Below are 68,539 nucleotides of genomic sequence, written 5' to 3'. Positions count from 1 at the left end.
TGGTCGGACCAGGGTGCAGCTGCCTTAGCCAGTTCCCTGCTTCAGCTGGCAAACCTCACTTCCTGAAAGACATCCCTGAGGAGAAGCCGCATGGACCTACCCTGATGCAGCCCTGGGTGTTGGAGCAGCCGTGTGGAGACCCCTGCCAGCTCTGAGATGTTTACATGTTCACTGACTCGGCTTTCCTCCTGCAGTCAGCCTCATTGCATCTGTTTTGTGAGATGGAGGAGGACTTTGTGGATTGGTGTTGGACATAAGAGTTGATGTTGGACTTGTGGGCTTGGGCATCACTGGGTTGGGATGTTTTCTTGATGCACACTTAACCTTTATATAAAACTCTCTCTTATACATATGAGTTTCTGTGGATTTGTTTCTCCAATATACCCAGACTAACACAAGGCAAAAGGAAACAGAGGCAAGCTCTAGGAAGCAAAGGCACAGATAGTGAGATTAACAGAGGTGTGCACTTATGCAAATACATTAATCCATAACCACAGTGCTATTGGCCTATGTACATATATTTATAAGGCAATACACTGGGGCTGCAGATGGGCCTCGGGCCTCAGCTCATACCTGCCCTCAATACAAAAACACTTTGTTCTAACAAATAGGCATTCTGTGATGCTCACCGACACACACACACGATCACCGAAGACAAAATGGATGCATAAGCACATATGGTGAAGACAGAGGATGGTGTCCAGCTATTAAAATATATCGTGTCACAGCAGAGCAAGGAAGTCCCAAGGAGTACCAAAATAGACTTTTGGGGCCAGGGCATGGCACCCCATCAGACTCAACGGGAAAATACACCCAAAGGTCAACAAATAGACCTTGAACTATTTACAGTACAGGCTTCTCTCTTTTTTTTTTTTTTTGTCATTGTTTTTCTGTTGTTGTTTTCTTTTCTTTTGTCCCTTTGTTTTGCTCTGTCTTGTTTCTGTGCATATTTATCATCTCTGCAGGTCTGTCTAGATAAGATAGGCGGGATAAACAATCAGGAGGAGAAAACAAGGAGACACGTGGTTCCAGGAGGACACGGGAGAGGGGGAGGTGGGGGAAAGGAAGTGGTGTTGACCAACCCAGGGACAAGGGAACAACAACTGATCCAAAATCAATGGAAAGGAGGGTCTAAGAGGGCTGGTAGGAATTGATCAAGGGCAATGTAACCGAGAGGAATTACTGAAACCTGAAAGAAAGCCGAGGATGATAGTGGGACAAGAGGAAAGTAAAAGGAAAGAGAGGAACGAAATAGGAGGCAAAGGGCATCTATAGAGGCCTAAATTCAGGCATGTACATATGTAAATATATTTATATATGAGGATGGGGAAATAGATCTGTGTGCATATATTTATAAGTTTATATTAAGGTAGCAGATGGACATTGGGCCTCCACTCAAGTACTCCCTCAATGCAACAACACTTTGTTCTATTAAACTGGCATTCCATGAAGCTCACCTTCCCGACACAATTGCTGAAGACAAAGTAGGTGCATAAGCAAATGTGGTGAAGAAAGCTGATGGTGCCCAGCTATCAAACGATATAGTATCCGGGGTCTTAAAGGCTTGAAGGTAAAAAAGCGACCATCTAGCTCAGAAGCAACAAAGCCCACATGGAAGAAGCACACCAGCCTGTGTGTGTCAAGGGATCAGGTATCAAGCATCAAAGAACAAAAAAATCATATCATTGTTAATGAGGGGGAGGGCAGATTGGGGACCCAAAGCCCATCTGTAGGCAACTGGGTCTCGGGGAGGAGATGAGCCAGTCAGCGCGCAGTGTAGCAATGATGAAACATACAACTTTCCTCTACTTTTTTAATGCTTCCCCCCTAAAAAAAAAATGCTTCCCCCCTACCCCACCCCAACTGTCATGATCCCAATTTTCTTCTACCTTACAGATATGGCTAGACCAGAGGATGTACACTGGTACAGATAGAAACTGGAAACACAGGGAACCCAGGACAGATGATCCCTTCAGGATCAGTGCCAAGAGTGGCGATACTGGGAGGGTGGAGGGAAGGTGGGGTAGAAAGAGGGAATCAATTACAAGGATCTACATATAACCTCCTGCCTGGGGAACAGACAACAGAAAAGTGGGTGAAGGGAGACGTTGGACAGTGTAAGATATGACAAAATAATAATTTATAAATTAGCAAGGGTTTGTGAGGGAGGGAGGGGGGAGGGAGGGGAAAAAATGAGGAGCTGATGTTAAGGGCTCAAGTAGAAAGCAAATGTTTTGAGAATGATGATGGCAACAAATGTACAAATGTGCTTCACACACACACAAATGATCCCAAATTCTAGAACCTCTTGACTGTCAGCTGTCCATCAATAAACTGGCAATAATAATAATGAGTTTTTTTTAAATGATAGTGCCTGGGGCCTTAAAGGCTTGAAGTTAAACAAGCGGCCATCCAGCAGAGAAATAACAAGCCCACATGGAAGAAGCACACCAGCCGGTGCAATCGTGAGGTGTCATCGAGACCAGGCAATGGGCATCAGAAGAGTCACAACAAGCAGTAAATTAGCAAATAAAAATGCATTGGTGCGAATGGAGGGGGGGTTGGAGCAGAGACCCAAAGCCCATATATGGACAATGGAACCTCCCCCCACAGAGGGGTCTCAGGAAAGAGGAGTCCATCAGGGTGCAGTAGAGCACTAATGGATCATGCAGTATACCTTGGTTCCCTGGAGGCCTCCTCACGGCCCTCCCCCACATCCCCACCCCCGTGATAGCCATCTCCCAATCTAGACTTGACGGGAGCATGTGCATAAGTATAGACAAGAGACAAAACTCACAACACATGGAACGCAGGCACAGGAATGGGAACAGAGATACCAAAAGGGGAAGGGGAAGCGGGGAGAGGTGGGGAGGGAGGGGGGCACCCATCACAATGAATGGCACACAACCACACACCGCCAGCCAGGGGGAAGAACAACAGAACCAGGGGGCAGGGGAGACAGCAGTCAATGTGAGATTTGAAAATAATTCAAATCTACAATCTATCGGGGGGGAGGTTGAGGGGGAGACGGGAGGGAAAAAAAGAGCTATACTCTTTGGAGGATCTATGGGCTCAATGGGAAGTAAAACATCTAGAAAAGAGTGATGGACTATATGTACCAATATGTTGGATACAATTGCCGTGTAGTTTGTAGCAAGAGCTGTAAGAGCCCCAGTAAAATGATTTTTTTAAAAAGAAGATGTTTAGGAAGTGATGATGGCAACATATGTACAAATATGTTTGATGCAATTGATGAGCTGCAAAAGCCTCCAATAAAATGATTTTTTTAAGTTACACCACCTCAAGATGGTAAGTACCAATCATACAATATACATTACTGCTGATTCAAGACCTGGAATTATCCATTAGTATTTCTCTTCTTCTGAGTGCTAAATTTTAGTGGTTGATGTTAGTGTAACTAAGATCATTCTTAGGCATTGCATCAGTCACCCCCCTTCCAGATCTTGTTTCTTTACCAAGCATCTTCCACTACAAAAGAGCCTGCTCTTTCAGAAACTTGATCCTCGGGGCTGGGAAGAAGCACTGTCAAACTAGGGAACTAAGACACAGGCAAAGAGGACGGAGAGAGAAGCGTTCATAGGAGACATTGAAGAGATTGAATCAAAGTCATGGGGTCTCTACTTGGATGTAGGGAATATGGTAAAATGGTATTTTTTTAATATATGGTTTCTTATTTGTGTCCCACTTCCCCCATGTCTCCACTCTAAGTAAGATAAGCTTTTGTGCTTGTGCCTCAGTGAGAGGATGTGACAACAGAAAGCAGAGGGGAGAAGAAGAATAGGAAGTCACTTGTGGTATTTTTGAAATTCATTTGCCTTGTCCCTTAAGAAAACAGAAATGAGTCAAGCCCGGAGAAAATATATGGCAAAATATGTCGTATAGAGCAAGACCTTTTGTGGGTATTGCTGCCAGCAATACAGAAATGCAATCATAATGAAGAAAAAGGCATGTCTCTTGCATATCCGAGTGCACAGATGAAGATAATAAATACCTCTTACAAATTAAAGGGGTGGAGGAAACTAGAAACCTTCTGGGTAGCTATTGGATAGAAAATGGTGCCATTCACAGACTGGGGAGGAAAGGGGCACAAACTGAGTGGGGAATGGCTTCAGGATTGATGGTGCTGGGGTTGAGATGCCCACAGAATCTGATGGCCAGGGTGGGCCAGGAGAAAGGTGAAGTGTGACTGGCGCTCGCCCCGAGGGCTCCCTGACCTGGGGTTCACTAACCCATACCAGCAGTAGCTGGAAGATGAGCACTGGACCAGGTTGATCCACATGTCAGGCATTGGGGCGAGTGTCATATGCATATTAATTCATTAATCTTCAAATCAACCCTATGAGGCAGGGACTTATTACTATACCCATTTTTTTTAACATTTGAAGAAACGTGCCATGGGAAGAAGAGGAAGCTGGGAAATTAAGATAAGTAGCTCACTGGGAGCCAAAGGGCATTTATAGAGGTCTAGATAAAGACATGTACATATGCAAATATATTTGTATATGAGGATGGGGAAATAGAGCTATTTGCATATTTTTATAGATTTAGTATTAAGGTAGCAGATGGACATTGGACCTCCACTCAAGTACTCCCTCAATGCAAGAATACTTCTTCTATTAAATTGGCATTCTATGATGCTCACCTTTCTGACCCAATTGCTGAAGACAAAGCAGATGAATAAGCTGTATTGGACAGGGTTCTCTAGAGAGACAAACCAGATTGCTAGTAATTATATATAAATATATTTATAAAGATAGATATATAATTCAAGAAGTAAACCGTTAAATAATATACAGATAGATAATACAAGAAATTAACAGTTAAATTATAAAGCAGTGAGACACTAGCAGTCCTTCAAGTTTTGAGAGCTGCCAGTTGCCAGTCCCCTTCTGTAGAGAGAGCTGGGCTATATATATCCAGGCAGCAAACAGCAAGGCAGGTCCCCAACTGTCATCAACTGCCAGTCCCCGGCTCCAGAGATGAACATTCCAATCGTGTGGGCTTAAAGGGACCTCAACTTACAGCGACACAGTCCACAGGCTAGGCATCCCACAGGTAGTGTACCCCTTTAAACTGAGGCACAGAACAACCAAGGTGAGGGTCACCGAGCCATTTATCCCTCTGCCCTTCAGTTAATCCTACTTGTGTTTATCGGCCAGGCTGGCACAATAAACTATAGCATAAGCAAATGTGGTGAAGAAAGCTGATGGTGCCCGGCTATCAAAAGATATAGCATCTGGAGTCTTAAAGGCTTGAAGGTAAACAAGCGGCCATCTAGCTTAGAAGCAACAAAGCCCACATGGAAGAAACACACCAGCCAGTGTGATCACGAAGTGTTGAAGGGATCAGGTATCAGACATCATCAGAACCGAAAGTCTTACCATAGTGAATGAGGGGGGGGGGAGTGCAGAGTGGAGACCCAAAGCCCATTTGTCAGCCATTGGACATCCCCTTGCAGAAGGGTGTCAAGGAAGAGATGAGCCAGTCAGGGTGCAATGTAGCAATGATGAAAAATACAACTTTCCTCTAGTTCCTAAATGCTTCCTCCCCCGCTCCCACTGTCATGATCTGAATTCTACCTTGCAAGTCTGGCTAGACCAGAGGATGTACACTGATACAGATAGGAACTGGAAACACAGGGATTCCAGGTCAGATGATCCCTTCAGGATCAGTGGTGTGAATGGTGATACTGGGAGGGTGGGGTAGAAAGGGGAATCTATTACAAGGATCTACATGTGACCCCCTCCCTGGGGGACGGACAACAGAAAAGTGGGTGAAGGGAGGCATTGGACAGGGAAAGATATGTCAAAATAGTACTTTATAAATTATCAGGAGTTCATGAGGGGTGGGGGAGTGGGGATGGAGGGGAAAAATAAGGACCTAATGCCAGGGGCTTAGGTGGAGAGCAAATGTTTTGAGAATGATGAGGGCAATGAATGTACAAATGTGCTTTACACAATTGATGTATGTATGGCTTGTGATAAGAGGTTTCTGAACCCCTAATAATATGATTTTTTTAAAAAAAGATAAGTAGCTCACATGGTGTTTCCAAGGGGAAGAAGTGGAGCCTATCCGATGTCAAAGGGAAAGTTGGAATAAAGAGATTTTAAAGACAGAGAGGAGCAACTTTAAAAACAGAATCTCCATCAGCCAGGTGGGAAGGGGAGAGACGATTTAGCCATTGCTAAAGAAGACATTGAACAACTTCAAATATGCAGGTGGCAAGTGAAATTGAAACACTTACGGATGAAGATCAGAGACCACAGCCTTCAGTTATTGACTGAACACAAAACAAAAATCTTCACAGCTAGACCAGTAAAATCATGACCCATGGGGAAAAGACTGAAGTTGTTCATGACATTACTTCACTTGAATCCACAGTCAACACCTACGGTAGCAGCAATCAGAAAATCACACTGCCTACCTTTGCACTGAGCCAATCTGCTGCGAAAGGTGTCTTTAATGTGTTTTGAAAGAGCAAAGATGTCACTTTGAAGACTGAGGTAGTTAGTTTATTGTGCCAACCTGGCCAATAAACACATGTGGGGTTAATTGAAGGGCAGAGAGATAAATGGTTTAGCGAGCCTCAGCCTTTTTAGTTCTCCAGTCTCTTGCTTTCTGATGATCGGACCAGGGTGCAGCTGACAAGGCTCACTTCCTGCAAGACATCTGCGAGAAGCCACATGGACCTACCCCAATGCAACCCTGGGTGCTGAAGCACCCGTGTGGAGACTCCTGTCAGCGCTGAGATGCTTACACATTCACTAACTCAGCTTTCCTCCTGCAATTGGCGTCATTGCGTCTGTTTTGTGAGATGGAGGAGGACTTTGTGGATTGGTGTTGGACCTCTGTGGGTTAATGTTGGACTTGTGGGCTTGGGCATCACTGGGTTGGGATGTTTTCTTGATGCACACTTAACCTTTATATAAAACTCTTATACATGAGTTTCTGTGGATTTGTTTCTCTAAAGTACCCAGACTAGTACAAAGACTAAAGTGCACCTGGCCCAAGCCGTGGTCCTTCCAATGCCCTCACCTGTGTGTGAAAGCTAGACAGTGAAAGAGGATCACATCTGGCTTGGGAGAAGTACATCAAGAATGGCCCTTAGAAGAAGCTAGGAAGACAAGACTGCCTCTCGTGTGCTATGGGCACGTGTTCAAGCTCTGGAAAAGGGCGGCTTGCTTGGTAGCGGAGAGGGTCGGTGGAAAGGCGGACGCATCTCAAGGAGACGATCGATACAGAGGCTGGGACTGTGAACTCTAACAGAGCCAGGATCGTGAGGGTGCTCCTTCGGCCCTCTCTGGGAGTCCACCGGACTCCCTGGCAGCTAACAACAAAATCTGGAAGCTGAAGTGCCCCCATCTCAAATTCCCAGCTCCTTTTTCCCAGTACCTTCCAGGCGCCCGGTGCGGTCACGCTCCAGTCCTCTCGTGCTCCGCCCCTTCCACACTCGCTGGCCTCCCCTCCACGTGGGTTTCTTTCTTTTTTTTTTTTTTTTGTTGTATATCTCAGTTGCCTGGGAGACCACGGCGGGCCGGGCGGGGCGCCCCCGACGCCACAATCAGAACGAGCCAATAGCCTTGAGGCGTCTCAGTGACGCGGGGCGCGGGGCGGGGCCCGGCCGGCGCGGGCGCAATGAGGCGGCTGCCCGCTGGGTGGCGCCGATTTCCCGCGGAGGTCCTTTCGGGGCCCCCGGCGGAGGTGGGGGAGAGGCGGGCGGGAGCCGAGGCCAGGGAGCCCTCTGCGTCAGCCGCAGCTCACTTTGCCGCGCCAGCGCCAGCCGGGACTGACCCGCGGCTCCATGCTCGTGCCCGGCTCCACGCGTCCATCCTCCGACCAGGGGCAGGTACGTGCCACCTGTCGGAGAGCGGGGGCGGGGGCCGGAGGTCCTTGCCCGTTGGAGGCTCTGAAAGTGAGGTGTGCCCACGGCAGCCGTGGCAGGAGGGGCGCTGGCCACGTAGGGCGAGTGCCTGCGGTGCGGGGGAGCTCCAGCTCTGGGGGGCAGTTGTGTGATGGGGGCTGCCAGCTAGCAGCCGGGGTGCGTGCAGGAGCCATCTGTGTGCCGAGCAGGGTGTGCTGGGGGAGCGCTGCTGGGGGGGGGGGGGGCGGTCGCGGTGCCCGTGTAGTTTGTGGCTTGAGAGTGACGCCGCCGCCCCCGGCCGGCCCGGGACTCTGACAGCCCCCTCCTACGTGTGCGTGCCGCTCTCCGACCCCTCCTCGCCCGCCCCCCACCCCCGGGCTGCCTGCAGTCAGGGCGCCAAAGTGAGGGGCAGGAGGTGGCCAGCAGTTGAGATGGAAGAGGAGCTGTCCCCACTCCTCCCGAATCTGGAGGCATCTTTGAAATTCCCACCAATCCCAAACCAGCGCCAGGCGAGTAGTGCTCCCAGGCACCAACTTGTAACCTGCAGCCCAGGGAAGCCCAGGCCACCGCGCTAGCTCTCTGGGAGATGGGAGAGACATCCCTGATACTGAGAGCCCTGCGAGACTTGGGGACTGCTCACCTGCATGGCATGGCCTGAGGTCATCACCCAAGTTTTAGTCAGACCCTGTGAAGCTGAGAATTAGGAGCGTCTAGGGCTCAGGCTGGGCACCATCCACCCCTTTGATGCCTAAGCTGCATGCCAGCGTGAGTCGGAATGAGGGCTGGAATGAGGGCCAGGAGGAGGGCGTCCTCCGGAGCGCATCATCAGGACCTGGGGCTGAGTCAGTGAGTAGCCTCTGTTGAGAGAGGGTGGAGGCACCAGCCTGGGGTATTCCCAGTCGTCCGGGAGAGCCGTCCAGAAAGAAGGAACATCCTGGAAGCAGACAGGTGCAGCAAGACCTGAGAAGCTGAGAACTCCGCTCCTTTCTCTGTGGTCCAACCCCAGCCCGGCTCACTGGTCCTGGAATCTTGAGCCTTCTTCAGGTAGAGTGGGGCCAGCCCAGAAGGGCAGGCATTCCCTTGGGGCCCTGGGGGTAGCTGCCGCTTGGTTTTGCCAGGCAAAGGGGGGAGCAGCCCCTTTGAGCTTGATGGTGTTTCTTGGTGAACTGTACTTCCTGGGAATGTGGCAGATCACAGGCCAGTTCAGAAATCCACGGGGCTGTTGTCTAGCCAGAAACCCTGGTGGCGAAGTGGGTTACGCATTGGGCTGCTAACCACAGGTCAGCAGTTCAAAACCACCAGCCACTCCTCAAGAGAAAGACTAGGCTTTCTACTCCTAGAAAGATGGAGAGCCTCAGAAACCCGCCAGGGCAGTTGTAGCCTGTCCAGTAAGGTTGGGATGAGTCTGCATCGGCTCGACAGCAGGAAGTGTGTTTTGGAGTTACCTGGCTTTGGATCAGAGTGCTCCCCAAAGGGTAGCTGCAGGCCCTTTCTCCCGAGGAAGGTTCACCGTGGATAATTATACGACTAACCAGTGGTGTGTTCAATAGAACAGTTATTATTACCATCATTTATTAAACTCTTTCTCTGTGCCAGGAGAAGTATAAATAGTATTTAACCATCACGACCCTGGTGAGGCATAGGATTTTTAATAGCAGTGTATTATTCCTGCTGTCCAGCTTCGGTAACTGAAATTCCGAGAGCCTAGGTAACTGTGTCGGGATCAGAGAAGAACTGAAACTCAAGCCCAGCTCTAGAAGTCCACTGGAGCGATGGCTACACACTCACTCAGGCTCACTGAGTCCAGGTAGCTGCGCTGCTTCCTGTTTGCTGGTTCTGTGTAGCAGTTCCAGAAAGCCCTTGTCCTGCTGCTGTTGATTGCCTCTAACACCCCACCCCCCTGCCTCTTTCCAGTTCTCTGCCTCCTTGGCCATCCCCTCTGTTCCATTTCAGAGCCCCCTCGTGACTCCTAGCAGGGCTCCTCACCTGGCACTGGCCTGTCCAGGAAGCCTGTGAAGTAGACATGCCACTGCCCCTTTAATTCTCCCTGGGCTCGGAATGCAAGTGAGTTGCGCTAGCCATGTCTGCGAGGTCAGATAAGATACTATATATATCGGAGTCCGGCCGTAACCTGAGCTCCGGATTACCCAGGCCCTAGTCAGACTCCAGCCTCTGGGCCCTGCACTTCGGCCTGGCCCTCCTGGGGACGGAGAGAAACCGCCCCCCCCAAGCCCCATCCAGTGCCCCAGGACACAGGTCAGTAGCTGCCCCTTTGCCACTAGGCTTCTCCTGGCATCCTGCAGGCTCTTCTGGGTGATTTTGGGGAAAACGTGTGAGAGGCTGCCCTGCTGGGCCTGCTGAGTCCTGTGAGCAAGGCCCCAGGCTCCGAAAAGATAAAGCCCTAAGGTGGAGGGGAAGAGATTGGGACCCTCCCCAGGGGGAGGACCACCCAGAAAACCCCTAGGTGGAGGTTTATGAAGCAGTGTTTATGAAGATCGAGATTGCCTGGAGACCCATTTGTCTTTTGTTAGAAGTGTAGAGATGTCCACCCTCTCCCTCCCTCAAACCAAGAAGTGCCCTATAGATGCACAAGCCCAGGCCCACCCCGCCCTGTCCTCTCCACCAGCCAGGATTCTTACCTCATCTCCCATTTCTCTCTCTTACTGCTTCTCCCCTTCCTCCTCCTCCTCCTCCTCCTCCTCTGAGTCCTGGGAAACATAGACCTGGGAGACATAGAGGGACCAAAATTCCCTTGGATGACCCGTGCCAAGGCAGTCAAGAGGATTCGGCACTAAGCCGGTGGGTCACTGGCTGCTAGCTCCTGACAGGTAGAGCCACTAGAGACTAGGGGGCCCCATCTGAGACTCGGGGGGCTGAGAGGAGTAGCTAGAACTCCGGGGTTGTGGGAACCTGGATACTGCCCCCTCCACCCACCCACATCCTCCACCTGTGCTCCGGCATTCCTTGCCCACTGCTCCAGGAGTGGGCCCTCGTATGTGAGGTGTCCCAGACAGGTGACCCGGGCAGCTGGATGCACGTGCAGAAAGCATCTATGGAGGAAAGCAGAGGCCAATGGCCTACCTCACACTTCAGGCCAGCAGTCAGCCGTGCCTCATTCCGATGTTGTTAGCAAGTGGCTTTGGGAAGCTCTGAGGTCACCAGGTGGAAGTCCCCAAGCATCTGGGACTGACTGGTACTCTCCACTCAGCAGTCCTGGGCACCTGGGTGGGAGGGAAGAGAGTTCACCCTCCTTAGTGAGGTATGTCTGTCTCTGAACTTGGCATGAGCTTGAAAGTGAGCTTGGGGATCTCCATCCAGACCGTGACCGGCCTTCACCCCCAGAAAACCCACAGAGCAGGTGGAGTGGAGAAGGGCCCCGAAGGCTGCTGGGATGTGGGGCACTATCTGCCCTGCCCCCAGGGCCAGGAGCACCTGGGATTCCTGGGGAGCCAGTCCCTCTCCTGGCTAGGCAGGTTGGGGAGCCCTGCACATGAGCAACAGGAAATGACAGTGGCTGACGCAAGGGAGTTGGCCGCCCCAGGGGGACAGTGTTCATTTTAACCCTTGACTCTCCTGGCATGAGCACCTTGGATAGTGGGCCAACTGTCAGAGAGCAAAAGCAGGGGCGGGGGACATGTCCACATTGGAGCCTTGGGCTCAGAGCCCTGGCTAGGGCTAGAGCTGGTGGTAGGGGCCACACAGGAGCTTGGCACTTGCAGTGAAATGGAGGCTCCGGAGCATCTTGAGGCCCATCAGTTCTGTTGTGGGGCTCAGGTTGCGCCTGGTCTCTCATTCACCTGAGGTGGAAAATCCAAGAGGCCGCTCCTGTGGGATTCTGTGTGTCTGTCTCCCCTGCTCCCCCCACTCCCCATAATGATCCAGCTGGACACCTAGAGGCCTTAGCAGCCTCCTTTGCCCCCACCTAAGGAGAGCCCAGGGGAGTGTGAAGTAGGGGACTGACAGGAAAGCCTTCCCATCCCACCTCCAGGGTGGCTGCCGTGGAAGGAGCATCCTCTCAGCCAGCCTGACCATGGGCATCTGCAACATCCCGGCGCCTGGAGGGCTCTGAGGACGAGGGAGTGAGATGAAGCGCCCCCGAGGGCCCGGTGGCTTCAAGCTCCGAGCTTCAGAAGAGCTCCATTGAAGAGTGGAAGCACTTGATGTGCTGTTGGGGAGGTGGCATTGAGGGGAGTGTTGTAAATGTGGAAGTCTTCCCACCTCCTCTTTCACTTGGGGAAAAAAAAGCTTTATTCTAATACCATTTTCCCATAATTTAAATGATTGGCCTTCGAACGTTGTTTATAAGGAGCCCTGGTGGCGTAGTGGGCTCTGGGTTTGCCTGCTAACCACCAAGTCAGTAGTTCAAACCCACCAGTCACCCCAAGGAAGGAAGATGAGGCTGTCTGCTCCGATGTAGACTTACAGCCTCGGGAACCCATGGAGGCAGTTTTCCTGTCCTTTAGTGTGACAGTGAGTGGGAATCAACTGGGTGCTGGTGGGGGACATTTTGTGTAGGGGTAAGGCATGTATCCTTCTGCTTAAAAGCCACACTGTGAATGCTGGGACACTGTGTACTTACAACAGTGCCAGGAGTCCCTATGTCGGACAAACACAAGTTAAGTGCCCTGCTGCTAACCTGCCCAGAGGTGCCTCAGAAGAAAGGCCTGGTGAACTGCCCCTGCACAGGTCACAGCCCTCCATGACCCTGTGAAAGCCTTCTAGTCTGCAGCACTGGGGGGCAGTGGTAGGGTGGGGTTTCTGTAGAATGGTGCCTGATATGTGAGTTACGGCCCTGAGGAGAGGAGGTGAGACCCAGCTCATAAAGCCCTCAGTACACTGGGTGGCCCGTCAGTGCTCAGCACCTAGTGGCCAGAGGGATGGCTGAGAAGCTCAGACATCCGGGCAGGAAGCTGGGTGCCCAAGGGGGGAGACAACACAGCTTCGGGGACTCTAACCATGAAGGGACAGACGCACTGAAGGGCCCGGTGAAGACCGCCAGGGAGGGAGTGTGGCAGGTGCACTGCCTGTTGTCCAGGGCGGCAGGCACCTGGGGAGCCGCTGCCAGCAGCTGCATGCCAGTACTTGCCGCTCAGCCGGGCAAACAGTGAGCAGAGCTGGGCAGCAGGGGCCCCACACTGGGCTGGCTAGGAGGGGGGCGGATATCCCAGCCAATCAGCTGGCCTCCCGCTGCCCCATGAAAGAGACATTCAGTTCTGCCCGTTCCTCTAGCAACGGGGAGACTCACAGCCATGTGAGGGCCCATCCCACCCCTGTCCAGTGCAGGGAGGCTCACCTACCCATGGTGCATTATGCGACCTCCAGGACGCCGTGCCAGGTAATGTCGCCCGCTGAGGGACGCTAACCCGGCTGCCTTCTCACCTGGAAGGTGCTGGAAATATTCTCAAGAGTGAAATGGGCGGGGAGGGGCAGGGGGGGAGGAGCTGGGCCAGCTCTCAGCCTCTGCCCCCAGAGGGACCCTCTCCCCAACTAGACCCCAAAGCTGTGAGTCAGATGTCAGGGTTGCTAGGTGGGTGCTGGCATGATGCCCCACCCCCGGTTTGTGAAGGTGGGGGTATCTTCTCCTGCCACCCCGGCGGATTGGAACAGACTGGAGGGAGGGCGGCATTTAGGAGGCCTCCAGGGAGGTTCCACCTTCAGCCCCCAACCCTTCCAGGGCTGCCTCGGGCGGGTGGGCACGCTGTCCCAGAGCCATCTGTCCCTCTCTGTTCTACCTTGTCTGCCCCCAGCGCTTCTGCGTCATCAACAGGCCCAGAGAGGTCACTGGCTTGGGGCACTGCCTGAAGAATACCAATTCCCTGCTAGCCTTGGAGGGGGCGGGGATGGGGGGCGGGGAGTACGAGTAGGGGAGGAGCTGCTATGAGCTCATGCTTGGAGAGGGGCGGTGTATCTGATTGGCTGCCTGGTGTCCCAGGGCCCAGCTCCTGAGATGTGGAGTGTCTTTGACTTTGAATTATTGATGAAGTTCTCCAAAGTGAAATAGAACAGGACTCCATTCCCAAGCCTCACCGGCTCAGCCTGTCTGTCCATCCCCACCCTCCACCCTCCCCTCCTCCTCCCCAGCCTCACCCCCTCTCTCCTCTGTGCCCCCCAAAGCTGAATACACTGAAAGGAAGCCTGTGGCTTCCCTGAACCTTTTCCCCCAGTTACCTTTTCCCAAAAAGCTGTGAAGGTCAAGGCAGTGGGGGGGGGGGGGACGACGGGGGCGGTGGTATGGGCAGGTGGAAAGCAAGGGGCAGGCCTCTCTGCAGTCACCCAGAAAACACTGGCAGCTTCTGGGAGGGTCCCAAGTGCTCTCTGCTGGGGTCAGGACGGAAGTTTCTACCTGTTGGTCTCCCAGCCGGACCTATCCCAAGCGGTGAATGGACTGGGTTTCTAGAGCTCTCTGCCAAGCAGTTGGCCCTAGCTCCTCTCAGTCCTAATGAGCTGGACTGCTGGCCTAGGGCAGACTGTGGTGCCTGTGACGGGCTAGCTGTCTGCCCACTGCCCGCTGGCTTCTGGGGGCGGGGGTGCAGCGGGGAGCCTGGCGCCTGGCGCCTGGGGCTGAGGTCAGAAGCTGGCCAGCCCTGATGTTATTACAGGCTTGCCAAGGGAAGAGATAATCACCATTGTCACTGTGAGGGCTTCCACGTGTTATTATCAGTAGATCCCTCACAACAGACGTGTGAGCTGGGAATCCTGCTAGAGATGATTATACTCATTTTACAGGTGAGGAAATTGAGGCTCCAGGAGATTAAATGACTAGTGACGGTGCTGAGTCAAAAACAGCACCTGCACACATCGCTATGGGAGTGCTGGGAGTCTTCCCTGAAAGCTCAGTGCCCCCTCCACCCCCGCCTCATGCCCAGAGCCTCTGGCATCCTTCAAGGAAAGAGCTGGTCCTCCTGGAATCCTCCCTGGGTGCCTGAGCCCCTCTCCAAAGAACCTTTATCCCTCTAGCTCCCTTATAGACAAGAGTACACTTTCATGGGGGTGGAGGAATGCTAGGGGCTCTGGTGGTGCAGTGGGTTAAGCATTGGGCTAACCACAAGGTCATTGGGTCAGACCCACCGACCACTCCAAGGGAGAAAGGTGCCGCCTCCTGCTACCATGAGGAGTCCCGGGGTCAGAAACGCTAAGCAGTTCTAGCACGGCCTGTCTGGTGGTTATGCATCAGAACTCGCTCCGCAGCCACTGGGGTTCACTTCCAGGTCGAGGCAGGGCTCTGGGATCTCCAGCTGGGCTTGAACTTGACAGCCAGGCGTCAATCAAGCTAGTGACCAGAGCTCCGGACTGGGACTGGAGAGTGATGCCAGGCTCTGCCCCTGTGGGGTGACCTTGGGCCAGTCATCATCCGTTTTCCTCTCTACACAACAAAGAGATGACAGTGAATGACCTCGGGCGGAGGGGGAGGGGTGGGAGTCTAGCGAAGGGCCTGCATTCCTAACACCAAGGCTCTCTGCAGTTCCCAACTGTAGGAGTGAGAAGGGAGGTGGGTGGTGCTGCCTGCAGTGTGGAGTTTGGGCCTCTAGAAGGCTCCCTTTGCACGAGTCCAGCAGCTCTGCAATAGGAAGCATGGAAACCCAGGGTGCTATGGGGCCCACCCTCGCTTAGAGCAGAAGGCTTAACTAGGTGCAGAGGGTGCGTTCCACCGTGAAACCATCCCCCCTACGGTGGGACCCAGCAGCAGGTGGCCCGTGGCTAGAGGCAAACGGTGGAGCTCAAGCCCCCTGTGCCATGGCCCCCGCCTCCACCCCCATTGCCTCATCACATTCAATCCTCTCCTCTCGGTGAACTGCCCTTTCCTCACCAGGAATTCCAATTCCAGCCCAAACAATCTGTGAGCTCCCAGGGACAGGTCAGAAGAGACATGGGCTCTTAAAATGGCCAGCATTCTCTATACCGGGGTCAGGGTGGTGGCATCCTCGACTCTGTAGCCGCTGAGGAGCAGAGAGATGGGGCTTAAGTTGGGAGCCAGTGGGGGCTGTCCAGGGAGGGCACACGGGTATTCGAGGGGACAACATCTCGCTCCCCCAGTCTGTAGCCACGTGCATGCGCGCACATGCGTGTGCGTGAGTTTCTCAGCAGCATGCCAGCCAGCGGGGTAGGCTGTTCGGGCCCTGGTGGAGATGGAAGGTTCAGACCGGCTGGGGAGGCGAGCAGGCAGAGGCGTGTGACACCTGGCAGGGCCCTTTCACCACTGCTTTCCTTGTCTTTCAGCCCATGAGGCTCCCAGTCCCCTCTGAGTGCCGCCCTGAAGGATGTCCCAGCTCTCCTCCACCCTGAAGCGCTACACAGACTCCACCCGCTACACTGACGCCCCTTACGCCAAATCGGGCTATGGCACCTACTCCTCCGCCTCCTACGGGGCCAGCCTGGCTCCCTCCTTCCTGGAGAAGGAGAAGTTCAGTTTCAAGCCAGGGCCCCCCTCCAGCTTCCTCACCCGGCCCCGTACCTACGGCTCCCCATCCATCCTGGACTATGACCGCAGCCGCCCCCTGCTGAGACCTGACATTGGGGGTAGTAAGCGGTCCGAGAGCCAGACCCGGGGTGCTGACCGGACTCCAGGGAGTGGACTCAGCGGCGGCAGCCGATTGCCTTACGGTGTCACCAGCAACTCCCTGGGCTACCTGCCCGTGAATGCCCGAGAGCAGGGGGTAATGCTGACCCAGAAGAAGTCCAGCAGCCACTCAGACCTAGTCCGGGATTTCTCCAGTCTCCGGACCTCGGACAACTACTGCATAGACCCAGGCAACTTGGGCCGGAGTCCCATGCTGGCCCGCACGCGCAAGGAGCTGTGTGCCCTGCAGGGCCTGTACCAAGCAGCTAGCCGATCCGAGTACCTGGCCGACTACCTGGACAACTATGGTCGCAAGGGCAGTGCACCCCAGGTGCCCACCCAGCCCCCTCCCTCCCGAGTCCCTGAAGTCCTCAGCCCCACCTACCGACCCAGTGGCCGCTATACTCTGTGGGAGAAGGGCAAGAGCCCTGGGCCCAGCCGCTCCAGCTCCCCAGGGCGAGACACCATGGTGAGTGTGCCCCTTGGTTCCAGGTGACGGGCTGGGAGGGAGCTACTGAGGTAGACTAGCCAAAATGAGGACTCCCGGACCTCCCGCTGTGCACCTGCAGCCCTAGTGAGGGCCAAGTAGATATGCGCCGCCCCCCGCCCCCCCACCACCACCCACACAGCCTGGGGGACCAGCTCTCCCAGTCTCCTAGGAAACCCACTGCAGAGCCCATGTGCCCAGGTCATCCAGCCGTGCTCTTAGGAACACTGAGCACCCCCTCCTCCCCCGAGCCACACACACTGGTATGCTTACCTCCACCTTTCCACGTGCCATGCCTGGATCCCCTGCAGCCCCTGCCTCATCCTGGTCTACATTCTGGGTGGGAGTGGCAGGGGACCCAGGTGCTCCCATGGCAGGCGTCTCTTCTGATTGCATTGCTCCCCAGCCTGCAGCCAGGGCTGTTACCCGGACACACGCGGTAGCTGGCTCAGACCTGGGGTGCCGCACAGCAGGACTCTCGGGGGTCTTGGGAGAAATAGCATGCAGGCATTTGTGTCTAGCTGATCCACCACCTCTGCTTTTGGGTTGAGCTTGGGCCAGAACCAGGGGAGTGGTCCAGCTGGAGCCTGACCAAGAGCAGGCACAGCGTTGCGCACGTTCGGTCCCTCTTTTCTGTGGTTATCCATTAGCCATCCCGGCAAGTGCGCCCAGAGGAGAAAACCATGTCTTATCGCTAGATCCCCAACTAGCATCCAGCACAGCCCAGCACTCAGCTGACCTACTGATTGCATGAATGGACCGAGAGGGATGGGCGGATGGAAGGCTGGACTGAAGGATGAACAGACAAGCACAGGGCAGAATAATGTGTGTCCCATTATTTTATGTACCCCGCCCCTAATCTTAGAGCATTTGCTTTGGAAACAATAGCTGCACTACAGAGGGGCTTCTCACAAAGGGAGTTGGGGGCTCTGGACCAGAGGGTGAGGTGGGGTCACAAGCAGGGAAGCCTGTTATAAAGAGCCCCAGGCGACAACTTTAACAGCCTTGCTGGGATACTTGTGAAACGCCAGGAGAGCTACCGAAGAAGATGGGCCTCCTGCCCTTTAGGCCTGGGCCTGGGAGAGGCTGGCCACATTGGGTGTTAGGGCTGACGAGGAGGAGGAGTGGGAGGGGGCAGAGAGGTCAGGACAGGGCAAGGCTGGCCTAGAGAGGAACATGCTCTTGCAGGGCGCCACGCTGTGCTGGGACTGGAAGGTGCCCAGTCTGATGTTGCTTGTCCCAGGAGCCATCAAAGTCCTGGCCACCATGGATGCACAGGAGGCAAAGGTTGTGGGCAGTAGCAGTGATGCTCAAACTACCTGCTTGACAATCACCTGGGGCCCGGGCCCCACCCAGGTGCCCTGCATCAGACTCGGAGTCTGCCCATTGAACAAGCTCCTCAGGCGATCCTGACCACGCTGAGGCTCGAAACCCCCTCTGTACACACCTGTCCACGGCCACCATTGTTCTGGAGGTGTGATTTCTCCTCTTTTACTACTGATCAGATTCCATTGGGGATTCCCCCCACCCCACAAACATACCTCACAAACATACCTCACCCTCCCTGGAGTCTTCCATAGGGGACACTCTGGCCCCACCCCTACCTGTTCTGGGCCACCTGAAGAGGGCAGACTCAGCCACCCCAGCATCGGCGCTCGATCCCCTCCCAGAAACTCACAGCACACCCACCAAAAACTCAACCAAACTCACTGCTAGGGTAGGTTACAGAGCCCTTCTTCAGCCCTCCCACCTCTCCTCCCCACTTCCTACAATTGAGCCTGCACCTTGCGTGGGGGGGTAGGGGGGATTGGTGGTGAGGGCTGCCTGCTCAGGGGTCCTACACTACTCAGTTTCCTTCCACTCATCATGTGGGATCTCCCCTTTCCATCTGTCCGTCCGTCCGTCCATCTGCCCACTCATTCATTGTGTTCCGCTTAACTTCTGAACCCATTTCCTCTTTTCATGAGAGGCAGGTGCCCTGGTGGCACAGTGGTTAAAGTGCCCAGCCGCTAACCACAAGGTTGCCGGTTCGCACGCAGCAGCCACTCTGGGGGAGGCCCAGTGGCAGTCTGCTTCCATAAGGGTTTCTTCCTTGGCAGTTCTTAGGCTCCATAGCAGCAGGTTTGGTTTGGTTTCATGAGGATGATAAAGTTGGTGCTCTGTCCACTATCCTGGAAAATCCCAAGGCACTGTGTGGGTGCCTATGCCCGTGTCCCGCACACAGGGGGCGCTCAGTGCTGGGAGAGGCTTTGGCTGAGTGGCAGTCATAATCCATTTGATTAAATGGAGGGCGGAGCGAGGCCTGCATGCTGATAGCTGACGGGGGAGGGTAAGGGGGTGATTCTTCAAGACTGGGACGGGCCACTGTGACTGTTGGCACCACTAGCCTCTTTAACCTTGCACACCTGGCCTCCGAGCTGGGTTTCCTCGCCTATAAAAGGGAGTGACCGGGCCTGCCCTGCAGCGTCCTGAGACTCGAAGCTAACAGTGAATGTGGATGGATCTACAGCCAGTAAAAACGGAGGGGCGGCTCTGTGAAACTTGGTGGAGCATGAGAGGCACGGGGTCCCAGGGGAGAAAATGGCAGAAGAGGAGCAGTTGGCAGTCAGATCCAAGAGGCGATGAGAGTGGGAGGAGCAGGTGGGAGAGCGAGGATGACAGGGTCTAATGGGGTCTGGCCCTTCAGTGGGCCCTGGGGGCCCAGCTCAGAGGGATGTGCAGCTGGCCTGAACTCCAGCTGATACGCATAGCAACCAAAAACAGCTCCTGCTCACAGCCACCCAACATAGGTGAATCTCATAGACGGAGCAGACATATCGGTTAGCAGCCCGAGCCACAGGGCTTCCCAGACTCCTAGTCTTAATAAAGGGAGGTCCGAAGCAGGCTCCTACACTTCTAGCCCAATTTGATCCTCCCCCACCCTGCACATTGATCCTAATAGCTAACGTGAGCTTGGAATAGCAGGCTCGAGTGACCCCGTCGTTCAGAGCAGAACTGCCCCCATGGGGTTTCCAAGGGCTGCAGGCTTTGAGGAAGCAGACTGGCACATCTTTCTCCCTTGGTGTGGCTGGGCTGGGGGCTGGAGGTGCCCAATCTCTGATCTATTAGTTAGAAGCCAAGGCCTTCACCACTATGCTGTCCCCGCCCCTGCCTCTGTGCTTGAGTAACCAAATATACCCGCTGCCATTGGGCTGACTCCGTCATGGCAACCCTATAGGGCAGAATAGACATGCTCCCCAAGTTTCTGAGACTCAATCTTTACAGGTGCAGAAAGCTTCATTTTTTTCCCCCCCAAGAAGTTGCTAGTGGATGACTTTGTGGCTAGCAGGCCAATGCACAATGCCACCAAGGTTCCCCTGGCTGCATAACCAAACCCTGCCATCGAGTCAATGCATAATAACTTTACAAGACAGGTGGAACTGCCCTCTGTGGGTTGCTGAGACTGAACTCTCTTTCAGGAGTAAAAGTCCATCATTCTCCCTCAAAGTAGCGGGTGGTTTCAAACTGCTGACCTTGTGGTCAGCAGCCAGGACTCCTGCATAAACACCTAGAAAAGGCCAATCTGTGAGGAGTACAGTTTAAAAAAAGAGAGGGGGAGAAAGGAAGAGGTGGTGATGCCTACATGGTGGAAAAAAATTCCTGCTGCCCCTGTGGGGACTCTCAGGAAGCCCAGGTGGCTGAGCCCCATAGCATGCCAGGAGAACTCAGCCCCCCTCCGCCCCCCGCCTGTTCCCAGGGGCTATGGAAGGACAAGTTGTTCCCACTGAGCCCTGCCAGGCCTGTGCCTTAACCCCTGCAATCCTAATCCTCTTGCCGCCCAGCCCTGGCATTCTGCCCGGAGGCCTGAGCCTAGCCCCTGCCCAGCCCTCCTGCCCTGCCCCGCCTGTCCTGGCTACCTCTGCTCTCCCCAGGAAAAGCCAAGCTTGGCCCAGGGCCCTCCAGAGCACAGTCACCAGGCTGGGCACCTGCTCCCGGAATGCCCAGCCTATGCCCCTTACACTTACACTTTGCTCGGGACCAAAGAGCCTGGGAACCCAGAACACCTGAGTCCTATCTGCCACTGGGCTGCTGACTCATCTCCCTGGGTCTTGAGTTCTAGCTGTTTAGTGACAATGTGATTATATAATCTTAGATCACATGACTTGTTGGGGGGGTGGACTTTGGCCTTGAACACTGCCCTGCTGTGGTGTGTGTATGGCGGGGGGGTTGCTCGTGTTAGTCCAAAGAGCCAGAGCAGAGGACAGCAAAAGCTGCCTGAGCCCTGCTGGGCAAGAAGTGCGACCTTCTTCTCTTGTCCCTCACCTTCTCAGCCACACTGGTGTGCAGCTGTTTTATTTGGCCCACCTGGGACCTGTCCTCACTGGGGCCCCTGAGGGTTGGAACCTCTGTGGCAGCATGGGAAGGTCACTCAGAGGAGAGCTTCAGCCAGAGGGGTCCCTAGCCTGGCTGCTGAAAAGGGCAGTTGCTTGCTGTGTGTAGTTAGAACCCGTGTGACGCTGGTCCCTCTGTCCCTTGGAGACTTTCTGGGGGCTCAGAGCTGGCTGGTGGCCCTGGTGCTGCCTAAGCCAGACTCAGTTTCTCCAGTGCCCACACTGCCCTCCCTGCTGCCTACCCCATCCCCACCCCTCCCCTCCAGGATGTCTTAATGAGTTCACGTCATGCTGGGATGGGTCTTGGCAAGGTAGAAATTAATCCACACCTGGCAAAATGTTCCCTGCCCCTGGGAGAACTGCTCCACTGACCATAGGTTTCGGAAAATGAACAGCATGTTCGGAACTCACAGCTGCGCACTCGGCCCCTGGTACTTAATACTGGCCACCCCCTCCCCCAAGAAGGGAAGCAGGGGGGCCTCTGGAATCCAGCAGGTTCAGACCAGAATCTCCCAGGGCTCAAAGAACTATGAGCTCTCTCACTCTCTTGGAGTCTAAGGCATGGGTAATTCAGGAGAGCATGGGGCTAGCAGACCCTCCCACCTCAGGGCAGGCAGAGAGCCACCAGACTGCCGCTAACAAGGACACTTCTGTCCCTGAGCCCTGCCCGCAGTCCACCCCAAGTGGACTCCCTGCCACCCAGCCAAGTCCTCGTGGCTCCACAGCACAGCGTAGATGTGGTGCCTGGAGGTTGCAGGGGCAGTCCACCTTTGTGGGGGGAGGACTGGATGTTTCTGAGGCCTTTTCTGCCTGCATGAACCCCTGCGCCACCGGCCTGTTGTCCTGCAGTCCACCATTCTGTCCCTTTGCAGTGGTTGCAGCACAGGTGCACTGGAAGCAGGGCTGCTGGCCCTGAGGCTTTGGATGGGCAGAGCTGACCAACCCGACCCGAGTACCCACTGGGACCTTGGGAATCAGGATGCCTTGAGCCTCACAGAGCCAACCTGGACTTTACCTTATACTTTCAGCGCATGCCAGGATGGGTTCGCAGTGGAGAAAATCTCTTTGCCCACGGGGCCACAGGCCAGTCCCCAACCCAAACCAAACTCTAGAGCTACCCCAGTGGGTTTCCGAGACTGTAACTCTGTGGAAACAGAAAGCCTCATCTGTCTCCCTCAGAGCAGCTGGTGGTTTTGAACTGCTGACCTTGTGGTTAGCAGCCCATCGAGTTACCCATTCCATCCGCAGGCCAGTCTGGGCGCTGAGAGATGGCCATCGCCAGCTGCAGCAATCAACCCACACAGATTCGCTCTGTGGGTGAGGAGCCAGAGCTGTTTGGGCCCCCAGAGATGATGACCTTTGAATCCATCCTGCTTCCAGAGGCAGCAGAAGGGAGACAGGGCTCAGAGGGGCTTGGGTACTGCTACAGTGAACTGTTGGTTGGTCTGTCCTGACTGTCCAACTTGGTTGGTCTGTCCTGATGCAGTCAGGCCCGCTTGACCAGACTGGACCTTGTGTGAAGCTTTTCCTCACCTCAGACTTCTTTCTCAAAGAACTCCCAGGCAGAGATTTTCCCCATCTGGGTCTCCCTACTTCCAGGAGTCCCCTTAACACCCTACTTCCAAAGTAGAGGACAATACCGTACTGGTGGAATGCCAAGATCTCCTGGCATGGGATGGCCAGGCACACCTGAACCCCCATGGCCCTGTGCCTACTCAGCACACAACACCACACTCACGCCCCGGAAGCTGAAGGGGGCGGGACTTCCAGGATCCCAGCAAAGCCTGAAACTCTTTAGATGAGATCAGCACCACTTACTAAGCACCCCCTGAGGGAACTTGCACCCCAGCCCTGGAGGAGGTTTCCAGGCAACGGTACAATCAAGACCATCTGCTCACGATCTAGATCTAAGCATGCTTACACACTTCTCTGAAACACTTTAAAACAAAGATGAACACATTAAGATAAATTAATACTGTGTAAACTGAATGCTAGCCGCCTGAGATAATGCAGTTCGTGGTGTTTATAGTTGCGTGGGGTTAATGAGGAAAGGCTCTGTGGAAGAGCTGGGTTTGGAGCAGAATTTACAAGGTAATTGACAGGGAACAGGAAGAGCATTCCAGGATGTCATACTAGGTACCAATCGCCCAGGTTTCACTGAAAGCAAGGTGTGAGTTCAAAGCCCTGCACTTTCATTAATTAGCTCTGTGGTCTTGGCAAGTCATTTGTCATCTTCGGAGTGAAGGCTCTTCGTCTATAAATACAGATAAGAGTGTGCCATTGGACGAGGATTATGAGGATGGGAATTGACATCTCCTGTATAAAGCATGCAGCCCCGGTGCCCGTCATTTAACAAGGGAGCCTGGCGGTGTAGTGGTTATGCGTTGGGCTGCTAACTGCAAGGTCAGTAGTTCAACCACCACCACTCACTCCATGGGAGAAAGATAGGGCTTTCTCCTCCCATAAAGAGTTACAGTCTCAGAAACCCTTCGGGGCAGTGCCACCTGCGCTCTAAGGTCCCTTTGAGTTGGCATCGACTTCATGGCACTGAGAACTGGGTGGCAGTTGGTGGTTTTTGGTGGAGAACAGGAGCTCGTTGGTTGGGAGCAGGGAATTCTACAGAAGAGTGAGGTCACTGTGCGGCTGGAAGGAGCCTGGAGACAAACGTAAGAAGCAGGGCCACCTAAGGCTTTGGACGGGGTTCCAGTGTTAGGTGCTCCGGTCGATTCAGGGCGGGGGAGTATTGTCCGCCAAACAACACAGGAAAGCAAACATGATCATGACAGCTTAGGACTAGTTGGCAATGGGTGTGGCTGGGAGGAGGGAAGCCTGCCTGGAGAACAAGACTGTCAGCACAGTTTGTCCAGGGTCCAGGCTTGGTCCACATCTAGGCAGGGATGGTGACTGTGGAAGTGGCTTCTCCCATCACGGTGGCAAGCAGTGTACCCTGCACGTTCTTCCCCTGACCTCTCCTGTCACACTGGCGGACAAGCACCCTGCCCCCCTCCTGTCAGTGAGCGTTGACTGGTTAGTGGGTGACCTAGGGTGCAGCCTAGCATGTGCCCAGGCCCTCCATGCCCGCGTGGCTGTGGCCGTGTGTTCCTTTTGCGTGTGCATGTGGGGACCAGCTTGCCAAGGGGAACAGAAGGAGCTCGCCATGAGTAACAACAGCACACACTGCAGCAGTGCAAGTATTTTTAAACGCTAAAAATACTGGCTAAAAATAGCAAGCTCCAAACAAGATACTTTCTCTAGGCAGATTGCTGAGGGCAGATTGGAGGCGGGGGCAGTCAAAAATCAAGCTCAAAGACCCCCAAGGTCCTCAAGCCTCATCGCCATTAGGGCCAAAGTCCCCTTAGCCCCAGCTGCCCTCCCATTTCCTTACTATATCAAAATTTATATTCCATGAGACAAGGAGATGGGTAATTGGTTAGAAAGGCCAGAAAATGTTCTTTCATGGGACCAAAAGGGCTTGTGACCTCTTGTACCTGATGGGGGTCAGCTCTAGGTAAAAAGGGGCCATGATGCTGGTGCCACACGGGGACTGGGGCCGGAGGGTTGGGAGAAGCAGCTTAGTTTCAGAGCCAAGGATGTGATGTTCCTGATCTGGGCGGGCAAAGCAACCCCCTCGGACCTTGTGGAGTTTAGCTTTAGAAGTCTGAGGATCACCTGAACAGTGTCCGTACTAACATTTTCCCCCAAAGAGTACACACCTTTAATCAGACTCCGCAGCCCTCCCAAGGTAGGTGCTGCGTGCTGCCCAAGGGGATGCTCGCCCAGTTGGCACTCGCTCTTGGGGATGGGTCCTCTGCGGGGCCCAAAGTTAATTTCTCGAGTCCTAACCCCCAAGCTGGTTGGTTGGGAGCTCCAAGCCCTACTCCGAAGGCCCGCAACTCCGCACGGAGCGCAGGCGGGGTAAGGGGGTCTGGGGGTGGTCAACGACCAGGGAGGCGTCCCCAGAAGCCGAGGAGGCGGGGCAGGGAGCACAGCCTCGTTCTAACCACCAACCGGCGCCGGGGGAGGGCGGTTGAGGGGCGTGGTCAGAGGCAGAGCCCGCCCCCGGCTGACGTTGCGCGGCCCGAGCTGCCCTCGGGGCCGCCAGTCCCCCGAAGCGCGAGAGAGCCCCAGAGCCGGCTGCCGGGCGGTTGGCGGCTAGCGCTGGAGAGGTTGGGGCGAGTGGGTCTCGCGAGCCCGGACTCGGGCTCCCCGGCAGCGGTTACCGCCGGGCGCCGTGGACTGTGTCCTGGCCGGCCTTGGGGTCCGTGCTTTGGGACCGCGCGGGGACACCCCCGTGCCCCTTACCAACGTTAGGTGTGGGCCCGAGCCCGCCGCCCGCTCCCCACCATGCGCACCTCGTACACCGTGACCCTGCCCGAAGAACCCCCCGCCGCCCCCTTTCCCGCTCTCGCCAAGGAGCTGCGGCCACGGTCCCCTCTCTCCCCTTCGCTGCTGCTCTCCACCTTCGTGGGGCTCCTGCTCAACAAAGCCAAGGTACGCGGGACCCTCTTCCGAGGCCCGCCCCCTCCCGGGGGCGCTCCCCCCCCCCATCTGCGGGGCCACGCGCAGATTCCTGGCCCGGGACAGATTCCTCCCAGCCCCCACCCCTCCTTTCCCAGGGTCTCCCGGCAAGGAATGCCCCCTCCCCAGGTGATCCCACGTTTACTCAGCCCCCTCCCCTTGTTGAAAACCCACTCCCCAGGTCCCTGCAGTCCCCCTTCTCTCTTCCCCCGGCCTTGGCGCGGCTCTTAATCCTTAATCGCTGGTCCCTATCCGGACAGGTGCAGGAAAGGGTAACCTTGACTAGTTCTCAGGGTGTGCCGGAGGGGGGGGAGTCTCCGCAGGCGACCCCCCCAGGCCAGAGCCCAGCCAGGAAGGCTGGTCAGAATGGGGCTGGCTCCCCTCTCCCTGCTCCCCAAGGGTCTAGGGATGGATGGCAGGGGTCGTGACCCTATGAAGGGCAGAGGAGCTGCAGGCAGGTGAAAGAGGGCAAGTTCCTTTTCTTTCTCCTCTCTCCTAAGTGGACGCTGTATCCCTGCACTGAAGTAGCAGCCCCTGAGTGCCTGAAGGGCTGGGCACTACCCTGCTGGGGAAGGGAGAAGGGGGCCACAGCTTGACAGGTCTTATGTAACAGGCACCGGTTCCCGTGCTGGCAGTGCGTGCACTGTGCCCCGTGCCAGGCCCACACCAGGATCCTTGGCTGCAGCCCCGGACTCAGGGCTGACCCTCGGCACAGGTGAAGCAAACAGGAAAGCCCTTTCCTGGGGTCGTGACTTGGAAGGACAGGTGCAGCCTGCCTTGCTCCTGACCTGTGGCCCAGATGTTGCCTCTGCGTTAGACCAGCCCAGGCTCTTGGGGAGCCCCCTGCCTCCTGCCTGGAAGGTGGATGCTGCCCGTTTACAAGGGTGGCCTCTATCTATTCTCAAATAACCATGGCGATGAGGTCGGAATGGGGTTGCTGGCAGCTAATATTAAAGCTATCCTTGGTCAAAACTTTCTAACTCTGCCCGTGATCCCCAGCCTAACAGCTGCGGTCACCTCCTCCTCCTCCCACTGGTCAAGGGCTCGCTCAGCCTCTCCGGTGCAGCCGCCCCTTGTCAGCCCCGAGGTAGGATTGTTTTCCTTGTAAGAAAGGTCACTCCCGGGACATTTTGTTACACTCGGGAGTGGACGGTGCTGACTTTCCCTGGAGCTCCTGCTGTCTATTCCTGGCAGAAGACTCTGGCAGAGCAAACTGCAACCCTGCTCTGCCCCACGCCCACCCTCTGAGCCCTGCTACCCAACAGCCTCTTCACACCACGTGAACAAATTGACAGGTGGTTTGGGATGCTGGAAATTTCCAACCAAGGCCCAAGCCTGACCCTGAACATAAACGTAGCACAGGGTCCTAGTAGGTCTCCAAAGGAGCCTCCCTGGCCTACCCACCCAGGCCAAGAGCAGGTTCTCAAGAATAGGACTCGTGGGTGATGATGGGTGCCGCGTTCCTCTCGACCCTGACTGTGTCCGTGAAACTCTTTGAAACCCCACGGAGCCCCTCAGTAGAGCGGTGTGCCCTGTTCCTCACGCCATCTCAGCAGAGGGTCCACTGGTATAGTCACCATGGAAGAAGGCTTTGTTTCTTTCCCGGCTTGTTTAGACCAGCGTTGTGTGGGGCACGGGGCTCAGGACTGCTAGCGCACTGCCCACTGTGGGCAGAGGATTGGGCCTTGAGTGTTGACTGGGCCACATGGCCACAGCCACAGTGCTTTGCTGGACTCATGGGGGCCAAGCAGGTCCACCTGAACGAGCTGATCAGGTCTTTGCCCCCAGGGAATTGGCTCTTGTGGCTCTCTTACTGGCATGCCAGCAGGGCTTAGACGGTCCGAAAGGCAAGGCTCCAGTTTCGTGTATCGTGGCAAAGCCCTACTGCCACCAATGGGCTTTCTCAAGCCAGGCTTCTTCTTGGAGTCTGGTTCTGCCGACACCCCTGCTTTAGTGGTAGGCCTGGTGACTGGTAAGGTAAGGAATCAGCAGGGACTGCAGGGAATTCTTGAGAAAAGCCTTCTCCCTTAGTCTCTTTTCCCCTTCTTTCGCCCACCCCACCACCGCCCACCCCCCACCCCCTAGCTGACAACCTCATGGGCTCTGAGCCACTGACAGCTCTGAGGCCTCTCCGAGGCTGTCAGCATGCTGCGTGAGTAATTTTAGCCGAGTTATTTCAGGCTCCTGTTCTGATGAGGGTTGAGCTGGCCCCAGCATGCCCCAGCCAGTGTTGCGCTGGGTCGCCTGCTCCCAGGTCCCTCCCTGAGGGAGGGGGCAGCCAGGATCCTGAACACTGCTGCCTTAACCCTTTGAGCCCTGGGGTTATCAGACTCCTTGGAGAGATGCCCAGGATTAACCAGGGGACCTTGGCACCAAGGACCGGAGCCAGAGTGGCACCTGCAGCAGGTGCTTACCTCTGCTCCTAGGCCACATCGACAGATCATCACAAGGATCGCCCCACCCCCCAGAAAAGTGGCCAGTGGGGATGTTGAAACTTGAGCCAGCTGGGCAGAGGATTCTCCCAGCCTATAATCAGCCCTTAGGTGCTGAGCTCAGCCAGAAGGAATTCCACCTGTCCTTGGCAGTTTGATCCAAAGGCAGACAGGAGGTTTTTGTTTTTCCCAGCTGAGACTCTAAACCCATTCAAAGATGTTTTGTCATTTAATTTTCTTTGAAGTGCTTGTTGAAACCACGACTGTGCTGCTGCTGACATTGGCATCCAGGGGCATGTGAGATAGCACCTGGAGCTGGAACTTGACATTTCCCGTACCCAGGGCTCACCTATGCACCCAGAATCCGGGGTCCTAGTCTTCTAATTCCACTCTTCAGGCTCTGAGTGGTGTACAAATGGGGGAATAGCAACAGGGTCAGGGGCTAAAAAGGCAAAGTGTTTGTGTTGCACATCAAAAATGACAAGCCCATCTAGGTCCTTTCATCTCCAAGGTGCCTAGGCTGGGTGAGAAGGGTGTGCAAGCCTGGTTCGAGGGGCTTCCAGCGGTGAAAAGCTGTAGCAGGAGCCTCTCACCAGCCCAGTCCCGTGTCTCCAGCCTCACGTGCCATCTGGTTTTTGTTCACAGAATTCTAAGAGCGCCCAGGGTCTGGCTGGTCTTCGAAACCTTGGGAACACGGTGAGTTCTGGGCCACTCCCAGGGCAATGACCAGAGTCCCCTCCCGCTCCAGGCGACTCGCTCCCCTCTACACCAGTTGCTGCCTGCTGGTCCCCTTGCCCTTTGAACTGTCAGCTGGTTGCGGTGGATCCTTCTCAACAGCATCCCTTCCCACTGCCTCCCAGCTCACCCCGCCCTCCTGCACACCTACCTCACTAGTCAACATGAGGGACGCCACCGGGTCCGTGGGTCATGGGAATCCACCAGGCCTCACTCTTTGTGACTGGCTGCAGGAGAATTCATTTTGCGGGTGGCCAGGCCAGCCCAGGAGCCTGGGGTCCTTCGTGGTGCTGCCAGCCAGCCAGCCAAGACTCTGGTGGTGGCTGACTGGTTGCCCGGCTCCTCTTTTGCAGTGCTTCATGAACTCGATTCTGCAGTGCCTGAGCAACACCCGGGAGCTGCGAGATTACTGCCTCCAGAGACTCTACCTGCGGGACCTCAGCCACAGCAGCAACGCCCACACAGCCCTCGTGGAAGGTGAGGGCCCACGGCCGGCCTGGGCAGGGCCTCCCTGCGTGTCCTTCTACTCTGCTCTTGCTGTGCTCTGGTCAGGAGCCCATCTGGCAGAGCTGCCCCGCCCCCTTAGAGTCCTGCTGGAGCACAGCACCAAGGCTTCCTGGGAGCTGCCTGGTGGCTTGGCATCCCCCAGCCCTCGCCCCAGCCCTTTCAGTTAGCAGCCGAGTGCTTCCCTGTTGGGCCGAAGGGTTCCTCTTGCTGCCTTCGTATTCCTGGCTGTCTTTAACATGCACTGCTCCCGGGATCTTGCAGCTTCTGCCTACCTCGGCTTGAGGCTCTAGTTTCAGGATTTCTTACAGAGAATATTGCACCTGCCTGCTTCACCCTCTCCCCTCTCCTCTCTTCCCTCTCCTCCGCATAGAGTTTGCGAAACTAATCCAGACCATATGGACGTCATCTCCCAATGACGTGGTGAGCCCGTCTGAGTTCAAGACCCAGATCCAGAGATACGCCCCGCGCTTTGTTGGTTATAAGTAAGGGCCTGGCGGGCAGGACTCCTGGGTGGGCGGCCACGCCTGCAGGCTCTGGGGACAGAGGTGTAACTGGCTCTCTCCTCCTCCTCGGAGCAGTCAGCAGGACGCCCAGGAGTTCCTTCGCTTCCTGCTGGACGGGCTCCACAACGAGGTGAACCGGGTGACCGTGCGGCCGAGGGCCACTCCTGAGAACTTTGACCATCTTCCGTAAGTACGAGTGCCCAGAAGCTAGCCCTGTGCCTCCCCTGGTGGGGGTGATGCTTTGGGGACAATCGGCCCCCTTTTTGAATGTCAAAGATCTAGTAAAGCCCCCTGGTTTGTGCTGATCTGACTGTCTTCCTCTCCACACTGCCCAGTGATGACGAGAAAGGGAGACAGATGTGGAGGAAGTACCTCGAGCGGGAGGACAGTCGGATTGGGGGTGAGTGTGCGACTGGGGGAGCCAGGGTGGCTGGTGAGAGGGCGGCTGAGTGCGACCTGCCTGCCCTGGGGGCCACCCCTGCCTTGGAAGGGCTCCAGAACCATCCCCCCCGCCCCCCCCAAGCAAGCACGCCCACTTCTCTCCTCACCAGACCTCTTCGTGGGGCAGCTGAAGAGCTCCCTGACATGCACCGACTGCGGCTTCTGCTCGACGGTCTTTGACCCCTTCTGGGACCTCTCGCTGCCCATCGCTAAGGTGTGTGCCCACTGCCCACGGCCCGCTCTGACCCTGTCAGCTCCCCGTCCTCTCACCTTTGCTTTTTTTCCCACCCCCGTACCAGCGAGGTTACCCTGAGGTGACATTAATGGACTGTATGAGGCTCTTCACCAAAGAAGACGTGCTCGATGGAGAAGAAAAGCCAGTAAGTCACCCTTCAGTGGGATGGGTGTCCCTGGGGACCCTGTGGGCAGAGAGCTGCCGAGGGTACCCCCGGGGCGTGTCCAGCGCTGTGGGTCTGACATTTTAGACGTGCTGCCGCTGCCGGGCCAGAAAGCGATGTATCAAGAAGTTCTCCATCCAGAGGTTCCCCAAGGTCTTGGTGCTCCGTATCCTTTATGAACGTGATGTTGGTGAGCGTTTGGGGTGTTGATTTCATCATTGTTCGGGTGGAAGTTTGCATCACACGCTGGATTTCCACGCCACACTTGGTACACCTTTGGTTTAGGGAGGCTGACTAATCCGCCACCCCACCCCACCCGATGATCCAGCCCTTTCCCCTTCCCTGCGTTTCCAGTCCATCTGTCCTTCTGCCTGGCCAGCCTTGCCTTCTGAGCTTTGTCCCTGGGCAGATGCTGCCCTCTGACCTCGGGTGGATGAGTGTTCTGAGGGTGCATGCCTGCCTGGTGATAGTGTTCCCCTTGTCCGCCTGGGTGTAATCGGGCTGTGAGTGGTGGCAGGGCTGGAGGCGAAGGTGAGGAGCAGCGGGGACAAGGAGGCGAGGCAGATGTGCCTTGGGCTGGCTCTCCCGCTGCCTTTCCTCAGGAGTGCAATGCCTGTGGGGACTCGCGCCCGATGGCTTTAGCTTGCCTTGACATGCGTCAACCCCAGACCTGAAGCGGTTCTCCGAGTCCAGGGTGCGCACCAGCAAGCTCACGACCTTTGTGAATTTCCCGCTGAGGGACCTGGACTTGCGAGAATTTGCCTCGGAAAACACCAGTGAGTAGCTTTCCGACGGGAGCAGGAGGGGTGAAGGAGCCCCAGGCGTGTCAGACACAGATGGGGCGGGGGGCGGGGGGGAGGGCGGAGAGGTAGGGGGAGCTGCGTGGGAAAGGGTGAGTTCTGAAAGACAGGGAATACAGGGCAGGAAGGAACCCAGGGGCAAGGGATGGGAATGCCTCAGGAGCTCCACCCGGAATGTCCTCCTCAGACCACGCTGTTTACAACCTGTATGCTGTGTCCAACCACTCCGGAACCACCATGGGGGGCCACTACACAGCCTACTGCCGGAGCCCCGTGACTGGTGAATGGCACACTTTCAATGACTCCAGGTGAGAGAGGGATCGGGGCAGGGGGCCTATTGGGGCCCAGGCCTGGCTCTCGGTGCCTCCCCTGGCTGGGTGGCTTCCACCTCTCCTAGACAGAGCCACCCTCTGAGGCGCCTGGAGAAGTGGGCCCTGGGTGAAAAGGGATGGGAGGTGGCCGAGGGTGTCCCCAGGAGTGCCCTCTCCAGTCCTGAGCCTTTCTGCTCTCTCTACAGCGTCACGCCCATGTCCTCCAGCCAAGTGCGTGGCAGTGACGCCTACCTGCTCTTCTACGAACTGGCCAGTCCACCCTCCCGAATGTAGCAGCCAGGAGCCACGGCCTGTCCTCCCCGCCCTGTGGTGGCCCCACGCCCCAAGTTTTTAAAAAAGACCAAAAAAAAAAAGGAAAAAAAGACAATCTGGGAAATGAGAGAAATAAACTAAAATAAAGCTGCCGAGCAGGAGTTGGTGCCGCCTGTCAGGGGTGGCGCGAGGAGCCACGGCCCAGGGGACGATGGACAGGACGCGGTGGCCAGGCGGCGCAGTGCTCCTGCGGCTTCTCCAGGTCATCGTGTTGGCGGTGCCGGGGAGCAGCCCAGCTGCGGACTCCAGAGAAGACTGCGCCCCCTGGAGCCCGACGGAGGACTGCCACTCGGAATCGCTGGCCCGCAGCTGGACCAGGACTGCGGCCCTGGTTGGGGAGCAAGACCCCTCCCAACGCTGCTAACTCCAGAGGGACAGACTGGGGGACAGTTTTGAAGCAAGCACTTTTCAGTTTTTAAAAGCAACATTTTTTTTAACGGCCCTAACTAAAGTTCTCAGACTGAAGGAAAAAACGTCGCCCCTTCACAGCGGGCACGTTGTACTGATCAATTTTTTTTTTTAATTTAAGCCTTCGGATACAACTTAAGTAATGTTATCCCTGGCCCCCCTCCCTCCCCCCGAGTGGTGCTAGGCGGGTATGGGCCAGGCCCGCAAGCACAGCCACAATAGACCTGGCATCTACAAGGTTGGAGGCGGGGTTGTTGTTGGGGGTATTTTTTGTGTTTTTGGGTTTTTTTTTAATGTTTTGGATGGAATCTAGTTGCCTCCAAGAATTGTGCCTTACAGTGTTTGGGGACCAGGGGATTTGCGCCTCCCTGAAGTGTCCCTCAGCCTCTTCCCCGCGCCTCAGAGCCAGGTTCCGTCCTGCTGGTGGGGAAGGGCCACGTCCATCCTCGGACTTCTGGCTGGGTGTGGACTACAGTGAGGGGAGAGGAAAATGGGCCAAAGGGGGTTCTTAGGACAGTGGATAGAGTTCTTCCAGCCCCTTTCCTGTAGCCCACCCCTGGGCTCCACCCGAGCTGTTTGAAGGCTAGCCCAAGCCCCTAACCCTAGAGCACCCGCACCTTTAATTTATTCCCTTCCTGTCATCCCCACCCAGTCCTGCCGCTCGCCCTCCTCAGAGTCCCCTAGACATAGGCCCTTTGGACCCAGTTTCTCAGGGATGCCCTCGCTGCCCGCTGACCCACCCGCCGGCACCTCTTGGCCTTGGTCTGCAGTCCTGCCCTGGGAGCTGGCACCTCAGCCGAATGATTCTTTCCCATGAGCACGACATTGTTGTCCCAGAGTAAAGCTGTCCCCACTCAACCGTGGAGCTCTGGACGCCTTTCCACACCCACACTGCGGGCCTGGCCGGTGCCCCTTAGAGCCTGGCACGTCCCTGAGACCCAGGAGGAGAGGTCGGAGAAAGACGTCCTACGTTAAACTGGCTTGACCCCTGCTCCAGGGAAGACCTGTAAACCTGAGCCAAAAGGCTGGTGCACACTTGTTTACTGTGTAAGCAAGCGTAGAAGACTGATGTACGGTGGAGCCTTGTACAGAATAAACGATAGCTTTGAGGAATAAGCTGGCGAGTGATAGAATCTTAATTGGGGAGCAGCAGTTCTACTCCAGAAAGGACGCCAGGCATGTTCAGGTTGCCACTTCAGCCAGGCGGTCACCTGCCCGACCCGCCATGGTATTCTTCAGGCCAAAGCCAGTAGGGGTAGCATTGTCAGGTCTTCCACTTGTGGACACTTGAGCGCGAGTCTCCAAGGAAGGGCATTCCCCTACAGCAGCTCAGCCCTGTTTGAGCCCTCACACGCCGCAGCACAGCGAGCTCACGTCTCTTTCAATGCACCTGTCCTCTCTGCTACCTTTTTATACACAGAGCTTTTTAAAAGTACTGCGTCTATGTGTAATCTAGGGTGAAGATTCTTGCCACTTCAGCAGTTTGTACACGTGCAAGCTAGTACCAGTCATTCCATTCATCATACGGTGACATCATCACCAAAATTTAGTGCTCCCCAAACGAGGACTCCCTCCTCCCTGGTTAACTACGACTCGACTTTGGTGTCTTTCCAGCTGCCTGGCCTCCACAGCTCCCAGAAGTGAGGTCGTGCAGCCTCGGACCTCTTGTGGCCTCAGGAGTTGGTTTCTCCCACAGGGCACAGTGGCATGCCAGTGCGCGATGACCCACGTTCCCCCCGGGGGTGGGGTGGAGCATTTAGGTGGTTTCTACGCTTTTGCTACTGTGAATAATGTCCCAATGACCATCGGTTCCCAACTAGCAGCATCAAGGTTGTCAAGCCTGTGGGGTCTGTCCCCAGGAGTGGAATTGCTGCTCACAGAGTCCATCTGTGTTCAGCTTTCTGAGGGACCTCTCAACTGTTTCCCACCGCGATGAGCACCTCATTTCTCACTCTTGACATGGGTACCTCACGGCTCTTAGTCTAAAACACTCGGTGGGTGCATATACTGGCCTTCAAACACACAGGTCTTTCCAGCAAATTCTGAATCAAACCAAACGGTCCTTCGAGTGGGGCACCTACCCCTGGATTGGTACAGTCGGCCTGGTCCCTGATAAAGATCTCAATGCTTGCCATGAATACCTAGCCACAGCTGCCTCGGCTAGGCGTTTTGTCCTCTAGAATGCTTTATTGCCCAGACTCACTGCAATGTTCACTTCTTAAGGGGCAGTGCCTCTTTGGGGGCCCCTCTGGCCCCTCCAGCTTTGCCCTGTCTTCCACGGCTCTTCGAAGTTGGAGATGAGTGGTCTCTGCAGTTGAGCTCCCTGCCTAGCGTCGCTCATCCACAGGCTGAGTGTGGTCCAGATGACCCTTCTGCTCGCTTCGGGACCAGGACAGAGACAGCTGCTGCACAGCCCACCTGATGGGGTGCGAGAGCAGCGCCATTTCTTGGGGTGCTTCCCCGAGAGCGGAGAGGAGAGATGGAAACAGTGACTGGAGCCCGAGGCCCAGGCAGGCCAGGGAAGCGGCCCACCCCATCCAGGGTAAGATGCCAAAGCTGAGGACTTGGCCCAGACCAGCGGTGAAGAGGAGCCCTTTCGAAAGGGAACCAGGAGGGTCATTCCAATGAGGGAAGGCCAGACTCCGGTGAACAGGAATTACTTTCGGACTCACTGCCTCAGAATAGAGCAGGACGGGCAGCGGAGGCCACGCTGCATTTGTGTTCTAGCCAACCTCAAGGCAGGGACTCACTCCCCCTTCCAGCCCTCCCTTCACACTCAACCTGCGGTGCCTTATCCCCAGGACAACTGGCTCTCCTGGGCAGAGCCCAAACAAACAGGTCTGGCCCTGTGTTTGGTTCTGTCTGTCCAGTGCGGTCTCCTAGAAACTCGGATTTGCTGCTTGCGTCCCAGCAGGTCCCTCTCCAGGGCTGCTTCCCCTGTGACCTTGACCAGGCACCACGCTCTCTGGTCTCTGCTCGTCTCCTGATCTGGAACAACAGAGATGCTGCAAGCGAGCAGCTTTCACAAGCAAGTGACTTGGACACCTGCCCACCACTGAGCACTGAGGCCAGAGCTCCAGAAGCAGCCCCCCTGCCCGAGAGGCTCCCAGGGAAGGGCTGCATCCCGTTAGCTTCCGCTCCCAGGTTCCTTGGAGAGCTGCACGTGTCCTGGCTTCTGTCTTTCCCCTTCTCTCCTGCCAGCCTGGGCTTTCTTCCCTCTTATCTCAAAAGGGATGGACTGAGACGCACCGTACACGCCTCCTGCCTCAGCAGCAGGACAGACAGCCCAGTCCCAAATGGGATGATCCCACACAGAAAGGTTAGGATTTCCAACACGTATGTGGGGGGGAGGGAACACAGAACAGTGCGTTATCGGTGAATGGTGACTGTGGACCCGTGGGCCTCCGGGCCACAGCTCCAGTGTGTGGCCATTCTGACCACCTGCCCAAGGCCTCGTCCTGGGAGCCCGGTGTACCTCTGAGCCCCCTGCTCTGTTTTATAGACTTTTTAATTTAATGACTACTGCTCAGAGTTGGGATCCACTTGATGTCAAATGTCACGTGTCCATTGCTTTAAGTTGAGACCATAGAGGTCACCATGTCCACACTCTTGTTTGGCCCCAGAGAAGAAGCGGCGAGGATGTCCCACGCCCTGGAGTTTGTCAGCGGCTATGCCAGGCTGGGTTGTCCAGAGAAACAGACTGGTAGCAGGCACTCACATGTGTCTATGAAAACAAGCAGTTAGCTATCCAGGAGGCAGCCCCGCTCCATCCAGCTCAAGTCCACAAGTCCAAGGCCCGTCCGTAAGTCCCTCTTGAGACTCTTGTTGCTGCAGGCAGATGACACAGCAAGGTGAGGTGGTGTCAGGGGAAGCCAGCCCCTAACACATCATTACGGTCCTGTAGGTGCAATTGTACAGAGATAATAAGTAAAGATCATAGTAGAGTTACAGAGAGCATGAGAGATAGAAGAGAAGTATTGAAATAAATGGAGTCAGACACAATTCATGGTAGCATGCTCACCTCAGCCCCGCTAGGTGGTCCACGTGGAGGGAGAGAGAGACCTTTAATGCTAGCCCAGGCTTTTTATCTTCTCTGGGGACATGCAAGCTTCCTAATTACAGGTGAGGACCTACATCACAGGAAGGGGTTGTGCTATAGGTAAAACAGTGATGAGGGGGTGGTCTAGGGAAATACACCCAATAGGAAGAGGAGGGATTGGGGGTATACATGTGACAAGATGGGCGGATCCTAGATTCAAGATGGCAGCCTACCCTCAGTCATCCTTGGGCAGGTTTGACCTCTCTGGGGTCTCTTACAAGGAAGCAGACAACTACTATCCTTATCAGAATGGAGTGGGCCCTATTTGTTGTGGGATAAACAGTGGTGACTGCTTGCTCTAGATGGCTGATAGCTCTCAGGGGGAATAACCCCTGACCTACCTCTGATGACCTCCAAGTGTAGTCATTTGCAAGCAGTTGTTTGGCATATATATGGGGGAGACAGCTTGAGAGAAATCATTCTGTATCCCACAAGGTGGGAAGCAGGAAGGTCACAGGCTGGTGGGTGCAGAGTCCTGTGGATCCAAGTGTGGTAGAAACATGGCATGGTGGGGTGCTGACAGCCCTCAGGGCTGCCACATGGGCAGAGTCCCAGGTGGCAGATAGGTGGGGGGACGCACACAGAGAGGCTCCCAGTTTCTTCCTGATAAGAAGTCCATACCCCCAAAGGAGGCATCATCAGGCGGTGGCCTGATTGGTAGGTTGGATTCCATGCATATTCAAGTTAACATAAACTCTAACTGCCACATAACGGCAGGACCAGGATGGAACCCAGGTCTCTGGCTCCCCACCCAGGTCTCTCTCAACCTGAGTACTTTGCCTCTTGGTGAAACCCTGGAAGGCCTTCTTGCAAGACGTCCAGCTCATCTGGAATTGAGCTGACCAGCACATGACAGTCATTGCCCACACTTGACATTCACACACCAGGAGCAAAGTCAGCAAGATCGGCCTCTTCGTTGGTCCATCCAGGCTGGCCACCCTGAGGGCACCATTCTCCTGGCATCTTTCAGAGATGCCCAGGCAGAAACAAGCCCCTGTGCGGGATGCAGATGGAGGCAGCAGGAAAAGAGGAGCCTTTTTTGTTGGTGGTTTCCAAGACTACCACGTATAAAACCAAACCTGTCTCCATCAAACTGGTTCCAACTCACGGTGACCCCGAATGCTGCAAGCAGAGCCACAGCCATGGGGTTCTCTTGACTGTTAGTTTCACAAAAGCAGTGCGGTCCTCATTTCCCCCTCCCTCATGAACCCTTGATAATTTATAAATTATTGTTTTGTCATATCTTGCCCTGTCTGACGTCTCCCTTCACCCACTTTTCTGCTGTCTGTCCCCCAGGGAGGATATATGTAGATCCTTGTCATCGGGAAAAAATGAGCTGATGCCAGGGGGTTAGGTGGAGAGCAAATGCTTTGAGAATGATGAGGGCAGTGAATGTACAAATGTGCTTTACACAATTGATGCATGTATGGATTGTGATGAGTTGTATAAGCCCCTAATAAAACGATTTTTAAAAAGCAGTGTGGTAGTTACATAATCTGGTGTCAACTTGAGACTATTAAGAGTGAAAGGGTGCAGTTTAGCCTGTCAATCAGGTTGCTGCTTGATAACCTCAGTTGGAGGCACTATGGATATAAATCACTCACTGGAGAAGGGACACACACATTCTCCCTGCAAGACATTGCTGCTGACAAGACACATGGAGCTACACTAGAGCCTTCGAGCTGAAGGAACCTCGTGGAGACCCCTGTCAGCCCTGAGATCTTTCCACTGCCACTGGATCCACAAGACTTTCCACCCAATGGTCTGTGATCTTCCTGCAGTTGGCCTCATTGCATATGTTGCATGAGTCTGAAGAGGAGTTTATAGATTGGTATCGGACATATGGACTAATATCAGACTTATGAACTTGATCTGGACTGGGCTGGGAAGTTTTCTTAATGTATACTTACTCTTTCGTAATGTGTTAATCCGGGTAGATTGGAGACACAAATTCAGAGACACTCATGTATATGAGAAAGAGGTTTATATACAAGAGGAGTTGGCTCAGGGATTTCTCCTCCTGTAAAGAGTTAGTCTCAGAAACTAGCGGAAGCACTTCTACCCTGTCCTTGGGGTCACTATGAGTCAACATCAGTTCAATCACAGTGAGTTTTGAGAGTTTGTGAATGAGGTAACAGGTGTTTAGCTGTTAATTGCCAGGTCGGTGTTTCAAACCCACCAGCTGCTTCTCAGAGGAAAGATGAGGCTATGTACTCACGTAAGGGTTTAAACTCTCACACACATCACCCGGAAAGGCAGTCTTCGGTATCCTGGTTGCGCTTTGGTAGAAGCGAAAAAGACCTGCTGTGGGTTTGGAACATTTTTAGTCTCTGGCTCGGGATCCTCGATTTGGCTCCCTCTGCCTGATACCTGGATTTGGGACAGAACAGCACCCACCACCATGGTCCTCCTGTCCAGGATGCGGCCATCGGTTAAGCTACCAAACCAGTGCTAATCACAAAACTGGCCGTTCAAAAGCACCAGTAGCTCCCTGGGCGAAAGAAGAGGCTGCCTGGTCCTGTTGCTTTGTGAATGCTCCGCGTTCACATTTCTATCTGCCAATGGAAGTCGTTACATACTGACCTCATGTTCTCCACCATTGCTAGGCCTGCTTGCTCGCTCTAGCACCGGGGCAGCACCATACAACAACAACCGGGGCTTAGCATATATTTTCGTTAGAAGCTGGAATTCCTACTTCTTGAACCTGACCGCTCATAAGAAATCTCATTACCTACGTCTCCGGAGGAAGAATAGAGCATTAGAACATGCCAACTCGACAAGTCAGTTGGCCTCGGCTTCTGAAGACTTGTCAGTGGGGTTGTACACCCCAGCACTCGGCCATCTTTTCTGTACTTTGCGTTGGCGCGGGGGCGAGGAGGAGAGCAGACCACTGGAATGGAGTTGGGAAGTGCTGCAGGACTTACCCACATCTCCTCAGCACCCGGGAGGGTCACCGGATCAACTCCAAGACAAGGAACAACAGCGACCACCACTCCCCATTTAACACTGAAATCGCCACTCGCTCCCCAGTAAGAAAGGGGGGGGGGGCAAGAAGGGAGAGAGAGGAAAGGTGGGCGAAAGGCTCCTTGTAAAAGAACTATAACGTCGGCCGGGGGCTGTACCACTGCTGACAGTGAGGGGCTGGATGGCTGAACCCCGCAGAGAAGTCAGAAGGGCCCTGGTGGAAGGTGTGGTGCTGGGATCAGTGGAGGGCGGGGGTGGGGGGGTGTCTGTGGGGCCTCGCCCTGTGGGGATCAGCTTTGTGAAGGTGTGGATGCTGACACATGTCTCTCGAGGCCATCCTCTGTGAAGGGGGTGTGCTACCCCAGTGAACGCAGCCTACAAGGCAGGCCTCCAGCGCAGAGCCGTGCCAGACAGACTGCCCACAAACAAGCAGCCAGAAACCAGCAGCCGGCTCCGCCCCGCCCCCTGTGCTGGCCGCCTCTCTGTCCAGCCAGACCCACACAAAGCAGGGAAGCGGCCCTCCCTCTCTCCCTGGGGGGCAGCTGGGGTTTTACCAGAGAGCTTTGCTAACACAAGCGATGAAATGATCTGGTTCACGGCCTGCATGTTTCCCCTGCGGCCACAGGCCACCTCACCAAGGGCCCATCACAAGGGTCCCACCCTGAGGTCTCATTCTTTGTCCTGGACACTTGCCAGGGAGTCAACCTACCGTGACCCACTAGAAGAGCCCGTTAGGGTTTTCAAGGCCGTAATAACCGTGAGGAAAGCCTCCGAGTGCCTGGCTGGGGAGTTCCAACTGCCAGCCTTTCTACGAGGCATCCATTGCTTAACAGCTGTGCCACCAGCCTCCCGCTGCCCCCACCACACACACACACACACACACACACACACACACACCCCGCAGGGATAGGCAGGCCACCCTCCAGCACCACACAGGGTCACCACATACCACCCTAAACCACACCACCTCACCCACAACCGCTGAGTCCCGGCTGACTCAGCGACTCTCTGGGGGTTTCTGAGGCTTTGCGAAGCCTCGTCTTTCTCCCTGGTGGGTTTGAACTGACGACCTCACCATTTGCAGCCCAACACCAACACACCTCAGCACCAGCAGACCTGTCTGTATGAGAGCGGCCCTTCCCACGACAAGGCCCCAGTCACTCTGATCAGGACCCATAGGACTCACGGGTGAGGAGCTGCCAATCCCTATGGCCCGCGAGCATCTCTCTCCTCTTTCTCTCTGCCCCATCCCTGGGCAGGAAGGTGCCCCAGATGAGCCTCTGGGTGGTGCCCTAAACAGCTCAGCAGACAAAGCTTGACAGTTTAAAGCGCCCAGAGGTCCCTCTGAAGAAAGGCCTGGTGGTGACCTGCTTCTGAGAGGTCATGTCCTGACACCCCACATGGGCTCTGAAGCCCACAAGGCAGAAACAGCTCCAGAGTAACTGGTTTGCATTGGGGTTAGAGGGATCCCATTCCGCATGACCCTCCCCCTGCCCCAGCACACTGCATTCCTCTGGTCCCAGCCACTGCCTGCACCTTTAAGAACTGCCACCCTGCACCAGGGTTTGGCTGGGGCTTCCTCAGCTGAGTTGGATTAAGGACTCCTTCATGCCTTGCAAATTCCTGCTGGCTGCTGCGCCTTCTTCCCCTAGAACTGCAGTGGCCAGCAGCCTCCCAGGCCTGCAAGGGCGGCCAGACAGCCACCAGTCTTTCCCTGAGGGGACTAAAGGCTGGCCCTTCAATAGAGGCTTGGGGTGGGGGAGTGGGCCCTAGGAGTTTTAAGCTGTCAAGGGATCCCCCAGAGAGCTCTGCGGAGTCCTGGACCATGAAAGACACCTCAGATGTCATCTTGCGTGTGGAGGCGACGGAGCAGAGCAAGGTAAGGGGTGTTGAGGCCACTCCCCCAAGTGCCTGGCAGGTGCCCACAGCACCATGGTCCTCTTGCCCAGGCGGCCCTGAGCTGACCCCTCAGCCCTCGCGTGACTCCCTTGCAGATAGTGTTCTGCAACCCTGCTTTCGAGGCAGAATCGGGGTCCCCTGGCCCTCTGCCAGCCTTCCAGGAAGATGGGAGCAGCCTCCGAGACCCCTGGCCTGGTAACCATCACTCTCGGGGGTGATCTGGGGCACAGGGCAGGGCAGAGGTCAGTGTGGGGCTACCCGAGGGAGGGGCTCTCACAGCTCTCACCCTGCCTACCCACAGCAAGGCGGCGGCCCCACCGAGGGCTGCGGCCAGACTGCCACTTCTCCGGGCTCTGCGTCCTACTGCTGCTCAGCCTGCTGCTGCTGCTGCTCGGCCTGCTGGCAGCCACTCTCCTGGCCCGTGAGCACACAGGGCCTGCTCCTAGGAGGGAGCGCGTGGGAGGAGGGGCCGGGCACCACTCTGTCCCCACCCCCACTGGAAGGCCACCTGCCTTTCCATCCCACTGCTCACCCTCCTGCCCCCAGAGTTGCAGGAGACACCCCCAGCCACGGCCTCCGCTAGCCCCCTGCCTGTCCAAGGTCTCCAGAGCACCTTCAGGACGGGCTTCGCCATCGGCACTGCCAACGCCACCTCTCAGGCCACCGGAAGCCCTGTGGGGCATCAGGGGGTGGCGGGCACCAGCCCCACCCCTCAGCCTGGTGGGTACTAGGCATTTTCCTGAAAGAAGGACCCCAGGAGACGGGAAGGGAAGACCAAGAAGAGGTGCCTGTCTCCTCTGACCTCTGAACCCTACCCTCCATCTCTGCAGCCTGTGGGGGACTCCTCACCGGCCTAAGGGGCATCTTCAGCAGTCCCAACTACCCAGACCCTTACCCACCCAATGCCCACTGCGTGTGGCATATCCAGGTGGCCACAGACCACGTGGTACAGCTCAGGATCGACAGCCTGGACATTGAGAATGTGGCTTCCTGTCTGTTTGATCGCATAGAGCTCTCCCCTGAGCCAGAAGGTCCCCTCCTCAGGTGGGTGTGCTCTCAGCCAGAACCGGAGTCTGCGGCAGAAGTGGCAGGACCAGGAGGGAAACCTGAGACTTGACCTCTGCTGCTGCTTTGCTGTGTGACCTTGAGAAGGTCATGCCTTCTCCTCTCTGATCTGTAATGGAGTTCCCACCTGTCTTTCTTAAATACTGCAAGGATGGGTGTGCAGCGGCTAGAGAGGTCAAGTCCCCAGAGCTAAAAGAGTTGTGACCACTATGTCCATGCAGCCCCCGGTCCAGGGCTTGAGGACACAGGACACAGGCAGGCTCACCTGCAGGCGGCCCTGCGCCGAGCCTCCATCACACATAGCCTGACTTCTTGCAGGGTTTGTGGGAAGATTCCCCCCCCTACACTCAACACCAATGCCAGCCGCCTCCGGGTGGCCTTCGTCTCTGACAGCAGCGTGCAGGGGATTGGCTTCCATGCCTGGTACCAGGCTGTGGCCCCTGGGCACGGTAAGCACTTCTCTACCATTCCCTGACCTACTGTGGTGTGCCCACTTCCCTGGCAAAGGCGTGGAGGTCCTGGGCATTTCTTAACCCGGATGTCTGCCCTCAGGGAGCTGTGCCCAGGATGAGTTCTCCTGTGACCAGATCCTCTGCCTGCTCCCCGATTCAGTGTGCGATGGCTTCGCCAACTGTGCTGACAACAGCGACGAGGCCAACTGCGGTGCCAAGTTCCCAGGTACAGGCCCAGATCTGACTGGGCTCCCAGCTCTGTGCCCACCCCCCTGCCTCCCTGCCTGCTCTAGAGCCTGTCTCCCCAGGGGCTCAGCCAAAACTCTAACTCTGCAGCCCCTGCCAGCCCTCACTGGGCAGAGGCACGGGCAAACACTTGTGCCCCTCCCCTCCTCCTCCTCTGCCCACAGGATGTGGGGGGAATTTGACAGGACTCCAGGGCACTTTCTCTGCCCCCACCCTTCTGCAGCGGTCCCCTCATCAGCAGGTAAGTACAGCTCCCTGGGGATGGGCAGGGTGGGAAGCATACTTGGGCACCCCTGGGCCCCCAGGTCAGTGTGGTTGACAGCAGCGGGAGGAGACTGCCCTGTCCTTGGAATGGCCCTGTGGGAGAATTCTCACCTCTCATGCAGGAGACTCAGGAGCCCTAGTGGTGCTGTGGGGTAAACATTGAGTGCCAACAGCAAGGTTGGCTGTTCAAACCCACCATGGTCCCCCGGGGAAAAGAGGAGGCTCCTGGGAAGATGTATAGGCACCGAAACCCTATGGAGCAGTCCCCTGTGTCCTATAGAGTCACTGTGTGAATTGGAATCAACTCCATGGCTCAGGGACTCAGGAAACCTGGGTTCAATTTCTGACCAATGCAGCTCAGGGGCTGCCACTGCCTGTCTTCAGGGAGACCTGTGTGTTGCTATGGTGCTAAGAGGTTTCAGTGGAGCTTACAGGCTAAGAGAGACTAGGAAGGAAGGCCAGGCCCATCTACAACTGAAAGCCAGTCCATGGAAGCCCTTTGATCGCAATAGTCCAACGACAACCAATCATAGGAGGACCAGGTCTGGGCAGCACTCATGCCTCTGTGCACAGGTGGCCAACTGTGCTGATGGCAGCAACAGGGCTAAGAGTGGTGCCAGTCCCCATGCTCATGCGCACACACACACACACACACACACACGTGTCTCTGCTCTGAGTGGCTTTATCCCTGAACCAGGTGAGTGAAAGGACCCTTCGACCTTAAGAACCACCGGTGATGAGAGCTAGGTAGGCAGCATCCACCTGCTCCCTGCTCGGTCTTCCCAGGGCAGAAGCCTCCTTGGAAGCTCAGGCTAGGTGCCCAAGTTGACACAGAGGAGGGTACCCGTGAATGTTTCCACCTGTGCACCTCACCCGCCCCCCAGCTTTGCACGTGGCATCTGACTGTGCCCGAGGGACATGGCATAGCACTGCAGTTCCACAACTTCAGCCTGGAAGCCCAGGGGGAGTGTAAGCTGGACTACGTGGACGTGTATGAGAGCGGTCACTCGGGGGCCCTCCGCTTCCTGGGCAGGTACAGCAAAATCCAGGCAGACTCTGGCCCCAACAGCTTCCTCCTCAAGCCAACAGTTCCTATGTGTTCTGTCTCCGAGCCTTTGCACCCAGTAGTCCTCTACCTCAGAAGGCCCGGTCCCTCCTCCTCCTTCCCCCCTGCAGGCTCCACATCCACCTCCCCAGGAATCCTCCCGGATCCCCCCCACCCTGGGGCACCTCAAGTCCAAGCTGTTTACTATTGGACTGACTCGATGTGTCTCTGTCCTCACCTGTGAGCGACTCCCAGCCAGCTCCTCTGCTGTTCCCAGAACACCCAGCCCAGAGCCCTGAAGGCAGCAGGGACCTCCGGGAAGCTTGGGTGCCACCCTGTGTTGGCCAAGAGGCCCTGCGCCCAGGACTCCTCTCTGCTTGGGCAGGTTCTGTGGCGCAGAGCCGCCCCCACCCCTGGTCTCCTCGCACCACAGACTCGCTGTGCTCTTCAGGACAGACCATGGCTTCGGCAGCGGGGGCTTCTCAGCCACTTACCAGGCTCTCAATGCCACCAGCAGTAGGTGCCCCTGGGCAGGTGGGCAAGGGCAGCTGGAGGAGCAGGCAGGGTCCGCACTCTGGTCAGTTTCCTTTCGTGGCCCCTGCACTGCAGAGCCCTGTGGCCCCTGGGAGTCGCCCTGCGAGGACGGGGCGTGTGAAGCTCTGCAGTGGGCGTGTGACGTGTGGCGAGACTGCACGCAGGGGGGCAGTGCCAGCAACTGCACCAGCGCCCTCCCCCCACCCCCAGGTGAGAAACCTGGCCCCGGGCACCGTATGCAGGGCTGGCAGGGTCGAGCCACTGAAGCTGCCACACAGCAGTAGGGACCCCCTCCCTCTCCTCCCAGGGCCTCATTTCCATGTCACAGATCCGGAAGGCCCACCTGGTGGGAGCCGTGTACTTCCAAGGGACATGGGACTCTGGGAATTGCTGGGACTTCAAAATCCAGCCCACCAGTCAGACAGAACCCCTCCCCACAGCCATAACCCTCCCCCCAAAAAGATGAACATGAGATGTACACTGGGGGGGGGGTGTTGGCACAGGGGTGTTTGCTCCAGCCACTCGAGCAGCCCCGACACATGGTGAGATAGATCTAGACGGTTCCAGCATGATGCAGGGCTGACAAGCAGCACCCGGAGCAAGCTCTCACGGATCATAGGAAGCCCCATGTTATCACCGCTGACGGGCACAACAGCTCCCAGCTGGCCCCTACAGAAAGACCTCACAGGGCTGGAGTCCCTTACCCCATGTCACACAGCCAGAGAGCGGTCCCCACAATGACCCCACCCTTCCCTGCAGAGCTGGCCTGTGAGCCTGTCCAAGTGGAGATGTGCATCGGTCTGAGCTACAACACCACAGTCTTCCCTAACATCTGGGTGGGCATGGCCACCCAGGAGGAGGTGATGGAGATCCTCAGGGGCTACAAGGTGCCCTGGGCACAGAGAGGGAGGGGCTCCAGGGAACTGGAAGGGGCCTGGTGGCAGGGGCCTGAATGGTCTCTTTCCACAGAGCCTGACCAGCCTGCCCTGCTACCAGAATTTCCGGAGGTTCCTCTGCGGGCTGCTTGTGCCCCGCTGCACCCCACTGGGCACTGTCCTGCCCCCCTGCCGCTCTGTCTGCCAGGAGGCAGAGCGTCAGTGCCAGTCTGGCCTGGCACTACTGGGCACCCCTTGGCCCTTCAATTGCAACAGGCTGCCTGAGGCAGCTGGCCTGGAGGCGTGTGCCCAGCCATGACCCTGAAGCCTTCCCCTGACCTCCACCTGCCTACCATCCTTTGGCTGCGAGAGCTGGCAGGCATAAGAGGGCTGGCCTGGCACTCTGCCCATCCTCCAAAGAGTAGGGAGGAGAGAGTCCTCAATGGATATTAATGGGACCCTCCCACCCCACTCCCCATCTTCTTACCCACTTCTTGGTCCCTCTTGCTCCAGCAACGGCCTTGCATCTGCTGGGGTTCACTCTAGGCCCACTGACTAGTTCCCACTGTCATCTCTGACCCACATCCTTACAGGCTGCTTCCACCAACCGCCCTGCGCCCCATTCTCCATTAGTCAGATTCCTCACCAACTCCTCCCTTTTTCTCTTATTCAACAAAGATGACTCGAGTTCCTACCATGTGGCAGACTCTGTTCTAGCGCCCGGGATTCAGCTGCCTGTCTGGTCCTAGACCCCTTCACCCCTTAGATCCTTGCCTAGCATTCCCCATGCCCAGTCCCTGGCCCTGCTCCTGTGGCTCCTTGAGGCCATAGGTGCCCTAAGTCTCTCTCCGTTCTAGGGCTTCAGTAACTCCCCCTCCCTTCTCCCCCAAACCTTGGCCGGCCGCCGGGCGACACCACGAGTTATTTCCCTGCTATTTCCCAGCCTGGAGCTTTTGGGCCCTGAGCCTCTGGTTTCCTCTTGAGTCTGGGTGGGGCCAAACGGAGCCGGCTGGGAGCGAACGGGGACCAGTGGGGAGGCGGGTGTAGGGGCGCCGGTTGGGGAAAAGCGCGGGGGTCCGGCTGGAGCGTCTGGCGCAGGAGCGCCCCAAGAGGCTCAGAGTGGGCAGCTCCAGGAGCGGGGTGAGTCTGGGTGGGAGGTGGGGAGCTGGCAGGGGGAGGGGACTGTGGGAAAGCCGGTGGGGTGGGGGGGCAGGAGTTGGCGGTCCAGGGCCATCCCTGCCAGTCCCCAAGGCCGCTCAGCCTCAGCACGCTGGCAGCGGCGTAGGGGCGAACTCGTCGCGCTGGGCTGGGGGAGGCAGCAGGCCCCGGGAATCCGGACCCCGACTCCGGCCCTGCCTTGCCCACAGACTACTAGAAGACCCCGGCCTCCCGGCGCCCCGCGGCAGTGCCATGAGGCCGCTCCTGGCCCTGCTGGTCCTGGGCCTGGTGGTCTGCTCGCCCCCGCTGGATGACAACAAGATCCCCAGCCTGTGCCCGGGGCACCCCGGCCTGCCAGGCACGCCAGGCCAACACGGCAACCAGGGCCTGCCGGGCCGCGACGGCCGCGATGGCCGCGACGGTGCGCCCGGGGCTCCGGGCGAGAAGGGCGAGGGCGGAAGGCCAGGTAAGAAGGTGCCCTCGGGGCGGCCCCTGGGACCTCACCTTGGGGCCGGCGGGCTGCGGCGGCCGCCCCCGGGGCTCAGGGTGCCCGCCTGCCCTGCTCCCTGCAGGACCCCACCCCGGGGTGCCAAACCGGCCAGCACGGCGTGGGGGGGGGTGCTCTGGTGCGGGGAGAGGTCGCTGCCCGCGGAGGAAGTGAGGGCGGGGGCTGCACTCACCCGTTCCCGCTCTCCCCGCAGGGCTGCCGGGGCCCCGCGGGGAGCCCGGGCCTCGCGGAGACACGGGGCCCGCGGGGGCGAACGGGCCGGCCGGGGAGTGCGCCGTGCCACCGCGCTCCGCCTTCAGCGCCAAGCGCTCAGAAAGCCGGGTGCCCCCGCCGGCCGACGCGCCCCTGCCCTTCGACCGCGTGCTGGTGAACGAGCAGGGTCACTACGACGCCGCCACGGGCAAGTTCACCTGCCAGGTGCCCGGCGTCTACTACTTCGCCGTCCACGCCACGGTCTATCGGGCCAGCCTACAGTTCGACCTGGTGAAGAACGGAGAGTCCATTGCCTCGTTCTTCCAGTTTTTTGGGGGCTGGCCGAAGCCAGCCTCACTGTCCGGGGGTACCATGGTGCGGCTGGAGCCCGAGGACCAGGTGTGGGTACAGGTGGGCGTGGGTGACTACATCGGCATCTATGCCAGTATCAAGACCGACAGCACCTTCTCCGGTTTTCTGGTATATTCGGACTGGCACAGCTCCCCGGTTTTCGCCTGATCCTGCGGAGGTTGAGCCCCCACCTTGTCACTCACTCACACCTTCGGGAGGGCTGGCCCCCCTGAAACGTTGAGAATGAGGTTGCTGGGTGGCCCGGGTGGGGGTGGGGGTTGGTTCTCAGCAGGCTGGGGGGAATGGGCCCAGGTTGTCAGGTCAGGTCAGCTGCGTGGGGCAGTGGCTGGCTCTGCCTGAGACCAAAGGATTGTGCCGTGCTGACAGGTGTGCTCCAGCCCCGGACCCCAAGGTGGGGTGCCCTCCTCCTGGTCCTCTGCTTCTCAGGGCCCTCCCCACCCCTCCTGCTCTCAGGGCCAGTGCTTTTGGTAGAGGTCGTCCAATAAATCTTCAAAAACCCTGCCAGTGGCTCCAGCTTATCTTTGTTAGCGGCTGGTTGGCCTCGGTCGAGGAAGGGTTCTAGGGTGGGATGGAAGGGCTGGGCAGGAGCTATGGGATGAAGGACTGCCACGTGAGTACCTGGCTGCAGAGGATGCCCTCCTGGCATGGGGCTCTGCCCACCTCTTACAAACCTAGGTCCTGCACACACCCCTGCACAAAGGAACCCCAAGTTGTTTCTCCGTCCCCTGGCCAGGGAGGGCCCTGAGTCTGGGGGAGAAGGGGGCTCGGCTCTCTAGCGGCGGCCGCCAGGGGGCGCCCTGGCTGCGGGCGGCCGGGTGGGCGGGGCTCCAGGCGCCCGTGCAATGGTGAGGGGGAGTCCGTGAAATCCCAGGCGGGGCGCGCTAAAAGGGGTCCTTTGCTCCCAGCCCCGGAAGTTTATCTTCTCTCTGAGAATGTTTATCTCCGCATTAACCAGAGACAGGACGGAGCCGTGCCTCCCTCTACCCCGCCGCTCCCGCCCCCACCACCACCCCGGCTGGGGGGAGGGGAGAAAGAGGCCAACCCTCGGAACTCAGGAGGCGCGGGACTCCCCCGCTGCTGCGCCCAGTTGGCACGGCCTAAAGCGCCCCGACACATCTCCTGGACCCCAACCCAGCCAGCCCCCACCGCAGTCGCTGTCCACTAGATCCTGCCTTCCCAAAATCCTTCTGCGGAGCTTCTCAGCCCGCAGGGCTTCTTCCTGACCAGTCCCCACTTACCCATCCAAGGCAGACTCAGGCTTGCTGTTTTGGGGGCCCCACACAACTTAAGAGGGGACGCTGTCCTCCCTTTGTGGCCCTGGAAGGGAGAGCGGGTGCCAGGGGAGCTCTAAGTCCTGGGATTCAGCCCCTAGCTCTTACCACGGAGTCTGGCAGACAGAGTCCAGCCCCTGATAGCCTGCAAGACACCTGCAGCCACCCCTCCCTCTCCCCCCCCCCCATGGGGATGATCTGACCTCAGGCCCGGCTAGAGAAGGAAAGGCTGGGGCAAGGAGAAAGCTCACCAAACCCCAAACCAGCCCCACAGCTGTTAACTCCATCTATGTCACTTCAAAGTGTGTGTTGGGGGAAGGAGGGGGGTCCATTCTCTTCATTTCATGTTCCCTGATTTTGAAGCCCCCTCACGTTACTCATTAGCACTGCTCCTCAGGAGGTTTCTTGACTGCAATCTTGATGGAAGCAGCGTTGCTGGAGAGGGTCCAACCATCCACCCTTAGTGCCAGACAGTTCTGACTTTCTGCACCCCTAGAGGACAGGGGAGAACTGGCCCTGTGGGTTTCAACCACGCTGGGCTTCAATCCAAAAGGTCAGCAGTTTGAAACCACCAGCAGCCAAGTGCTCCTTGGGAGAAAGATGGGGCTTTCTACTCCCATAACAAGTTAGTCTGGGAAATTCACCGGGCAGTTCAACCCTGTTCACCAGTGTCCCCCAGTCAGAATCGATTTTACAGCAGTGAGTTTGAGTTCGGAATTGGTCAAAAACAAAGGGATTCGAAAAGCCATGTGTGCTTGAGGGCACAGGAGTGAAAGTCCCCCCACCCCCACCCCGCCACATGTGCACTCCCATGCAGCCCACCATAACTGAGCAGCCACAAAACTAATTTCCATGGAGTCAGTGCCAATGCATGGCACTCCCAAGTGGCCCACAGAGTTTTTGATGGCTGGGTCCACTTCCCCTCAGTAGACTGCCAGGCCGTTCTCCCAAAGTGCCTCTGGATTAACTTGAATTTCCTACCTGCCAGTTACGGGCGAAGCACTCAACTCTGCACCACCACCGCCTAGTACTCGCACGCTCTCTCTTCTCTACACTCCAGTGGGCACCCCAGTCCCCCAGACCTCCCTGCAGACTCCAGCAGGGCTCAAGGCCTGCTGCAGCGTCAGTGACCTGGGCTAGCTGCCTACCCTGCAGGGTACACAGAGACCATCTGAGCTGTCAACAGAACTTTATTCACTGGAAGCGGTGCCAGGCTGGTGCCCTGGGGAGTGGCATGCCCCTTGGCCCCACCCCTCCTGTGTTTGGACCCTAGTGAACTGTGCAGTCTGCCCTCCCTCCCTGGTGCCAGGGACAGACCAATCAGGGAATGCCATTTTCCGTGTGGTGTGGGGAGTGAGTTAAAAATATACAAGTAGAAATCTGGTCAGCACCCCGGTACCCCTGTGGAGCTGGGGTGCCAGAAGGTACGTGGTCCCAAAGCCAAGTGTCACTTAGATGCCTCACCCCCAACTCCAGGGATGATCTCTTTATCCCAGTTCTTGGCCCTGGGTGGAGGCAGCATCTCCTACGACCCTGACAGGTGTGCACGGTAGCTCTGAGAAGTTCTACACCCAAAGCCTGCCAGATGCGGAGGCGGCTCTGGCTGAAAGCTGAAGTTCAAGATCCTGCCAGAACACCTGAATGACAATGCCAGTGTTGTGGTTGCAGAAGCTGGGGAGAAGTGAGGCAGGCACCGGAGGAGGAGCTGGAGCAGAGGAGGCCAGGGCCTGGCATCGGAGGGGGCCCTGGGCAGGCGGGAGGCAGGCCCCGGGGCCCTTGCATAGTGGCGCACTCACCACTCCGAGCATCACAGGCATCCGCGGGGTAAGGCGAGGCATGATGCCCTGCCACCAACCCCCATAGTCTACAGTGTGCCCATCTTGACTTCCTAGCTGTCTGGCCTGATAGCCCCAGGAGCAGGGAGGAACCCCAGGCCAGGTGCCAGCCAACGTGGAGGGGTGGAGAGCAGGTGGGGCACCTTCAGAGGTAGACGTTGAGCGTCTGCAGGATGCCCCGGCGGCAGAGCGGGCAGTTGCGGTGGTAGATGGGGTGGCGCATCAGGATTTCCGTGCACGCCTGGCACAGACACAGATGCCGGCAGGGCAGGAGCAGCACCGTCTTGCTGTGGTCCTGGCAGATGACGCACTTCTTCCGCTCCTCTTGCTCCTTCAACAACTTCCACGGGTCTTGCCCGGCAGCAGCAGGCTCTTCCTCATTGAGTCTCTCCCTGCCCCGGGCAGATGCTGATGCTCTGTCTGCTTCTTCTTCTGTCTCTGATGTGGGCCTGGCCGCAGGAGTCTCCTGTCCCCAGGTTCTGTTTGAGGGCACCCGCCTAGGGTCACCCTGGGGGGCACCAGGGGTCCCTCCCCGGTTGGGAAAGCTCACCAACTGCAGGCTGCGGCTCCAGACTTGGCGCCAGGTCTCTAAGCCCATCACTAGGCGGGACAGCCTCAGCACATCCTCTCTGAGCCGGTGGTAGGATGGCCAGGTGTGGAGCTGACTGAGGGCCTGGGTGGCCAGCCTCAGGGTGAGGTCCGGGTGCAACACAACTAGTGTGACAGCCAGCACACAGGCCAGCAGCACCAGACCGGTGACGTTGACCAGCACAAAGCTGGCCAGGAGGCGGGTGGCTGAGGCCAGCAGCTCCAGTGCAAGTTGACAGGGGGTCCACAGGAGGATGGCTGTGGCCACAGCACTGCTGGAAATGTGGCCTAAAAATGCGGCCACCACATCCGTCATCCTCCACAGGGACCCCATCACTGCCTCCCACAGGGCCAGCACCAGGGAGAAGAGGTTCTGGGTGCCAATGAGGCAGATGTTGACTAGACTGTTGATCACGTAGGCCACCAGGCTCATGGCAATGGTACAGATGTCACAGGCCTGGCGCAGCAGGGAATGGCCACTGGACACCACATTGAGGAAGCCTCGGTGTAGGATCTCCCGGCTCCGCAAGGCCCCGTGGGAAGCCAGGTGGCCCAGGAGTTTCAGGCTTTCCAGGCCAGAGTAGCAGCTGTACAGAAAAGTACACAAGGCCTGCAGGCCTCCAAAGGTGAACCGGACCAAGCCTTCAATCAAAGCCAGCAGTGAAAAAAGGACCCCACGGCCCACGTGCAGCAGACCGGTGAGCACCGTGTGCGGGAGGTTGTAGATGAAGGTCAGGAGCCAGGCGAGAGCAGCCAGCAGGGAGGACACCAGCAGGAAGTTGAGGTCCAACACCAGGGTCAGCACATCCAGCACCAGGCCCACTCCATTCACCGCCAGGTACACAGCCTCCATGGTGGACGCTGGAAGCCCCCAAGGGAGTCTGGAGGTGGGGGCGGCAGGGCGAGCGGCGTCAAGGTCCTGGCAGTTAGGGGATTATTGGAGAGGAAAGCAAGCAGTCTCTAAGCCTGGGAGAGGCACGAATCTAAGGACGAAACGGGTTCCCGGGAGGTCGGGTCTCAGTGGAAAAAGGGGAACCCAAATGGCGGCCAGGGGTCGTAGTTTTGAAAGCCAGATGTTTGGAGGCGACCGGGCCAAACAACTCTAAGGTGGACGTGAGCTCGGGCTGGAGGGCACACCTCGGCTTTGGAAGCTAGGCAGCGCCGTCCCACCGGCAGGCAGAGGGTCAGGTCCAGGTCCGGAGGAGGCCGGGATGGATAGATGAGGCTGGGCAGGGCAGAACCGGGCCGGGGCCGGGTCGGGGCGGCGCAGGCTGGGCGCGGCGGCGCGGTCCAGCTATGCAGGTGCCCCCGGCCCCGCCCGGCCCCTGTCTCAGAGGCTCGCAGAATTCCGCGCCCAACGGGGAAGGGAGTCCGCCTCAGCGTATCCCAAGCGCAGCCTCTACTCCGCTGGGCGCCGCCATCTTGTGCGCGAAGGGGCGGTGAGAAGGGCGGGACGACGCATTCTGACCAATCAGCGAGGCCAACTGCAGGAAACGTCGGGGACTCATTGGTCGGTTTGAACGGCGCCCAAACGTATTTACTTTCCTGAGGGGAAAGCGGAGACGCGGGGGAGGGAGGGGGCGGGGCCTGCCCCTTTGCGGTGCTGATTGGTCCTCTGACGGACGGAGGCGGATCACGGCCTCCTGGCGCCGCCCCTTAAAGGAGCCGGTCCCGAATGGTTTCACCCCCGGTGGCTTCGTGACTCCGCGCACTGTCCAAGGCAACTGAGGGTGGGCTCTTCCTCTCGTCCTCTCACTCCCGGCCATCCAGTCGGCGCCGGCTCGCCGCGGCCCTCAGGACAGGTGGGACGTTCCGGCGGGTTCCGAGACTGGCTCAAACCGCCTAGAGTCCGCTCCCCGAGCGGCTGGTGGAGAGGGAGCGCCCGTCACCGGCTCCGCCAACGGGGCCCCTGGCCCTTGGCCTGGGGTGGTGGCTGGGGCCATCGAGTGGACCCCGCCTCCTCGCAGCACCGACTGCAGAACGGAACCTGCCTGCCCCTGCGCCGTTCTCTGTCTGCGTCCACCTCGTTCCCCAACACCTCCAGGCGAGTCCAGAGTAGCCAGGTGAGGGCTCGCCGCTCCGGTCTCCGAGCCTGACGCAGGCGCCTCTCCCCAGACGGCAGGGTGTGGGACTTTTCAGTGTTCCCGGCCGGCCCGCACCGTCGTGCGGTGCACCCTGCTTCCCAGGTCGCCCTCACTCGGTGTGCGCTGCCCCACGCCTATGGAGTGATCCGAAGTACCGGGGCTTGGCTCGGGCGCAGCGCAGTCTTCAGAACAACACCCCTGCTTTTCTGCACGGTCATCCGGTCCCCCTTCCTCCCTCCCCTTGCCCCTGCCCTCCTGGTATCAGTACTCCCTTTACTGTTCCTGGGGGCTTTATCTGTCTGTCCTGGGTTCCCTGTGTCTCCAGCGCTTATCTGTACCAGAGTACATGCTCCGGTCTAGCCGGATTTGTAAGGTAGAATTGGGGTCATGGTAGTGGGAGGAGGAGTGTGCACTAAAGAACTAGAGGAAAGTCGTGTGTTTCCTCAGTGCTATGCTGCATCTTGACTGGCTGGTCTCTTCTCGGAGTCCCTTCTGTAAGGGGATGCACAATTGTCTACAGATGGGTTTGGGGTCTCCACTCTGACCTGCCCCTCATTCACATTGACATGATTTTTGTTTTGAGTCTTTGATGCCTGATACCTGATCCCACCGACACCTCCACACCTCGTGATCACACAGGCTGGTGTGATTCTTCCATGTGGGCTTTGATGCTTCTCAGCTAGATGGCCGTTTGTTTCTCTTCAAGCCTTTAAGACCCCATCAGCTTTCACCACATTTGCTATGCACCCGCTTTGTCTTCAGCGAAAATGAGTATCACATAATGCTGGGTTATTAGAACAAAGTGTTCTTGCGTTGAGGGAGTACTTGAGTCGAGGCCCAATGTCCCTCTGCCACCTTGGTACTTAACATATAAATATATGTACATAGATCTATTTCCCTATTATTATGTATAAAAGTATTTACATATGTACATACCTATATTTAGACCTCTATAAATGCCCTTTGCCTCCTAATTATTTCCTCTATTTCCTTTTACTTTCCTCTTGTCCCACTATGATGTTCACCCTTCATTCAGTTTCACTAATTCCTCTTGGTTGCATTGCCCTTGTTCATGCCCTACTAGGCCTCCTACACTCTCCTCGCCATCGATTTTAGGTCACTTGTTCTTCCCTTCTCCCTGGGTTTGTTGGCACCCCCTTCCGTTCCCCACCTCCCCCTCTCTGGTGTCCACCACCACCCTCCCAACCACCATACCATTGTTTTCTCCTCTGGATGGTTTATCCCGCCTACCATATCTAGATAGACATGCAGAGACAATAATGAGCACAAAAACAAGGCAAAGCAAAACATAACAAAATAAAAACAACAGCAAAAAAAGAAAGGCCTATAAACAGTTCCAGATCTGTCTGTTGACCTTTAGGAGTGTTTTCCGGTGGAGTCTGATGGGCTGCCACGCCCTGGCCCCAAAGTCTATTGTTGGTATTCATCAGGGACTTTGTTGCTTTGCTCCCCCTGCTTCTCTGCACGCCCTAGTGTTTCATCCAGTGGGGTGGGGTCATATCAGGCACATCTCCCACACTGTGTCCCCAGTGCTGTCCTCCATAGCTCTATGGGTCAGTGAAGGATGTCATGTCTGGGGGTGGGGCCAGCCCTATGGTCCTCTCCTCGGGGCCTGGTGGGCCAGGATGCCACACTCTTCTTCCTAGAATGCAGCTTCTCTGATGCTTTGCTCAGCTTACCGGCTGACTACACGTGGGCAGAGGGTGCAGCCCTGAGGCCCACTTTCCTGAGGTTAAACTATGCAATCGCCCTTGCTCTGTTCCCACTGCCATGTACAAGTTCCTCGTGAGCACGACGAAGGGGCTGGAGTCTTCTTCCTCCATAGTTTGTCATGATCCACACAGTTGACTAATCAGTGGAACACAAGTAAACATCTTCCTGGTATTCGCTGCTTTCAGACAGGAGATCAGTCAGCAATGCTATCCCTTGTTTCGTGTCCTCGTCTTAATTCAGCCTGAGTTTCTGGCCATGGTCTGCGGTCATTGCTGGACGGTCACATTTTACTTGCGGTGATGTCAATGGTTTGTTGTTGTTAGACACTGTCAAGTTGTTTCCAACTCACCCGGACCCCACGTACAGCAGAGTAAACCACTGCCAGGTGCTAGGTCAGCCTCACAAGTGTGACTCCGTTTGAGCTCATCGATGCAGCTACTGTGCCCATCCTTGTTACTGAAGAGTGCCCTCTTTTCCACTGGCCCTCCACGTAACCAGCATGATATCCCCTTCTTCAGGGACTGTCTCCCCAAGTACGTGCCACAAAGTCTTGCCACCCTGGCCTCTAAGGAGCATTCTGGCTGAACATCGTCAAAGACAGATGTGTTTGTTCTTTTGTCGGTCCACGGGGCTTTCGATAGTCTTTGCCGCCACCGTAATCCAATGATATTTGTTTTGTGCACTCAGCCACCTTCCTTTGGAATGGGTCCAGATGTGGGTCTCTCTGCCAGATGGCCAAGCAGCTGCCTTCCAAATTCCTTAGCATAGATGATTGAGGGCTTCCAGTGCTTCCTCGGCTTATTGAATCATGTCAATTGACATTCCATCAATTCCGGGAGCCTTGGTTTTGACTAATGCTTACCGTGCAGCTTGGACTTCTTCCTTCAGCACCATTGGTTCTCGTTCATAGGCTGCCTCCTGAGATGGCTGAGTGCTGACTAGTTAGAGTGACTCTGTGTTCTTGTCATCTTTTGACGCTTCCCGCGTCGTTTAATATCTTGCTGATAGAGTCATTCAATGTGGTAACTCAAGGCTTGCATTTTTCCTGTAGTTCTTTCCATTTCAGAGATGCTGAGCATCTTCTCCGTTTTGGTTTTCTGACTCTAGGTCCCTGCACATGTCATTATAATGTTCGACTTTGTCTCCTAACCCACCATTTGAATTTTTCAGTTCATAGCTACTCTATGATAAAGTGCAAGTTTCAGAGTCTTCTGACAACCACGATGATTTCTTTCTTTTTTTTTTCTTTTTGAGTTCTTTCTTTCCTGTTTGGACTACGAATACCACCATTTTCCTCTTGAATGTGTCATCCCTGGCATAGTAAGTGATGCAATTTTCTGATTCAAAATGGCCAATACCAGTTCATTTTTTAGTTCAGAATATCAAACTCTATACGTTCAATTTCATTTTTCATGACTTCCAACTTTCCTACATTCATGCTTTGTACATTCAAAAGTCCCATTAGTCATATGCTTGAGTTGTGCCCCATCAGCCAGTAAAGGTCCTGGAAACTTTTCCCGTGCAGGCGGCCTCCCGCCCATGGCGTGGTGGTAGCTCTGCTGTAAGACGGCATCAACTGTGTCAAGCATATTTGTACATCAGTTGCCATCATTAATTTCTAAACATTTATTTTCTTTTTGAGCCCTTCTATAAATTATTAATTATCACTATTTCATATTTTGCACTGACCGCTGTCTCCCTCCCCCACCCTCCTCAAGGCATGGTTTTGATTGCTGGTGTGTGTCTTGCTTGCATACAGGCTTGATTGGACTGCCTCTGACTTGGTGCCCCCAATCACACACACACCACCACAGCACCCAAAACCGACAAACAAATGCTGGCTTCTTGGCCTAGGGTGAGCTTTTTTAGGGGGTGGGGTGGGGGTACAGGTGGGCTCTGGGATGGGGTCCTCTGGGCTGGGCTCTGAGATTGCACTACCGCCAGGGCCTCTGCAAACCCACTGCTTGGTCTCTGTCTTATTATTATTTTCTCTACATGTACAGTCTGTTGACATTAATTACATCCTTAAAGTTATACAATGATTTTTATCCTCCTCTTCTAAGTTGTCTCTCTCTCATTGACATAAACTCACTGCTGGTCTAAGTTTTTGAATTGTCAGTTCATGCCCACATAGACAGTTTTGTTTTTTTTTTTAATAAATCATTTTATTGGGGCTCATGCAACTCTTATCACAATCCATACAGGCATCAATTGAATAAAGCACCCTTATAACATAGACAGTTCTTAAAAGAGGACAATGCTCAAGGCCAACATTTTTACTAGGTAAGCTTAATTATTTGTTTTTTTTAATTTTGGGGGGACTCGTACACCTCTTATCACATCCATTGTGTCAAGCACATTCATACATTTGTTGCCATCATCATTTTCAAAACATTTTCTTTCTACTAGAGCCCTTGTTATCAGCTCCTCATTTTCCCATCCCTCCCTCCTGAAACCTTGATAGTTTATAAATTATGTTTTCATGTCTTACACTGACCAATGTCTCTCTTCATCCACTTTTCTGTTGTCTGTCCTCCAGAGAGGGGATTATATGTAGATCATTGTGATTGGTTCTCCTTTTCTACCCCACCTTCTTACCCTCCTGGTATCACTACTCAATATGGGTTCTGAGAAGTTTCTCTGTCCCAGAATCCCTGTGTTTCCAGCTCTTATCTGTACCTGTGTACATGCTCTGGTCTAGCCAGATTTGTAAGGTAGAAGTGGGGTCATGTTAGTGGGGGCTTGGAAGCATTAAAAAGCTAGAGGAAAGTTGTATGTTTCATTGGTGCAATACAGCACCCTGACTGGCTCATCTCCCCAAGACCCTTCTGTAAGGGGATGCCCAATTGTCTACAGATGGGCTTTGGGTCTCCACGCCACACTCCCCCTCATTCACATTGATATATTATTTTTTGTTCTTTGATGACTGATAACTGATCCCATCAACACCTCAAGCTCACACAGGTGGGTGTGCTTCTTCCATGTGGGGTTTGTTGCTTCTGAGCTAGATGGCCACTTGTTTATCTTCAAGCCTTTAAGACCCCAGATGCTGTATCTTTTGATGGCTGGGCACCATCAGCTTTCTTCACATTTGCTTACGCATCGGCTTTGTCTTCAGCGATCATGTTGGGAAGGTGAGCATCATGGAATGCCAGGTTAATAGACAAAGTGTTGTTGCATTGAAGGAGTACTTGAGTAGAGGCCCAATGTCCATCTGCTACCTTGATACTAAATCTATAAATATATGTATGTAGATCTATTTCCCCATCCTCAAATATAACTATATTTGCATATGTACATGTCTGTATTTAGACCTCTATAAATGCCCTTTGCATCCTAGTTTTTTCCTCTACTTCCTTTTACTTTCCTCTTATTCAGCTTTCATTTGGGTTTCAGTAATTCCTCTTGGTTTCATTGCCCTTGTTCATGCCCTACCCAGTATCTTACACACTCCTCACCATCGATTTTAGATCACTTGTTGTTCCCTATCCCTGGGTTTGTTAGCACCCACTTCATTTCCCCCACCTCCCCCTTTGGTGTTTTCCCTCCCCATCCCAAACTGTTGGTCCCTTTGTTTTCTCCTCCGGATTGTTGATCTAGATAGATATACAGAGACAATAATAAGCACACAAAAAAGGACAGAGCAAAGCAAAATAGGAAAAGAAAACAAAATCAATGACCAAAAAAAAAAGAAATATAAATAGTTCAAGGTCTGTTTGCTGACCTTTAGGAGTATTTTCTGGTCGAGTCAGATGGAGTGCCACGCCCTGGGCCCAAAGTCTATTTTTGGTGTTCCCTAGGCACTTGCTGCTCTGTTGCACACCCTTAGCATCGCCAGATCGGGCACAATTCCTGAACTGTGTCTCCAGTGTTATCCCTCACAGCGATATGGGTCAGTGAGGGACATTGTCTCTCCTGGTGGGACTGGCCCTATGATCTTCTCCGTGCATTGGCTGCTCTGAGCCAGAATATCATCCTTCAGGCTTGGTGGGCCAGGATGTGTTCCAGTCTCTCTCCCCTCTTAGTTTGCTCCTGTGTGCTCTGATCAGATGTGCCCCTCTCCCTGAGTTGTAGCTTCAGAGCTGCCCTCTGAAGCGCCTTCTTCTGCGGGAGGGAAGGTGTCCACGTAGTTGGGATTGGGGTGGGTCCCAGAGTTGGTCTCTCTTTTAATACGTTCAGTCAGCTCCCACAGTGCACTGGGAATAGGAAGATCAGTTTGAGACTGTGATTCCCAGGCAGTTCACAAGGGGAAACCCTTTCGGAAATGGGTGTCTGGATTCCCAAACTGCTAATCCAGACTGTTTCCCCTCCAGCTGAATCAGGCCTTCTCAGCATCCTCAGGGGGGTGACCTCATTGTCTTTGACAAAAGAGGTCCCCAGCTGGGAAACGGCTCCTTTTCCTTCCCAGCCCCTGTGCGGTTTATCTGCTTGGAGACTATTCTTAGATGGCTGCAGCTGCACACCTCCAGCTTCCTCAGGAAGCCTCCTTTAATGTTCACTGACCGTGTAATAGTCCAAGGGTATTGGGGACTCTAGCCCACAGGGATTGGGAAATTTGTGTTCCTGCGTGCCACAAATGGTTTGCACCTGGTGACTAAGCTTCAGGGTCCTCCTCCCTGAGGAGCCTCGACAGAAAGGCAGTCACCTGCTTCCCGACAGTTTACAGCCCTGCAAACCCAGAGGGCCCTTCTGCTCTCAGAAACCCCATTATATGAGTCAGAATCACAGGAAGGCTGTGGGCTTGGGGTCCGGCTCTGTGCCCCCCACTATCTCCCAGGATGATTCCATGAAGCACATCACTTCTTGGGAAGAGTTGGAGGAAATTATGCTCAGCGAAGTTAGCCTATCACAGAAGGACAGGTCCAACATGAATCCCCCCTGCCATGAGGATAATCAGAAGAAAAGCCGCTTATCTCACACTAGCTGGGCTGAGGTATAGGCAGTCGGGGTGGGGTCAGACCAAACCAAGGAGGGACATATGGCTTTCATCCTGCTTGTGTTGAATTCTCCATCTCTACTTTGTCACAGGTCCCTATCGGGCTGAGCACAGCCTGCCTCCTCCATCCCGCAAAGTTCTGGTGATCCTCGTGCAGCGAGCCGGTCCGGGGCACTGGGTCACAACGGAGTCACACTGTAGGGCAGAGCCAGGAACCACTGAAATATGTAGATCATGGGTTCGAAAAAGGCACTCTTTTTCCTCCATCCATCCTCTCAGCCCTGTCAGACCTCGGTTCCACCCTTTCTCTTCTTCCAGAGCAGCAGTTCTCAACCTGTGAGTCGCAGACCCTTTGAGGGTTAAATGACCCTTTCACAGGGTCGCATAAGACCATCAGAAAACACGTATTTCTGATGGTCTTAGGAACCGACATGCTCCTCCATCCGTTTCCAGGCAGGTCCGCCCACATGTGAGTACCCGGCGTGAAGACTGTTACCCATGCTACACCATGCTGCAAGACAAAATTTTATTGATTTGTCATTAGAAATAAATATTTTACAATATATAGTTAGATATTGTTTTTGTGATTAATCACTATGCTTTAATTATGTTCAATTTGTAACAATGAAAATACATCCTGCATATTAGATATTTACATGACAATTCATAACAGTAGCAAAACTACAGTTATGAAGTAACAACAAAACTAATTTTATGGTTGGGGGGTCACCACAACCTGAGAAACAGTATGAAAGGGTTGCGGCATTAGAACCGTTGGTCTCGAGGTTGCCTCGTTCCCCATCTAGCCATAGACTACAGTGAGTTGTAACCCATTCACATGGCCTCCTAGCAATACTTCCTTAGATGACAAAGGACAGTCTGCACTCTGAGTGCCTGTCGTCCCGCATTCTCTACTCTACTCATGGTTTAAGCCCAAGACCAAACGCCCTGCATAGAGTTTGTGCTGAGTCACAGGGACCCTAGAGGTCTGGGAGAGCTGCCCCGGGAGTTTCTCAGACTAGCTCTTTATGGCAGTAGAAAACCCTGTCTTTGTCGAGAGAGAGAGATCGCCTGGTGGTTTTGAACTGCTGACTGCAGTGAGAAGCCCAACGTATAACCACTACACCAGCAGGGCTCCTTAACAGATCAGATCCTGCCCGTAGTAGAGGGAATGAACCAAGCCAACCTCCTCCTTGGGGCCATCTTTAAGATGCCACCTTAGTAGAGGATGTGAGGAGCCCTGTTGGTGTAGGAGGTATGTGTTGGGCTGCTAACTGCAAGGTCAGAGGTTTGAGATCACCAGTGAGTGAGTTGACTAAAGTGGAGTTCAAGATCCCCACGAGCAATCAAAGGGTGTGGGTTGGTTCCTACCCTCACCAAAAACCACACTCACTGCCATCAAGTCTATGCTGACTCATAGCCACCCTGTAGGACAGGGTAGAACTGCCCGCGAGTTTCCAAGACCGTAACTCTTTATGGGAGTAGAAAGCCTGGTCAGAATGGCTGATGGGTTTGAACTTCAGACCTTATGGTTAAACAGCTCAACAAGTAACCACTGCAGCCACCAAAGTTTTGTTCTACCATAGAAGAGGGTATGACTTTGTTTCCTCAAGTGGGTATGCGTATGGGCACCCCCATACAGCCCTACCATGGCATCTCACTGGGAAGGCCAGACCTCTGTGCTCCTGGAAGAAGACCTGCTGTGACTTCTGGACATTTGGAGGTTCTGGCTCCGGACCTTGCCTTTGGCTCACCTCGGCCTGACCTTCAGAATTGGGGCTGAACAGCACTCACCACCACCTGAAATACGTCCTCCACGTTTTGTGGGTTCCTGTGGAATGCTGGTTGCAGCAAATCCCAGAACCTAGAGATGTGAGGGGACGGTGGAATGGGGCTGGGGGCAGGGCAGGATGGAGCAGAATAGCATCTTGGAAGACTTGGATATTTGGGACAATTTTAATCTCCAACTTCTTGGAACCAGTCTGTAAACGATTACCACCTCTAGATACTCAGTTTTGGTTACATGATTTTCTAGACAATTGTCTCTGTACTCCCATGCCCGTCTCAAACTGAGCACAAAATGCTAATCTCTCTCAACGAAGGAGAGTAACCAAAATCGTTGCTGGGTTCCCTGCCCAGGCCATATGGTTGGTGTTTTTGGTTTTTCTTAAACATTTTATTAGGGGCTCATACAACTCTTTTATCACAATCCATACATATACATACATCAATTGTATAAAGCACATCTGTACATTCTTTGCCCTAATCATTTTCAAAGCATTTGCTCTCCACTTAAGCCCTCTGCATCAGGTCCTCTTTTTTTCCCCCTCCCTCCCCGCTCCCTCCTCCCTCATGAGCCCTTGATAATTTATAGATTGTTATTTTGTCATATCTTGCCCTATCCAGCGTCTCCCTTCACCCCCCTTCTCTGTTGTCTGTCCCCCAGGGAGGAGGTCACATATAGATCCTTGTAATCGGTTCCCCCTTTCCAACCCACTTGTTATTGTCAGGGAATCACTATTGTCATCGTGGAAAATGTGCCCCACCTCTCTTTCAAGACACCTGACTCACCACTGCTTCCCTGTCCAGGGGCCATGATTGCTGATTTTCCCTGCATGCACATAATGCCCATGACTTCCCCGTCCTGGGCCTAAGGTGCATTGGGTCTGTTGATTGTTAGTTCAATCCTGCTGCAGGGTGGCCCTGTGTGCAGAGCGGAGCTACCCTGGAGGGATACCAAGGCGTTGACCCTTTAAGCAGATGTGTCTTTCAAAGTGCCCATGGCTCTGTTTGGACTTCCAGCATTTCAACTCGTCAAGTAATTATCCTGTGGACGCTTCTCTGTCTCCAGTTGCCCTGGTGGCTTCCTCTCCTATCCTCTCCATGTGACAGTTTCTAAATCTGAGTCCTGAGCCTGACCCTCACTCACAACACTCAGCTTCCAACTGCTTTCTCCACACGGATCGTCCAGTGTCCCACTGGCGCTGCAAACTCAGGTGTCTGAAGCCCACCTCAGCAGCCTTGCTGGGCTTGTCGTGTGTGCAGTAACTGGCCCGTTGCCCACACCAAGAAGTGCATAAAGGTCTCTCAAACGAGCACCTCTTTTGTTTGGGACCAGGGCTTCCTCTGTGCGTGACAGGTGGTCACCCTCAATGAGCCACAACTGAGAAGACTAAGCTGATGATCAAAATGCTTCTAACCTGGGACCAGGCTACAGCGATGTCAGAGCATGGCTGCACAAATGGTGAAGGAGACAGGGAATGCCGTGAAAACTGTGAAGCCAAACTCCTTGGGGAATGAATCACTCGACCTGGGAGACCAGGAACATAGTCTCAGGGACACCACACCAAGGACAATCTGTGTGACCCATTTCACAAAGACAGTGTTCCGCGTGCTACGTTAGCAAGCAGGAATCAATCAGGGTCTTAAAAGCTCCTGAACAGCCGTCTGAAGGTGCAACGATTGGTCTCTCCCCATCCACAGACACAGAGGGATGAAACGCAACAGACACATGGTGACACTGAGTCCAATGGACTAACGGACCGCACACAGCCCTGAGGCCAGAAGAACTAGATCCCGCCCGGCTGCCACCACCACGTGCTCTGAAAGGGATCACCTTAGACCCGAGGTTCTCAACCTGTGGGTTGAGACCCCTTTGGGGGTCAAATGACCCTTTCACAGGGGTCACCCAATTCATAACAAGCAAAATTACAGTTATGAAGTAGCAATGAAAATAATTTTATGACAAAATAATAATTTATAAATTATCAAGGGTTCGTGGGGGAGGTTGGGAGCGGGGAGGGAGGAGAAAAAAGGAGTTGATACCAAGGACTCAAGTAGAAAGCAAATGTTCTGAGAATGATGATGGCAACAAATGTACAAATAAATGTCTTGATACGATGTATGTCTGGATTGTGATGAGTTGTATGCGCCCCCAATAAAATGATTTTTAAAATAATAATAATTTTATGGTTGGGGGGTTCACCACAACATGAGGAACTGTATTAAAGGGTTGTGACATTAGGAAGGTTGTGAACCACTGCCTTAGAAGGTCCGGATAGAGTGTGGGGGGAAATCAAAATCATGACCGAGACCAGGCTTAGTGGTCAGATAGAGACTGTCTGACCCATAGCCACTCTTCAGGTCTAGAACTAAGCCCCCTCCGTGTGAGAATAATCAACCATTTGAGATCAGCAGGGAGCACTGACTCCAAGGAAGAGGGAGACAATGGGATAGGTGAGGGGCAGTGAGGAAATTGAAATGAGGACTTGAACAACGTGTGTACGACTTGCTGAATAGAAAGCGGATGATCCTCTCTTAAGTTTGGACCTAATTCACCATGTTTTAAAAGGGGGATTTTTATATGAAAACAGCCAGAGGATGGAATTTTGAGGATAGCATATGAAAGCACAGGAAAATGCTTCCATAATAGTACCCAGCCCCCGGCCAAAGAAAACGAGGCGTCATCCACTGACCCTGCACCCATGGCAGACCCGTGCCACTGAGCAGTGGGTATTTGTGAGGAGCTCGAAGTAGATGTAATGGGAGCAGCAGATTCCATATGGCCTATGGCAGAGGAGTCTTTCCTAGCTGTTCGTTTGCATGTTTCTCCAAGTATCCGCCAATTCGTTTGTTTCTACAAGGCTCTATAAAGGCAATCCTATAAATATTCACCGGATATTTTTAACGTGGTTTGCATTTTCCTCCAGTTAATTTGGACCACCTTTATGTTCCCTGTCTACCTATCTGCCCCCAGATAGTTTCCAGACCTTGACTGACAAGGGCCTCTGGGACAGCCCTGGGCTCTCTACAGAGCATTAGAATTTGCTTGTAAATGGCCCAGTGGAAATCCCCATGCTCTGGGGAGGGACAAGCAGACCCCGGGTAGAGTGTATAGATTTTTTTTTGAGTGTACAGATTTTAAAGCACACCTAAAGTGGAGTTAGAACTCCAAGCCCAAGATCCCCTTTAGTCATTATGACTAATAAATATCAGATTTTTCTATTATAAAGCAAATCAATCAGCTATAATAATGCACCGCCCCCCCAAGCCCATTCTGACTCATGGTGGCCCTATAGGACAGGGTAGAGCTGCCCCTCTAGGTTTCCAAGGCTGTCACTCTTTATGAGAGTAGAGAGCCTCATCTTTCTCCCGTGAAGTGGTTGGTGGTTTTGAACTGCTGACCTTGTGATTAGCATCCCAACATGTAACCGACTATGCCATCAGGGCTCCGTATTATAATAGTGATTTGGGATGAAGGTGGGGGTCAGAGGCACTCTGAAGGCTTCCTTGAGTCCTAGCTCCTCACACTCCAGGTCTCACTGGGAGGCCATTTCCTCACAAGAGCTGCTGCTGACCTCATTCTAGGGGACAAGACCCCACATTCCAATATATTGGAGAGAGCCACACTTCTTAAGCCTTAAGCTGGGCGAAGACAAGGACAACTTATCCGGCTGAGGGAGGCCAATGGCTAGAGGCCATGATGGTGTCCAAGGACTCATAGAAACACTTAAATAGCGCATGGCACACAGGGGAGACTATCACACAGGCAGGAGTGGCGGCAGAGCAAAGCACCACAGCTGCAGGCAGGACACAGAAGCAGGAGAGGCACCGTGGCTAGCATGTACACTACTCCAGACAGACACGCTTGTAAGATTGGAGCGGGGCCCTCCAACCAAGGCAATCAAGCCTCATGGCCACTGGGGCCCTAGTACCCCAACTTCCATCAAGAGCACACCACGGACAGGCATGGGAAGCAAACTCAAGGAGAAAGCAACGGGACCAATAGTCCTGGAGGGATTTGGGTGGGTAAACAGCATCATAAACGGGAACAACTAGGGAATAAGACTAGCGAGGAGGGTATAGAGATCCTGGGAGCGCTGGCGCAACAGCAGTCTAGCTGAGAGGCAGAAGTACTCATTGTACTTCTATGAGGCAGAAATAGGGTGAGTGCGATGGTGGGGCAGAAGGAAGGTAAAAGGAAACAGGGATGATCTAGGAAGCAGAGCTGTGGATAGAGGTATAAGCATAGGTGTGTAAGATAGTTACTGTTTTTTGTGCCAACCTGGCCAATAAACACATGTGGGGTTAAATGAAGGGTGGAGAGATAAATGTCTTGGTGAGCCTCGCCTTTCTAGTTCTTGGGTCTCTTGCTTTGTGATGGCTGGTCCAAGGTGCAGCTGCCTTAGCCAGTTCCCTGCTTTAGCAGGCGAGGCTCACTTCCTGAAAGACATCCCCAAGAGAAGCTGCATGGACCTACCCTGATGCAGCCCTGGGTGCTGGAGCAGCCATGTGGAGACTCCTGCCAGCACTGAGATGCTTACACATTCATTGACCCGGCTTTCCTCCTGCAGTCAGCATCATTGCGTGTGTTTTGTGAGATGGAGGAGGACTTTGTGGATTGGTCTCGGACATATGGATTAATGGTGGACTTGGCTTGGGCAGCACTGGGTTGGGGGGACTTTGGGATGTTCTCTTGCTGTCCACTTAACCTTTATATAAAACTCTCCTTTTTTTTTTTTGGAAAGAATCACTGTTATAATAACTTTAATTTATCTTGCATTTTACAGAAGTCTATGAACGATTTTAAAAATATGGAACGCTTCACGAATTTGCGTGTCATCCTTGCGCAGGGGCCATGCTAATCTTCTCTGTATCGTTCCAATTTTAGTATATGTGCCGCCGAAGCAAGCACGAAAACTCTCCTTTATACATGAGTTTCTGTGGATTTCTTTCTCTAAAGTACCCAGACTAACATAGTGTGTCCCTATGTAAATACATTAATCCATAAAAATAGAGGCATTGGCCTATGCACAAATATTTATATGGCCATACACTGCGGTAGTGGACAAACTTCGGGGCTCTGCTCATACCCTCCCTCAACACAAGAGCACTTTGTTCTAACAAATTGGCAATCTGAAATGCTCACCCTCCCGACACAATTGCTGAAGACAAAATGGGTCGATAAGCAAATGTGGTGAAGAAGGCAGATGGAGCCCAGCTAAAAGACACAGCATCTGGGTGTTAAAGGCTTGAAGATAAACAAGCAGGCATCCAGCAGAGAAACAAGGAGCCCACACGGAGGAAGCACACCAGCCTGTGGGATCCTGAGGTATCATCGGGGCCAGGTGACAGGCATCACAAGCCCCTTCACAATCAACCAAGTAAAACCATATGGTTGAGAATAAGGGGGCTTGGAGCAGAGACCCAAAGCCCATCTGCAGACAATGGAACATCCCCCACAGGAGGTCACAGGGAAGGGATGAGCCAACCAGGGTGCAGTAAAGTAAATAATATTTTTCTGGTTCCTTGAGGCTTAGACACACACACACACACACACACACACACACACACACACATACTATCATAACCCCAGTGATGCCTCTCACTTCAGACTAGACCGGGGCATGTACACAGGTGTAGATAAGAGACAGAGCTCACAACACACGCAACCGAGGAGTGGGGATGGAAATAGCAATACCAGAAGGGTAGGGAGGAGGGGTGGGGGAACCAAGCATAACGATCGACACATAACCACACACCCCTCACAGGGAAGAACAGAAACCACTGGGGAAGGGAGACAGTGGTTGGTGTGAGATATGAAAATAACAATAATAATTTATCATCTATCAAGGGCTCAATAGAAAGTAATTGTCTAGAAAAGAATGACGGTAGCATATAAAAATATGCTTGATACAATTTATGTATGGGTTGTAATAAGAATTGTAAGAGCCCTC

At 55.0% G+C, this 68,539-nt stretch overlaps 4 protein-coding genes and 1 non-coding gene across 6 annotated transcripts; 3 read left to right on the top strand and 2 right to left on the bottom strand.

Moving 5' to 3' along the window:
* The first annotated feature begins 16,136 nt into the window (after positions 1-16,136).
* On the top strand, positions 16,137-33,756 carry USP2 (ubiquitin specific peptidase 2). Of its 2 annotated transcripts, none has more exons than XM_075548793.1 (12): positions 16,137-16,908; positions 28,892-28,942; positions 29,335-29,458; positions 29,859-29,970; positions 30,067-30,177; positions 30,327-30,391; positions 30,543-30,646; positions 30,732-30,812; positions 30,918-30,996; positions 31,499-31,606; positions 31,818-31,938; positions 32,148-33,756. In XM_075548793.1, exons 1-12 carry the CDS (start codon positions 16,141-16,143, stop codon positions 32,233-32,235), a joined length of 1,812 nt encoding a protein of 603 aa, XP_075404908.1. In that variant the 5' UTR covers positions 16,137-16,140; the 3' UTR covers positions 32,236-33,756. The 2 variants fall into 2 exon arrangements, with proteins under 2 accessions (XP_075404908.1, XP_075404909.1); XM_075548794.1 differs by lacking the exon at positions 16,137-16,908 and adding an exon at positions 25,641-25,787.
* A 7,814-nt stretch (positions 33,757-41,570) lies between these two features.
* MFRP (membrane frizzled-related protein) lies at positions 41,571-46,444 on the top strand. Its single transcript, XM_075548792.1, has 13 exons — positions 41,571-41,624; positions 41,740-41,858; positions 41,950-42,065; positions 42,191-42,364; positions 42,475-42,688; positions 43,028-43,158; positions 43,262-43,387; positions 43,572-43,648; positions 44,556-44,704; positions 45,102-45,232; positions 45,326-45,460; positions 46,010-46,137; positions 46,220-46,444. The coding sequence occupies exons 1-13, from the start codon at positions 41,571-41,573 to the stop codon at positions 46,442-46,444; spliced, it is 1,779 nt and encodes a 592-aa protein (XP_075404907.1).
* Positions 46,445-46,848: 404 nt separating this feature from the next.
* On the top strand, positions 46,849-48,856 carry C1QTNF5 (C1q and TNF related 5). Its single transcript, XM_075546713.1, has 3 exons — positions 46,849-47,265; positions 47,493-47,749; positions 47,985-48,856. Exons 2-3 carry the CDS (start codon positions 47,536-47,538, stop codon positions 48,500-48,502), a joined length of 732 nt encoding a protein of 243 aa, XP_075402828.1. The 5' UTR covers positions 46,849-47,265; positions 47,493-47,535; the 3' UTR covers positions 48,503-48,856.
* Positions 48,857-50,798: 1,942 nt separating this feature from the next.
* Positions 50,799-53,593, bottom strand: RNF26 (ring finger protein 26). The gene has a single exon (XM_075546712.1). It carries the CDS (start codon positions 52,900-52,902, stop codon positions 51,607-51,609), a length of 1,296 nt encoding a protein of 431 aa, XP_075402827.1. The 5' UTR covers positions 52,903-53,593; the 3' UTR covers positions 50,799-51,606.
* A 13,797-nt stretch (positions 53,594-67,390) lies between these two features.
* Positions 67,391-67,497, bottom strand: LOC142447448 (U6 spliceosomal RNA). Its single transcript, XR_012784149.1, has one exon. It is a non-coding gene; the product is annotated as a U6 spliceosomal RNA (small nuclear RNA).
* Between the last annotated feature and the right edge of the window lie 1,042 nt (positions 67,498-68,539).

The sequence above is a fragment of the Tenrec ecaudatus genome, chromosome 4 (assembly GCF_050624435.1).
Source record: "Tenrec ecaudatus isolate mTenEca1 chromosome 4, mTenEca1.hap1, whole genome shotgun sequence".
NCBI classification, from domain to species: Eukaryota; Metazoa; Chordata; class Mammalia; order Afrosoricida; family Tenrecidae; genus Tenrec; species Tenrec ecaudatus.
This window is presented reverse-complemented; position numbering and strand designations above follow the sequence as displayed.

Coding starts and splice junctions, on each gene's coding strand:
- USP2 (XM_075548793.1), top strand. CDS start 16,141: ATGTCCCAGCTCTCCTCCACCCTGAAGCGCTACACAGACTCCACCCGC. Junction 30,997..31,498: donor CCCCAAGGTCTTGGTGCTCC/GTATCCTTTATG, acceptor CGTCAACCCCAG/ACCTGAAGCGGTTCTCCGAG. Junction 31,607..31,817: donor ATTTGCCTCGGAAAACACCA/GTGAGTAGCTTT, acceptor TGTCCTCCTCAG/ACCACGCTGTTTACAACCTG.
- RNF26 (XM_075546712.1), bottom strand. CDS start 52,902: ATGGAGGCTGTGTACCTGGCGGTGAATGGAGTGGGCCTGGTGCTGGAT.
- C1QTNF5 (XM_075546713.1), top strand. CDS start 47,536: ATGAGGCCGCTCCTGGCCCTGCTGGTCCTGGGCCTGGTGGTCTGCTCG. Junction 47,750..47,984: donor GGGCGAGGGCGGAAGGCCAG/GTAAGAAGGTGC, acceptor CTCTCCCCGCAG/GGCTGCCGGGGCCCCGCGGG.
- MFRP (XM_075548792.1), top strand. CDS start 41,571: ATGAAAGACACCTCAGATGTCATCTTGCGTGTGGAGGCGACGGAGCAG. Junction 41,625..41,739: donor AGGCGACGGAGCAGAGCAAG/GTAAGGGGTGTT, acceptor ACTCCCTTGCAG/ATAGTGTTCTGCAACCCTGC. Junction 45,461..46,009: donor CGCCCTCCCCCCACCCCCAG/GTGAGAAACCTG, acceptor CCTTCCCTGCAG/AGCTGGCCTGTGAGCCTGTC.